Consider the following 57,248-nt stretch of genomic DNA (forward strand, 5'->3'; position numbering starts at 1 on the left):
CAGCTTTGCCTTAAATGCCAGATAATGTTTTGTAAATTCTCAACTCAACATTCACTGATAGAAGCAAGAGAGCAAATCTGGGTGAATCATCCTCCTGTCAGAGCTGACAGATAGACACATATATGGTTTAACAATAATAAAGAAAGCATATCTATGTCTTTTGTTGAATGTAAACTATGATTATAACATGCAACGCAAACATGTACATGTATGTCCCGAGCTAACCATAGTGTCAATCAACCTAAGTTAATTTGTTAATCAGAATATCACGTGATCGACAGTGGAAATTCACTTGGACATTCTCTTCAAGTTTGTCCTGAATGCCAAATCAGACACTTACGAGTGATTTCCATTCAGAAATATGTACAACAATTATGCCATACAACTTATATGTATCTGGGTCTTGGGAATCAAATGAAAATGGCCATCCATGCAGGGCCCGGAAGCTCTGATATTCTAGACGTCCGGAGATCGGTTCTAAACGTCCTTTCGACCAATTAAAGTAAACATAAACACTCAGATCTACGGAGCCTTTAACTTGAAAAATATTGAAAATTTGTGTTCCAAGATGGAGCTCATCTGAACGGGCAGCTAAATAGCTAAAGGGAATTCCTATCAATGCAGCATTGTCATAGAAACCAATAGACGTGCATGTTTTCACTCCGTTTGAAAGCCGAGTTACATTGCCCGATTTTGCAAATTGCACAATTTCAAATACAAATTTTCAATAACGACATGATGATTGCTTTTCCCCCCGAGGTTAAAATATCGGACAAACAAAGGTACAGTGCATTCATCTGTTTGAAGAAATATTTTAACATAACTTAGGTTGGCCCCTATCCGCCGTTTCATACGCCACTGTGTATATACATGCACATATTTATTTACTTATATGATTGGTGTTTTGCGCCATACTCAAGAATATTTCACTTATACTATACGGCGACCAGCATTATGGTGGGAGGAAACCTGGCAGAGCTACATAGACAACTTGACACTTAAAGCTGTCTATTGTTTACCCCCAGCGCCTCAGTTTCAGCCACTCCCAAAACAGCGGCCATCGTATAAATGACAATTTTTTTTTTAGTTTTACATAGGCTTGAAACAACAATTAAAATAAATATAGATAAATTTCGGACAGTTATACATGAAAAAGTGATGTTTGTTATTTACAAAAATGTAGTGTATGTGTATGTCACGTATGTATTAAACTTATAACCAATTATCAGGTCAATCACTGATTTTATATATGCATCACTATTAAGCTCTAAACAGATGTTGTTGCCCATACCAGTTACGTAAACCATATACGGCTGGTATAATTTTTAATCCATGTCCCCAAATTCATCTTTGTATATACATATTTATATACACAGATAGCGCCGCTATGAAATTACTTAATTCGCACAATATGAAGGTAAACTTTATATAGTTCCAGAGGTTAGATCGCTGTACAGATAAATGGCACCCCTGTAATACTTCAGGTGATAAAAATGTGAGAGATTGAAGGTTAAGCTGTTATATGTACACGTATATTATGCACTACATACAGACCTAGAAAATGTTCCCATTACCTGAACTTTCACTCCCGTTACAATGCATTATTATACTCGAGTTGTAGAGTGGTTTAAGTTTAATCCTAACTTAAAATATCTGTTTTCCACCAATTCCATCCTGAAAGGGGACCTATGTAATACAATTTTGCTGGTATATATACGCTAATCTACATCTGATATAAAAACCTTATATATATATCTCACAATAGTCCCGCTGACAACTTGTATATACATGTCATTATAGACAGATAATGTGTGCAATAAATACCGCACTGCAAGAGCTTGTGTAGTTCACATACATGAACTCCCTGCACCCAGTGTCTCACTGATCCGTATGTCTGGTCTTTGTTTCCCTGTAACGGACGTTATCTCTAACATAAATGGCCAAAGCTGGCGCCACATATAAAATTTGGCATCGGTAAGTCCCCGTGCTGGTGAGGGTTCGAATCCACATAGGCCACGCCAAATCGACTCATCAAAACTTCGTCAAGCTGGTTTCCGATGCAGGTCTGCTAAGGTAGTACATACAGTCAAATCGACGTGTGGAAACTGAGTAGCCAACATCCATATTACCTTTTTCTGTTCTTTAATATGCATATATAACAAATCAGTGAGTTGCTCTTGCTCCTTTCAACATGACTCAACTCACAATCTTTAACCCCGCATGCTTCACAAACTCATCAGTCCAGCCTATTTTACAAAGGGGGTGTAATTTACAATATGTAGGTATATATACCTCCATGGTGACACTAAGCTGTCAGTGACGTCCGCGTGACCGTTTGCATAGTCTGACGCTCTTTAAAGACAACTTGTCTTCAAGCAATGCATGGTGTGCATATCTGTACGTTACACATATGAGGGAAGAGTTCGGCCGTAACTTGCCAAACATCGTTGCATGTTTTACACCCTATTAAGTAATAATATAGGACTAAACGAGTTTTGTAATAAACATTTTCATGTAATGCAATAATATTGACTATAACAGATATATGCATTGTTCTGTGTTTATTCAAGCGCTTGAGATTTATTTTTTTACTTGATTGGTGTTATACATGGCATATACTAAATAGTATTTCACTTGTACAATGGCTGTCAGCATTATGGTGGGAGGCTCAAGCGATTACATGCCGCCAACATGGCTTTAATCATATCTCAGACAGTCATTTTGATTACAAGCCATTCCATCACATGGCTGCATGACATAGCCACCTTTTGGCGTTTATTTGTCCGTCTGTCTGTCAGTTAAGAGACCATATTACACCATACCGAAATTTTTTATTACGTGTACACACGGTATGTGTTACATTACTGACGTATTCGGAAATATGCCTATCAATAACGTCATTCACGTTCCAACAATATCCCAACAGTTTACAACGAAGACAGCATGAATGGCTAACCCTAGCATAATTCATACAATTTGCATATAGTAATATAATTTACTTGCCAAACAAATCAGACTGTTTCACACGATACATGTTGTGTACGCGGAGTCACCGTGACACAAGTACATGTGTGCCGGTTTGTGCACAATCAGCCAGACTGGACGCCGTGCTCGCCACAATTAACAAGTATGTACCTCGTCGACAATGTTCACTATATTCATACATGCGTAACCTGGAATTGGGTAGACGTCTCTTTAATGTCTCATACGTGTCACCCCCGCTCCACCCATGTTTCGCGACAGGGTATAGGCCACTACTGAGATTTTTCAGATCACAAAGGCGGCATCCACTAAAAATTCTTTTATGCCCCATTTCCTTACAAACAAACACTTATGAATAAGCACTGCTCGAATACAGCCCACAGTGACGGTTTAGGATCCCTAGTATGAGTGGACGATCTATGTTGATTCAATACGTAACAATGTCATCAGCTTACGTGATTAAGTGTAAAGACCCTCGACCTGGTACGGAGAGGTCAAGTAGCCTATGTAGCTCGCGTGATATTTGAATTGTGTAAATTTCCCCCATCTGGTTATCATTCACCTGAAAGAGATAGGAGGATAAAGATAACCCTTCATGTACAAATGGACATGGGTTGGCCTAGCTATTTTCAGCAATATGCACGAAATCATACCAAATGTTCCATCAAGCGTATAGAACTTTTCCACAAATGAACGTTATTATTTGTAATCAGTCAACCCTACAGACTCTCGCAGTTTCTTTGACCATAGAACTGCGGGGTATGTCCCCGATTATAATTATATACGCAGCCTATATACATGAAGATTGTTTATGTATGTATAGTGCCATGAGAATGACGTCCTCCATCCTGCAGGAGGACGAACCATAGACGCCCCCACTCAGTGACAGAGCATCCATCTGTACAGCTGACCAATATATAGTCTATCAAAACTGCTCTGAACACGCTGATATGCAACCATCATTCACTGGTCCGAAACCTCATATAACCTTTCCCCTATGTATCTTAACATACATGAATGCAAGTCATGACATGATGTGGAATTGTCAGTGGTCTTAACTTGTAGGCCTACTGTTAACTTGTACAGTAGAACGCATCGTTTTGTTCTATGACGTTACAGTGCGTGCTACTTTATGTATGTTTTATGAGCACACGTGCACCGATAGCTGTGACGTAATAAAGGACAGAACAAATGAGTTCACAGCTTTGGACCCTCTTGATGCAGAGGTTTGAAAGAGTTTTACAAGTTCAACATTCCTCAACCTTTTCGCTCCACAAAAAGTATAATTTTTATCAGGCAACACTGAATACCGGTAATCCCTTCAGAATATGCTTGAATAAACCTGCAAATCAACATGCGAAAAGGTTGAAGAATTTCAGTAAATATGCCTCCAAATCTCTCAACACATACATGTGCAGGAATAGAGTTGGCTGAATATAAATAGTAGGCCTATATGCTACAGATGTATGTGCCTAGTCTCGTGCAGAGACCTATAGGCCCCTACATACAGCCCTAGGTCAGAGCAATGGTTTAGCTTGAAAAATGCGTTTTAATTTAAAGGAACATTTGAAGCACGTCTTCATTGTTAGTGAAGCATAGATAATAAAAATTTACGCTCGATACACGCTTAAGAAAATAGGGTGTTCCAAAGGTTCTTTACAGTGGGCATGGTTATTCAAACAACCTTTTCATGAAAATAAAGCAGTTGGCCAGTGTAAAGGTTCTTCGTCGTAGCTTAAGGTTCTTCAGGATGAATGAAAACGCGTCTCATTTGATCAAGTTGCTGAGCATGATCGTCTGCAACATAGCCTACCATTTCTGACGAAGACAGCCATTATCGAACGAAATATTTGAAATGCCGCGCGACTTTTGCCCGCCCCATCTTTAGGAAAGTACACTGTAAAGTTGTGGGCTTAGGAAAGTACACAACTCTCATGCCTTGAGCTTCCATGGGATCTTCATATGGTGAAAAAAGAACATCTTTCAGTTGTTATTTCCTTTTTAACACTTGGATACTAGCAGGTAAATATATTACAACTGCTATACAAGCTACACATTCAATTATTTCTAGTGATGTGACTTCAGTGCGCTAGAGGCAACATAGGGAAATGTCGCACCCTTTTCACCTATAATCTTACAGGTACATTTACATAACACCAACGTGTTAAAGACCCTGGGGGTACCCCTAGAGGGTAACCCAATTTGCTCTTTCATTTTACATCGGAACTATGTAACTCCATGAAAACTGAACAGTTTTAAAATGCTTAATTTGAGTATCAAAATAGCCAAATGAACAGGTGGTTGAACACAAACGACAAATGAGTTGCATGAATGTACCCCCTGGTACTGCCGGACTCGGTACCGTACCACACCAACTAAGGTTCACATGGCTCACAGTGCGTCAAAGAATAGACCGAAACGTCGACGGTCACCGTGTACATCAATGATTCATGTCCATAACCACATGAAATTCAAATTACCCGTAATACAACAATATGACGCAGAAAGCACATTATATACTACTAATTATGAAAACAATGAAAATAGTGCTAACTTCAACATATCTGCAAAGTACTGTTTTATCTAGTATCCAGCTACATGAAAATCATAACATCATGTGATATGAAAGACATTTTCATGCCACTAACTTTAACTTCACTCTTACGGGTGATTATGACATCAGATAGGAAAACAACAATATTGGCTCGATCGTCGTTTCTGACAAAAAACAGTGTACCGTGACTAGTACGAAAAATCACCAAAACAGCTGGTGTTACCAACTAAATATGCTCTTCATTCAACAAAGTGATATCATTATGAAGTCGCAAAGGAAAACAAAAACCGTGCCGGTAACAACAATTTCTGTAGGCCAATAACAACAACCTTTAAATTATCGTCACAATTAACTCTTGCAGGGCTAGCGTGCATCTAAATGCCACTGATAAACACGAGACATTCACAAAAATCTGTACATATTAAGACAAACTTCTTACTTACATGAAAAATCCGCAAGCTTGACAAACAAATTAGTTCGATCGCCGCTGACCTGACTGTCAGACAGTGACTTCGCGGAGCACCACACTTCGGATGATTCCGGTCAACTTCGGGAAAGTAACCCTGGGCACCACATAACTGTGCACATTTGTTAGACGACATCGGTGGCGACTGATTACTTTCTGGTCGGTAAGTATAATATAATTGTGTTACATCACACAATTCATCATGATCTTTGTTTTAACTGCTTCAGTAACGTTGATAAGATAAGTTTCGTGATCAACATTCATCTCTGGTTGTCTGTAGAGTGTTGCAGGTGTTTGAGAATCATATATTATGTGATTCTGCATAAATTCGCTGTGACCACATTCTGGTTCGTAGAAAGAGATACAATTGTTACTGATTGCGTAAAAATAATTCTATGCTGAGAAAAAATTATTTCACGGTGTGAACGTACCTTTGTACATTTATACTTTAATTAAGTTACTTCCCCTGAGCTATTATCTCCCTTTCTGCCTAATGGGATTAAACGCTTTTCACACATTTGCAGAACTTTTTTTAGGCCGTTTCGTCGGGCTAAAAGGTAAATGTTTTCGTGTAACTTTGCCCTAAGTGGATCATTCCATAGCATTTGCTATTGTTTTAGCATTCTAATTTTTATCCTGTATCGATGACGCGACTATCTGACTTCGAAAATGAAATGGGATTCGTTCATAAATGCCAAGGGTGGAGGGAGGATATCTTATATGGCATCTTTACTGCCTTCGTTGTATGGAAATTGCTCATATAGTTAATAGCCAGCCGTTGCACACAACGAAAAGTAACACAACAAATGCGATTTGATTTGTTGAGGGAATGTTCAGTTTTCTGTGTTTAAAGATGTAGACAAAGTGTCTCGTTTTTGAGCAGTTGCGTTGGCATCGAATTAAAATGCCTTTTGCAGAGAACTGTAATTTTAAGAATATGTATTTCAACATTAATTCCTTAATCTATTTTTTCAGGTACCCGGCAGAACAGACAGGATGAGGCCTTACTGATGTAAATGAAATTCCATATTATAAACTAAATCGGAAATAGGTAAACATTTCAGGAAACTTTCCTTTATCTGCCTTAAACACATGACCCAAGAAAAAATTGCCCCTGTGCTACTTTTTTTAATACTATAAACTGGTGCATAAATTTTATAGGTGAATTTCAAAGAAATACATTATTCTGATAATGCTTGTGCATTTTCCCTTAGTTCTGTATTTTGTTTGTTCTCTTTTTTTTGAATTTGTATTTCAGTATTAATTCCTGAATCTATATTTCCAGGTACCTCACAGTGCAAGGCTTTCTAGAATTTGTAACTATTGCAGAAGTTACAAAGCCTGAAATGAAAATATGTAAATCATTTGAGAGCTGATTTCCTCTGGCTTCCATAAGTTTCAAATAAAGCTGCATACCTTGATGTGCTGCATTTGCATGTTCATGCAAAGTCTCGCTGTATTTGCGTCTTCTTATAATAAATGCATTACATAAATCAAAACTGAACATTGTTTGCAGCAGCTGCATTCTTAGTTATTGTCTAAACGAGACCCTTTATTCTGCATGCTCTCTTCAACCATGACCATTTTACTATCTGTAATTTGGCAACAAATCATAATAAGGAGTTTTCAATAATAAAAATTGTTACAGTGATTTAAACATAGTATGGGAAATATTTTGGTGCAGTCACTAAAGGTTGGGCATATTTTTTATTCATTATTGTTCTCAGTCTTATTTTGAATCTACTTTGTCGTTTGAATACTACTAACCCACTGTACTGTGTTAAATGCATAGATGTATTCTTGCAGTTGGTATACTTACATGTACCCCTATGTGTTTTGGGGTTATAGATATACATGTAGATGTATTGTTGAACTTGGTATTTTGTACATATAATTTTTGTCTGTTTTTTATTTTTTTATTTCAGTATCTCTTATATCTGATCTGTTCTGACCTGTGCCAATGGACAAAATGCATGCCAACAAGAGCAAACCTTGAATACAGTGGTGAAAGTTGCTCCATGAAGACATCCTGGAAAATGTTTGATATAACAAATATATGGTGACTGGATTGTGTGTAACTGTAGTTAACATCCTGCAACTTGTTGGTCCACAGAAGTTGCAGAGTTAAGCACCTGGTCTGGTGTTAATGACCAACCTCTATTTTGGATTTCAAGACCTTGTCGGAATTAATCACAGTGATAGTAATATATTAAAGATTGAACTGAAATGGGCCATTTCTTTTAGTCTGCTCAAGCCTCATCGTCAAGTAAAGCCTGTGAAGGACGTTTATGAGTAATCCTTGTGGGGTCACCTTACAAGAGACTTGATGCGATGAACTGTTTGATGATTGGCTAAACTGATTTGGTTACAGTGATGTATACATGGGTGTGTGTACATGTACTGCTTTCAATATTTTCTGCATGCAATTAAGTATATAATAAAAAACAAAATTCCACAAGAAAAATTTGTGTTCATAAAATATTGCTTCATGTGTAATGTTGGTTTTAACACATTTAAATAGTTTCAGAGCTTTAAATGATATTAGAACAATTTGTCTTCCTAAAATATTGTGACTGCTTCATCTCGCTGAGCAGATAAAAATCGTGTCATGAAGAATGTTTTAGATGGAAAGTCTATTGCTTATCCGGAACGTCCGGTTTCCTCTACCCACAAAGGTGATTGCAACATATAATTGCAGTGATTTAAACAGTCTTGCATTTACACTGTACACTGTGTCAGAGTATTTGTTTGTTTATTAATTTAGTACCAGCAATATAAAATTTCGTTATAAAGTCTTTCCTGAAATAAAACTTGAAATGAATAGAAACACTCAAGAAACTTTTCTTGCCTGGGACAGAAGCTGGTGTTGCTGTGCTAAGTAACTATTTTAAGGTCTATAAAATTATATAATCTAACTCATGATAAAAGTATGTAAAGTTGGGTATGTTTATCTTAAATGCTGGTGATGATGAGTGGAGCATAAAGGTACCCGTATCGGTAGGCCAGTTCGCTGCTTGCCTTATAAAGAGCTTCACGTATTGAGAGCAGGTACATATAAAATGATATATGCATGAATATAATACGTTCACTCTATATCTCTCTAATGACATTTCAAAAAACTGAATGAGGAAATTTTCCATCGACGTGAATTTGTTATCATCCTTCGAAGATATATTTGTCCCAAACTAGTTTCTATGACCTAGAACTATCCTGATCGGGAAAATCCATTTTAGCAAGTTACAATTTGTAAATTATTCATCCCGTTGCTCAAATTAAGATCAATTTGCCATGAATGTAGCCCTGTGTTCTTTTTTTAACTTTTCACTATGTTTATTTTCATAACTAGTTATTGTATTTAATTTAATTTCAAAAACCACATGAATCACATATGACTCGTGTTATTGTGATGTCCAGGTATGGTGTGTGAGGAAGGCTCCCCCATTTCGATAGACGAGTCCAAGCAACGCCATATTTAGCTTAGACCAATCAGAATGATGTATTCATCACGTGACCTACAATAGAGTATAAATATCGCGCATTACCCTCTGTCGTCCTCTTTTCCATTAGATCTCTATTCGGGCAGGAGAACAGATAACCATGTCTAAGCCAATAGTCAACGGTGTGAATGGGGACCATTATCAAGAATTCCACCAGCATTATGCAGAAGAATGCAGCCAAGATGACGTTGGGACATTTCTGTTTACGTCAGAATCGGTCGGGGAAGGACATCCAGGTAATTTATGATTTAGGCCAACATCGCCTGTTTCTGTCCAGTCTAGTAGCAAGGTGCGATCTATAACAAAAACTACAGCAAACATGGCGACCAAAACACGTGGGTTTGTTATCGAAAGCCACAGTATCTATCAAAGGAAGACAGGCACTTGAAAAGACAACAAGAGTGTCAGATTTTCCTGTCTATTCTATCAGCAACACATCATCAGATTACTGGATAACAATGATTGTTAACATGAACGAAAAAGAATAACATTAAAAACACTAATGGTCGAGAGACAGTGTCCATTTTCCAGTGATCAGAAGAGTGAATGCTTTTGAAATATAAAAATCTAAAAAAAAGTTCATGTAAATCCCGTCAGGAAGGGAAATACAACAGCTTTTAAAGGCGTCTAAAGCATCAACACAACTGCCAAACATACAAGTCTGATCGTGCACAGTTATTAGAAATCAATTTTACTCTGTCCTTGTGAACCCTAGCCCTTAATTTAGAATTAATAGATCAAAGGGAAATTTTAGAAATAGCTGTGACATGTTGAAACGGATTGATGCAGCTTGGTGTAGGATGTAGCTGGGAAATCTTGATAGGCATGTTTGTAAGTTGCTTGTTTTTCTGCAGAGTTACAAATTTTGTTCACAAAACAATCCACTGGTGTAAGTCGCTTTCACATTTTAGACGGATGCTAATGTTTTAATAGAAATGTTGTGAGGTGTCGCTGTGTTGTGGTGAGTGTAGTGGTGCGCATTCTGAAATGAGAATGTGGCTTATTCAACAGCCATTCTGTGAGATGGCCTGGAAGCATGTGATCTCCCTAGTAACAAATGGCATGGGTGAAGAAAAATTACCTAGTAATATTAGATCGTAAGAAAATGGCTATTTATGAATTGTTGTCAGCGATAGTGTATTCGTAGGATTGGTGTAATGTTTAACTTTTCAAATGGTAGAATATTGTTGTAGAGCTTACGCAATATTTTCTTGTACAACCAGGGCTTACTGATAGTTGACAAAATGGCAGACATGGGCCTTTTTTCCTAACCTTCAACATCGGGTATTTTGTTTTCAACCATGCTGCTTGACAGAATATTCTGGTAGTGTAACTTTTAACGACTTAACCTCTCAAACAATGTGAGAGTTTGGAAACAGGAATAAAGGGAAAGTACCCAAGTAGGTATCCACCTCTGTGGCTAAAGGAACATTGCCTGGCTTCAGTTTGAAACATATTTTATTCATATATGTGATCAATGGGATCATTTCGTTTTTGACTGTCAATACCCGAGTCTTCCCATCAATTATTTAAAACTGAAACTTCAAAAGTCAGACAGGGAATGCCTGTGCTAAAAAAAAATGCAAGGGACTTGGCCTGGAATGCTTAATTAGCGTGTTTTATTGTTGTAGAGTGACAGTTACACTAACAGATATTGTTACAGAATTTAGCATAACTTATTATACGCATGAAGCATTCAGCAGTGTCGACTGTATTTGAAATTATAGTTACTGTCATTTTGTAGTAGCTCTATAGTCAAGACCAGTATTTCTATTAAGCGGAAGTGCAATTGTTTTAGTGCGATTCTGTTGTGCTGAGTGGCGATTTGAAGCTGTGACTTTTGCATATTAAGCCTGCAATTTTATACTAGATCTTTCATAAGGAGCTATATCGGTTCTTTCCTCCATAAATAGCTCAACTGTTTAAAAAATCCTGTGAGGTATTTGTTTTACAGTGTGGCTTTTGTAGATTGTGTAAACAGGATTGCATGTTTATGTTAAAGACAACTTGCTGAGCATCTTGAGTATGGCATAAATGAGCAATCAAAGGAATAAACAGAAGCCAGATGCCACCGCCCATATTCGCTCCATATGTGGGAAATATACTTGTTGAATCTGAAAACAGGAAGAACATGTTTGCTTAATGATGCTGTGATTTGTTTCTGGTCAGTTGTTGTGACAACCAAAAGCCAAAAGGTTTGTATGAATCCTTTAGGTCTGTAGACAGTATGTAATATTGCTCCAGATAGCTTTTCAACCTCTTTCACACCAAAATCTTGGACAAATTGTGTGTAGGTGAATTTCTTCACATATGTATAGTGTTAATGTTTTTTCTTTCTTTTTTCTTCTGGCTTTCAGACAAAATGTGTGACCAGATAAGTGATGCTATCTTGGATGCCCACTTGAAACAAGACCCAAATGCAAAGGTTGCCTGTGGTAAGAGCCCACAGTTTTAAGTTCTTTACTTTCCTCTGTCAAATTAGGAAACTTCTTGAGTGTGAATCATTGATTTTAAGTTACTGTTTTTTTGTGCTTAATACTGCATAGACCATTACAAACTTGGATTATGTTCAACTTAACAATAGATGGGCCTATTTTGTGTGTGGATGTTTTTATGGTTAGATAACTTCATACAACAAATTAGAATCCATTTTGATTACAGAGACTGTGGTAAAGACAGGAATGGTGTTAGTGTGTGGTGAAATTACTTCCAAAGCTGTAGTAGACTATCAGAAAGTAATCCGCGACACGGTCAAACAAATTGGCTACGATGATTCACGCAAAGGTAAGCCTGATACTTTTGCAATAAACATCTGAAAACTATATATTTTTTGTGACATACAGAACTTTCATATTGTTTATAATTTGACAATTTTATTTTTAAATATTTCACATAATGTAGGCACTTTTATTGTGAACAACATTGCATATTAAGATATTGAATTTTCAGCTGTCTTGAAGTGTTCCATTTGCCATCATCAAATAAACTTCTGGATTCACAGCTTTCAGTAGAATTATTTTTGGGTTTGGAAAATGACAAGACATGACAGTGATTGCTAGTGGGCATTCATTCATTCTTTCCTACTATTTGTTGCCAGGCTTTGACTACAAAACGTGCAATGTCTTGATGGCAATTGAGCAGCAGAGTCCAGAAATAGCTCAGGGAGTCCATGTTGGTAGAAAAGATGAGGAGATTGGAGCTGGAGACCAGGTTAGTGTTGCACATCTTTGTATGAAGTACAACATGACAGTTACACTATACATGTATAGGAATGGCCAACCTATCAGTGTCTGATCTGCAGGCAGAGTTTGGGACCTCTAAGCTGAACATTGGCCACCCTGTCAGGGACTGATCTAGAGGCAAAGTTTGGATTTTATGTTGAGGAAATGGAGGGAAAAAATTTTTGTCCAGGCTACGATGGCAAAAGACCACCAGGGGAAGCTGTATGGGTGGAAGGGATTTCTGTAGGAAACCATTTTTAGGAATTTCTGGAAGTTTTGCAGATTTAGCACTGAATTTTAAAACTGATGTCTGTAGACATCTTCATTCTCATAATCAAATTGTTAACTGTGGGTTCCTAGTAGTCGTTTTCTAAAGTACCACGAACTGCTTACCTATGTCTACTGCCTGTGTGCTTAGGAATGCTCACCCCACGTGCATTCAGGAATGGTCAAGCTGTGCATGTTTGAATGTGGTCAGCAGTAACCTTTGTCAGCAATCTCTCTGCATAGGCTAGCATTGTTTTTGAAACCTTAAAGATCCTATCGGAGCAAATCCATTTGAATTTATGCTAATTTAAAATAGCCCTAATAATTGCTTTTCACAATTATAACTCTTTCAAACTTCAGATTCATTTTAACACTGTAAATAGACACACAAGTCTGATGTTTTAGGACAGGCTATAATTTGAGTTATTCTCAGCAAAACAGAAACCTTGTTTTGATAAGCAAATACAGATTTTTGGGGGAAAAATTTTATCTGCAAGCATACTGCAGTATTCACGGGGGCCAAATGTAGTGGGTAACTCCACCCACAATAAAATTGTTTGGGTTCTCCCTAAGATTAAGTGAAGGGAATGATAAAACTGAGGGAGACATACTTAAAAAGGAAATTTTATAACTGGTACTTAAAGGGATACAGAATTGACACTGATTGGCTGCCAGTGGAGATAGACTTTTCTGGGTTGGATCTTCCAGCCATGGTCATGCTTGAATAAATGTACCATAACTAAAATTCAGTTTAGGCATGACATAACCCAGACTGGCCTATCTCTCACGCCAACCAATCAGAATCGATTGTTTCCCTTTATGGCTTTGCATTGGTATAATTTTGTTTTGTGGTCATTCAGGGATTAACACAGATGACCAGTAGACCAGCATGCAGTGTAGAGATAGATTAGGAGGCATTGTATGCTGAAGAGACTGCTGCTTTACTGCAGAATATTTTGTTTAGCTTAATTATGGCAAGAAGGTTCAAAGGGATTGAATGTTGTTAAACTAAATTTTGACAGGGTCTGATGTTTGGATACGCTACTGATGAGACGGAAGAGTGCATGCCCCTGACAGTTGTACTTGCACACAAACTCAACGCTAAACTGTCACAACTTCGCCGAAACGGTGGCCTCCCATGGGCCCGTCCAGATACTAAAACCCAGGTATGTACCCTATCTGTTTATAGGATATCTGTCTGTGGAACATGTTTGTCTTCCTGTTCTTCATAATCTATTCGAATGTATGCTACCAAGTAAAAGAAAACACCTTTCGCTTACATTATGACTAAGTGTTAATTTATCTGTTTAAATGTTTTGATAACCCCTGTGACTCTCTTTTCCAACAGGTAACTGTGGAATACAAGTTTGAAAGGGGAGCCTGCATTCCTATACGTGTCCACACCATTGTAATCTCTGTCCAGCATGATGAGGAAATAACGATGGAAGAGGTGCGCGAAGACTTGATGGAGAAGGTGGTGCGCACAGTTGTGCCAGACAGATATCTAGACTCTCGCACCATCTATCATCTCCAACCTTCTGGCAGTTTCGTTATTGGAGGACCTCAGGTTAGAACCTACAGCATCAGGTGCACCGCTGACTCACATAAAAATATATTATTATCTTGAGCAGAGGCTTACCCAGAGATCCGTGCACCCCTCTTTTGGACGGGGAATTTTTGCAGTAAGCAGGGGAGAAAATCTGAAGACTGGTTAAGACCAGCGGATAAAAATTTGTCTTCACAATAGTTTACAGCCTAGTAATTAAATGACATTTATGTACAACATGTTCCCAGGTTGTTTAAGCAACCGAATAACAGTTTTTGAAGTAGTTGTCAGTTGAAATATTAAATTTACAAAAACCTCCGGCCTCCGGTCATCTCCAGACTTTTCCAAGACCATCTGGAGAGCTACAATAGTGGCAGTTTTTCGATCTAGACTAAGCCACTGATCTTGTGTGTATATCTACTTGTGTTGTGGGCTTTAGGGAGATGCTGGTCTGACAGGCAGGAAGATTATTGTGGACACTTATGGAGGGTGGGGCGCCCATGGGGGTGGAGCATTCTCAGGAAAAGACTTCTCCAAAGTGGATCGCTCTGCAGCCTATGCTGCTAGATGGGTAGCCAAATCTCTAGTAAAGGCTGGACTCTGCAGACGAGTGATGGTTCAAGTAAGTTTAGTAATCTGTAAACCTAAGTAGTTCCTAAAGATTAGTAATCTGTAAACTTAAGTCGTTGGTAAATTCTAAGATACATGTAGTTTCAATTGGAAATAAGACAATGAAAGTTCAGTAATATACATGCATCAAAAGATTCTTGAAAATCCCAATGTCTTTTGCTATTTTTATAATCCCATATAAGGGGGCCTCTGTGGCTCAGTTGGTTAGCGTGCTAGTGCAGCGTGATGACCCAGCAATCTCTCACCAATATGGTCGCTGTGAGTTCAAGTCCAGCTCAAGCTGGCTTGCTCTCCGGCCGTACGTGGGACGGTCTGGTTGCAACCTGCGGATGGTCATGGGTTTCCCCCGGGCTCTGCCCGGTTTCCTCCCACCATAATGCTGGCCGCCGTCATATAAGTGAAATATTCTTGAGTACAGCGTAAAACACCAATCAAATAATAAAAATAAATAAATATAATCCCATATAAGAATTTACATACTGGGCGCTCAGCATTTTGGCAGCAAAGGTTCTGTTCTAAAGGTTTACATTTTGGCCAAATGACAGATATTCCTCTTCCATTTGGTAGATATCGTACGCTATTGGAATCGCAGAGCCGTTGTCTATCACTGTGTTCAGTTACGGAACCTCCAAGAAATCTGAGAAAGAACTTCTGCAAATTGTGAAGAACAATTTTGACCTACGTCCAGGAAAAATTGTGGCAGACTTAGACTTACGACGACCTTTCTACCAGCGTACAGCTTCATATGGACACTTCGGTCGCCCTGAATTTTCCTGGGAAGTGGCCAAAGAATTAAAACTTTAATCGGACTCCAGTATTAACTGAGTGGATTAACTTGATCCAAGACCAGATACCTTATGGAATCAATTTTATGTTTATCTTAATGAACTTTGAAATTTTTATTATAGATCATGATGTGGAAAGAGTTTATTAACTGTTTAAAGACGATACTCGCTTTCCCAGTGGGCCACAGTAGATGCAAGGGCAGTGCGACATTGATGGTAGGCTCCTCAGATAGTTGATTTGTCTGTGGACAGGGGGCCGTAACTGAAAAGTTATTTCCCCTTACTGCTTATCCGTCTTGCTCTGCTCTTTCTCGCTACTGCAAATGTGCATTTTCTGCAGGGTTTTTGTATGCACATTTGTCTTGTGTTTATGGAAATTTATTGGAAAAGAGCACTATTTATAAACACTCGGGCTCGCTGACTTTGAGTAAGATGATATAACTTTATGTAATGTGATGTAAGGTACATTCACCATGCCCAATATCCATCAGCATTTGTTGTTTTAAGCTTGCGAGTTGTATATAAGTATATATATGTGAACGTTATGTATATATGAATATATATTTTTGTCATATTAGAGTATGAAGGTATGTATAGTCAAGGTTTTGACACCTTGTATTCATTATTACTGGCTAGCTTTATGTCATAGCTGAAAGCTTTCATTTGGATAATTTCAGGTGTTCATCTATAGATTTGTGGAAATTTGACTTGGTAAAGTTACTGGAGAGTTCGTGTATAAAATGTCCTTGGACAATTTTGCCAGTGCAGTCTCTTTTTGTATTGTATTTTAACGTTTTGATCATGGTCATCAAAGCAACGTGGCTCAATTTATGATGTACTCTAAATGTGGAATTTGTGATTTTTTTTTTCTTTGTTTTAAACTTCACTTGGGCTGACTGGCTATTCTGTCTGCTTAATTTTTAATTTTGTACATGAAGGCTTATGGAAAAACACCTGGGACTTGTTTAATCCATATACCTTTGTTTTGGGTGCATTACATAAGATGAATAAAAGAAAAAATCATGATCTGGCTTGTGTCTCGCTTTAAGTTGATAATGAGATGTAGCCAGTTTCTAACGATATAAAGATGTGATTCTGCTCCAACGTTGGCCTAGGGATTCCTTGGGATTGTCTGAAGTGAAGACACCATACATGGAGGGGCGAAACGAGGACTGCTGCACATGTCACATCTTCGAAGGTTTACAGGTGCGAATTCCTTCTGGAAAACATGGGTATTCCGATGAATATGGCCAGTGGAAACAAAGCAGTGTTGCCAGGATCTCTTGCTGTAAGCTAGACGCAGTGGTCACACGTGCATGCCAGTCTACATGAATTAAGCCAGAGCTTAAATAATTTTGAAAGTTTAAGTGAAAAATTCTCGAGCCCAAATACAAGTAATTAAATTAATATATTACCAGCCTGATGTGCATGGGTTAGAGGTCGCCAGAGTCCTAGGTGAGACAGCTTTCGGAAGTTTGAACCAGGCCTTTCTGATAGCCGAAACTCGTTCTGTGGCCTTTTTAAATGCAAAGCTGTGGCAGTGGTGCGTAAAGCGCATGGTCACGCCACATATCTCTAGATTGTCATGAAAGATATACCAGGCGCAGATTTCGACAACTCTGTAGAACGCGCCCATAGAGTGACCGAAATAATGGTAGTAAGCCAAGATAATCTGCGTTTTCATCATTTTCATATTTTATTTTATGAAGATTAGTCAGTTTTGCTTTCTTTATATCTAAGTATTTTTAATTTGATCTGATGCCTCTGTAGGCCTACCAGCTTAGGGACAAGTTGGCTCTGAGATCGGTTGGTCATATAGACATTAAAATTGCATTTCTGAAAGCTAAGCTGGAAAGAATTAAACAGATATTGGATCTACCGGACAAGTATCCTGTTGAACAGGCCTACTTTAGGAGTCAAATTAGCCAAACGCAGTTCTCCCTGTTTAAAGCCTACCTATCAATCATCTGAAAACACTGGGACTTATTACTTTTCCAGTAATAATATATAGTTGATAGCAACGCAGCCATTTGTAGTATTTGGTGCAGAATGGTTTTATACCTTTTAATGGTCTATACAGGCTGCGAATGGGTTCACTGCATCTAAACATGCACCTGCTACCTGCATACAAGGATAACGAAACAATTTATCAACTGCATCGTGCATGCGTTCTTAATTCCCAGGACCACATATAGGCTTATAGTGTCCGATATTGATCACATATATTTTACGCTTGCAGACATTTTTTAGGGGCAAACAGCAGATTTAGGGCAAAGAAGAAATTCTGTCTAACGGCATATTGCGCCATGGTCTGGAGACCAGTTAGCAAAGCAATGGGCAATTTGTGCTAAATCGGGATAACGATCAGTATATGCGATAAGTCACAAATTGATTCCTGGTTCAGTTCTGATACAGAATTACCACAACATTGGAACATTGCGTTCGTTGAAGGCCACTTACAGCTGTCTTCTACCACATGTGGATACGTGGCCTTACGTCATGTTTTTAATTGTCAAAGGTCGATGGTTTCCCCTAGCTATCCCCTGGTTTCCTCTACCCATATACACCTGACCGCCAGTGTGAGAAATTCTTCAGATTGGCGTTAATCATTTACTTAAATAATGTATATGCAATATACATATACCGGAACTGTATTTATACAATGGTCAAAAGAAAATCAACTGAATATACCGCTATAACTACTATGTACGGGACCGCGGAAGGAACTTATAATAGCCAATGAGGAACCTTAATTTGAAGTCATGTATCATCATGTTTATTTGTTGGATGAAATAATACCCCCACGTTGGCAGAAGAGTATTTCTATAGTCCCTTTTCAATGACCAATAAAAAAGAAATTAAAAATGTATTTCTCTAATTCCGAGGTTCCGTAGTTCCCAGGTTGCAAAATCAAAAATAGTTCAGTTCAGTTCCGCTAAAATTCTGACAGCGATAATGTTTACCGAGAACTTGGAAGTTTGACTATATACCATCATCATGCCATTATATAGAGGTTGTCCAATGAAATTCATTGGATGGTGAAGTTTTAACACCAAAGTGAAAGTTTGAAAGTCATCTTGATATGTACACAGCGTTGTTTAAAGTTGACATGCATTTTGAGTCTGCTCTTCAAAGGAATGTGCCTATTGCCATACAATAACCTTCAGTGGATTTTCAGTAACCTGACAGTAACCTTCTGGACCTGACATGCATCCACTCTTTTGACCGGTACAATAATTAATACAATATTGGCCTGGCCTATACTGGAATTATAACTTTTATCACAAATAAAACAGCATTTTTGTCCCTGGTGTCGTCATATTGGAGGTCTAGATACACGCATGTGACTGTCATGTCTGTAGGCCTATTCACAGCCGACACTAGGGTGTATATATGCCTATATAGCTACACGGAAAGGTAATGAGCATATAAGTAACATATAGCCTATACTGGTATGTTCTTTCTGGATTAAGATCTATACAGCCTATATCTTACGCGTGTAAGCCAAACATTTGAGCGATCAAGGGTTGGCCACGTGCCTAGCCTGTATGAAGTACCTCCTCTGTTAACATAAAATTTGACTACTGTGTTTTACAAATAATATTACACAAGGTTTGAACAGTTTTATGTTTAATTTTCTGTCTACAGCATTTAAACTCTGTGGGAAAAAGGTCACCAAAACCGGAGCGGTGTTCCAGAAGGCAATCGCAGGCGAGGTTGATCGCAACTAGTGCACCATGGCAACACATTGGACCCGGATAGGTAGAACATACACACTAATGCGAACATTGCCCAGGGGAGATAACTGATGCCCGTGTTTCGAAACACTCGGGCAAAGAAACAGATTTCTTCAGTCCTAAATTAGATGTAAACGGATAGAAATAAAGGTCAAGTGTGTGTGTGTGTGTGTGGGGGGGGGGGGGGGGGATAAGTTAGTTCAGCTGTAAACCATAGCACTGTAAACTGTAACTGATTCTCATGTATATGTAATGATGAAGCAGGGGGAGCTAACTCAGTTTACAGACGCGCCAGACACGTGTTGTCGCTTATTGGTCAGTGGTGGGAAGCGTGATGGAGATAGAATTAGGCGGCGGAGGGGAATTCAAATCACATTATCAACATGAGTTGTCCAGAAAATATCACAGAGCAACCCTCTACGTTTCTGTTCACGTCCGAGTCAGTGGGTGAAGGCCATCCAGGTAGCTTTTGATCAAGATACTGATTACTTCGGTTGTTGTTGTTGTTGCTGTTAAAGAGTCAATGTTATAGCACTACTGCTTGTCCTATCTACAGGAAGAGCTACTTCTAGAAACGGAGCGCCGTCTGGGCCGTTGTAAAAGCTAGGATGACCCCTGTTGTTAGTCATTGAGCTCCCTCTCAGATGTTCATTGTGAAAAGCTGCTTCTTCAGTGAATTGGACGTCACTTAACCACTTTTGTTGGACCACATTTGGCTCCTGTTAATAGGCAATACAGAAAGATATCTAATAGCTCAAATCTAGCTGATCACTACTTACGTATCACCCAGCTTTGGTATTACCTTGATCCATAAGGACAATTTCACCAAAAATAAACAGTTCGACCCCCAACCTTACATTTGGGTAGGCACCCATTCCTTGAATCACCTGAAATGTAAATATGTCAAAACCAACATCGATAAACCATATCTGTCAAATCCTGATGTCTAAACTTTAAAATCCGACAAGAGGAACAGACAGCCATGTTGGAATTTCAATATCGGGCAGGGCGATTTACCGCAAAAATTTTATACCAGCCAGCATTCACCTTAAGAATAGTAAAGAGAATATTAGATTCAAAAGTTTAAAGGATTGGTGTCCAGATTTACTATTTATTCATAATTAGATACCCCTGCTTATATTGTTAAATTGAGTGGTAAAAAAAATTTGAATAAAGTTAAAGTTACAGTAAAAGTTACCTGATGAGACTGGTTTTAATGCATTTTTCTGCCAAAACTCAGTAGTCTCTGTCGTCATACAAGTTCTACCTTCACAAGCTGTCAGTTTTGCCATTTAGTTCAATGTTTAAAAAGTTTGCAAGGGTGACAAGCACATCAAATTTATCCACAAAATGGTTTGCTGTTCTGCATACATTTGTAAAAACGAGTCGTCAAAGAATCCAGGAGTTAGCTTTTTTAAGTTTCCAGATAATTTTGCCCTCATGAAGGTTTGGATTTACAGCACAAGATGGAAGGATTTTGTATCTACCAAAAACAACCTTATCTGCTCTCGCCATTACAAAGCTGAAAAGTACGAGAGGAATACGAGCTGAATTCAAAATGGCACTGTAGACAGTAGTTGTGAAATACTATTAACTGAACTGAAACTGATAGATAGTAAACATTTGTACACTGACGCGGACGTTCACATCATAAGTGCATTTATATTGTGCTGGACTATAATATGCCTCTTTTGGCATGGGCTGTTTGGAATGCCGACAATAGCAATGTACCCAGTAGTTATCATTACATATAGGTATGGGTTAAAATCCCTTGGGGAATAGAATGATATTTATTGTGAAGTGGACAGAGGGAGAGAATAGTAAATAAATATTAATCTTAAGATAAACACGTGAAATGCACAGTGTAACACAGAATAAAGCTATGGCGTACCCCTCCATGTTCTCAGTGTGAGTTGGAACAAGATAAGATCAAATTCAGCATCTGAAAACTGGAATCTGAAGTCTGGACAGGGATGTCAGTGTCATAAGTCGTCTAATATGGGTTCAAATTGATATGGGAGTATATGTTCTTCTGTGTAGCTATTATTCATCACGAAAATTACATGGTTTTGATTTAAATTTCTAGGTTATGCAGGCCAGCTAGACTTGGGTTGGCCATCTATGACGTCCACTGAGCCATATTGAGCGACTGGTTGAGATAGGCTAGAGCAGTAAATCTATTGTTTTTTGGTGGAGTTAAAGTCATTATTACATCTCTCAGAAGCACTTCAGGTAACATACTATTTAAACAAGTTATAATCTTTAAAATATGGACCAATAGCTAAATCTGGACACTAAAACTTTAAATGGCTGGATTACTGTTGAAATATAATTTACTGATGCTGGTTTTGACACATTTACATTTTGGGTGTTTTAGTGAATTGATGCCTACCAAATGTGAGGTAGGGTTCGAGTGGTTATTTTGGTGACCAACCAGCTTTGGGCTAGATATTTAAATCCTTCTCTTAGTGCCTAAGGTTAATTCCTACGATTTCTTCCTTTGTTGTAAAGTAGTCAGTGTATGATCCATCAACTTAAAAGCTCTTGCGGTAAACACTAAAGAAAGAGTACACACACATTGAATTCCGTGGCCTTCTAATGAGAGAAAACTTCCCTTGTTATGATTTTCAGTCCACCACCCAGCAAAACTATAAACAGGCAGTCATATTTGACATTTATAAGCTTTACACTCATCAGTGTTGTGTGGAGTGGTCCTTCACAGCGGATGATGTTTGTATGTGAAGAACAGCCACCAGCATTGTGAAAAATTGGCACACTAGGCGTACATTGTTGTTTGTTCAGAATTTTGTTGTATTTTCAGTATACAAACGAACAGTTTGAGCAGAAGAGAAGCAGATTTTGGTCCAATAAAAATGGAATCCTCTCTGCTTGGGACTGCTGATCGAGAAAATGTCATGTAGGAAAGGCTACGGAGGTTCTAAGTGCGGATAGGAAAACACCCAGTGAAAGGGACCTCTGTCAGACGTTGTGTCATTAGAATACAGTGTTTAATTCATGAATAGACTACATGTAATGTATATGGTAATACATGTATTAAAGTAAATCTGATGGTTGGTTGTGAAAATCTGTACTAAGTACACTGGTTTTATTGTATGAGCATAGAGAGCATCACCCTGCACTGTGATCAGCATGGAGGTGTGGCTGAGGTGTGCCTGAAACACAGCGTTGAAACTAGCACTGAGGAGCATGGTGTGGGTGAAAATCAGAATTGTTTAAATGTGGGCATTTGGGCCAAAAACTGCAGTTGTTGAAATCTGGACAGTAAAATGGAATGGAAAACAAAAATGCCTCCCCCCCCACAAATGTCCCTCTGAAAACGCCCCCCTCCTCATCAATCAAGGTGGATTCCAAAAGCCTGTACCCTATTTGTTCTAAAATTTGGCACACCTGGTATGCTGATTTTAGCTTATATATATGTAATTCTAGCAGGAATATTGATGTTTTTTTTCTCATATGGTTAGACGATCTAATGAACAACACACTCATATCTTTACTTTTCCAAAAGGAAGGTATAGAAATGTAATATTCTGCTTTCAACACTACTAATATCTTTCCAAATTTTAGAAGGTTTAGGTACATAAATTGGACAAAAAATGCTGTCCATGGAATAAATGTACTCATTTACATATATATACTCTTCCCCTGTGTAGCCCTTGCTATTATGATTTGCTCCTTCTGCATCTGTTGTGTTGAGTAGAACAGCTAGTTGAGACTCTAGCCTGGCTTATGATCAACTATAAGTTTTCTTAGTCAGAGTTCTGCTTTGCTTCTTGATTTGACTCGTTTTCAACTTCATGCCTTTGCATGAACCTTACCTTGTTTAAGGGTGCTAATATTTCCTCAGTCGTTGTGTGAAGCGGTGGAATGATGGAAATGTGTAATGTATGTCATCTAATGGTATATACAGAGTCAACAGAACTCTCTAATTCAATACATACATGGCGCTAGTACAAAGCAAATAATCTCTTAGGAGCAACTATCTTTAAAAACAAGGCAACCTCTGACACTGGAATCCTGATATACTCATGCTGTGATGAATTCCATGATCACATACAGTTGTGTACACATACATTATGTGCATGTTAAAACATGCCTTATGTGATCTGATGCGTCCTATAAACATGCGCCACAACTGCATTCAAATAAATATCTTAGGCAATTAAATACATGAGATTGTTTTGAGCAAAGTCAGTGAAGAACTTGAATAAGAATTTTATTTCCTGTAAATGGAAAACATATTGTATTTGCCCAGATCGTAAAATAATACTTTTAGTTCTGAAAACTACATTTTCCCAGTAGGATAGCAACCTAACCTGTACTTTCTAAATAAACCTCAAATCACTTTTCTATTATCAGTATGACTCTCAGAAGACTCATTTCAGGAATGAATTAAATATGCTGTATTGTGTCAAAGTAGTATAATGTAGATGATTAATACCCTATAAATTTATTTATTTATTTGATCGGTGTTTTACGCTGTACTCAAGAATATTTCACCTATAGGACAGCGACCAGCATTATGGTGGGAGGAAATTGGGTGAAGGTTGCTGGCAGACCTTTCTACGTAGGGTCAGAAAGGAAGCCAGCAATAGCTGGCTTGCACTCACAGCGACCGTATTCGTGAGAGGATTCTGGGTCCTTGTGCCTTGGCCAACCATCTCGGCCCTAGATGACTCTGTAAAGGCACAAATGTCGAATAGAGTACTAGTATGCAGGAATCTTCAGAATCTCCTCAGTGTAGTGTAACCTGTTTTGGTACAACATGCCAAGAGAAAAACGTGTAGGTAAACACTTCAGTTTCATGGAAAATTTCACATTTTTGCGCAAATATTCAAATTTTTGCCAAGATTATAGTTCATTGCTAATCAAGGGTAGTGCATTCTGTCATTACTCCTTGTAAGTAAATTTATCATTTGTGAAGTTGACATTTCATGGTTTAAACTTTTGTTTCCGACAAAATGTGTGACCAGATCAAGGAAATTCATTCAGTCAGTTTTGTTTCAGACAAAATGTGTGACCAGATCAGTGATGCTATCTTGGATGCTCATATCAAACAAGACCCAGATGCCAAGGTTGCCTGTGGTATGTGATTCGTTTTTATACAAAATTCAGGTATCCAGAGACCAAATGGTAAAATCACCATATGTTGTTAGAGAGGGGAACTGGTTCGTAGAGCTTGGTTGGTATTTTAAGTATTTCATTTGTTCACATCTCCATGAGATGAGATCTCCATAAGACAATTCACAGTGTAATAGTATATATAATACTAAAGAAAACATGCTAAATGTTGTATATATTTTACCAACAGACTGTATTACATGTGTGTTTTGTAGAGCTGCTGTCAAATTTCTGAAGGTTGTTTTTTGTTTATTCAGAGTGTGTGGCTAAGACAGGGATGGTGTTGGTGTGTGGGGAAATCACATCAGAGGCTGTTGTGGATTACCAGGATGTTATCCGTCAAACTGTCCGTCAGATTGGCTATGATCAGTCAAAGAAAGGTAGAGTCCAGGACATGCCCATGGGGTTTACATGTATTGTCATCTCAGCAATGTTTTTTTTTTGTGTGTTTTGGTTTTTTGTGTAAGTGAAAAAATTCTTGAGTATGGCCTTTATAATAAGCAATAATCTAATAAATAAATTTTTTTATTTGGTAATTCTTTAATGTACATTTTTTGGCATCTGCACAAAAGTTGTGGAATGAAAACAAATTTCCATAAGAAAATACCAGTGCACAGACCTGTTTATAGACTGTAATGTTAGGCCCTGTGTTAAATTGTATCGGGGGCTTGTATGTGATTGTAGGCTTTGACTACAAGACGTGTAATGTGTTGGTGGCTATCGAGCAGCAGAACCGAGAGGCTCGTAACCATGTCCACAAGGAGGACACTGAAGAGGAGATAGCAGCAGGAGATCAGGTAAACCCAGTGATCAATAGTTTTTACATCAGATGTTTTGTAATAATACAGTCAAACCTGTTGTATGCGGCTAATGAAGGGACACGTAAAAAGTGGCCGCATATGACAGTTGGCCACATAAGACAGGTTGTGAAGACCAAGCCAAATCAAAACTGAATTAAGTTTCAGGAAATCTACACATGAAGGCCTACGTAATAATCTTATACATAATTGTTACAGCTCTAATGTGTTCTCCTACATAAATTTCACAGAAATATAACAATTGTAGTAAAATAATAACTCAATAATTTCAAGTTTTGTGGGGTAGACCTATGGACTTCGCGCATTTAACAGGCGATTACAGAAAGAGTTTCAGCTGAGGGCACGCATGACAGAAGTTTCTTTCCATCATTGTCAAACCCTAAAAAGCCATGTGCTAGTTTGGCCTACATAGCTATAAATGACTATTCTAACAAAGTTTTGGACTGTAAATGGCAGACTGCTGAGATGTTTAATCATATTTGCCATTACTGGTGAAACAACAACAACAACTCGTACACGAGTACGAGCGAAGGAAGATCAATTTCTCCATGTGTCCGGTACAGGCAATATTTTGGCCACGCGAAATGAAAACACAACACCATTTGCATGCAAAGATAATGGCCAAGCAAGCCAGATAATTTGTCAAAGAAACCATTCATGGGAGGAACCACAGGAGGTCAGATTATATCCGATTATATCGGAGTCTGCCCGCAGTTTATGGCATTCACAACGGGAACCTCAGTATGGAGCTAATCCACTGCCACAGTGCAGGGGTATCCGGACAATAACCAGCTAAGCCTGATTAAAGAACAATAGACTTCAGTGCTATTGACCAATAATGTTCACACTTCACTTGTCGTCACAAAGTGGCAGGTTGTAACTTTTAATTACTACAAAAACCATTGAAGCCGAGTGGTCGCCATTTTGAAATTCTTGAATGTCCGATGCGGCAATCATCGTTACTGTTGAAAGTCTCAGCCGCTCATTACAGGATGATGTAGAAGTTGGTGGCAAAATATATTGGCCACTGGACGCGTTGGACAGGTGCCCGCATAATACAGGTCGTTTGACATGGAAAACTGTTCGGTCGTGGCAGAGAGTGGCCGCTTAGGGCAGATAGACGCTGATTACAGGTGGCCGTAGGAACAGGTTTGACTGTATCTGATTTGAAGTCGCGATATACATTTATTTATTGAGTAAGAAGTTGATTCTGGTAAAAAAAAAATCATTCTGACTGATGGTGTCTACATTCCAAAGTTAATGGGTGCCTCAAATGAAACAGAAGCATCACTTATTTGCTCCTGTTTGAGATAGAGTTTATGAGATGATGGAGACTGCTTTGGTAGCCTAATGGTTATAGCGTCTGCCTTGAAGTCGGAAGACACAGGATCAAACTTGGGTCAGGTCATACCAAAGATTTTCAAAATGGAACTTGTTACTGCCTCATTTGGCACTTTGCCCTGAGAGGATAGAGCGAGAAGACAGAGCTGGTTGACCCAGTGTCTGTCTGATGTGACTCGGTAGGGTGTGTTACCAGGTGTCTTTGGCACTATACCTCAGTGGTGTAAGCACTTATTCTCATCATGGACCAGCAGGAAGACACATTATATATAAACACCTAAGGACTCCTCATCTTCATATGACTGAATAATTGTCAAATACGACACAAAACCCCAAGCATACATGCATGTATTAGGTATCTGACATTTAACTGGTCTGTAAAAGGTCTGCATATACAAGACACTATGACCAGCCAAAACCCCCTTGATCAATTATCCCCAGTGTAATTAATTCAGTGACATTTGGGCCATCCTTAAAAAATTCATTGTTAGGTATCCCAACCCTACCAGGAAAAATGGGATTTGGCAGTAAGGAAATTTTCTTGCTAATGAAAAAGACAGTTTAAAGAAATCAATGTTGAGGGAGGAAAAAAAAACCAAGGACAGGAATTCCATTAAAATCAATTAAAACCTTTTAAAGTAGGGCCTGTCGAATTGCTGATAGGGTTATCCACAGCCACATCAATCTAAAAAGTTTGAACTATTTATTTATTGTTTGAAAAATATTTTAAATTCTAAACGAACAGGTTATACTAGTAGGTGAGCTCTAGTTGGATTTTGTATTTATTAAGATTCATTATACTTCTTATATCTTTTAATTTTTACAGTGAACTGTCCAAATGATCCTTTTTCAATATTTGTTTTACCGTTAGTTGTAGTTTTAACGTGGAAAAATTTAATAATAAAACAAAATAGAATTTTCTTCTGATGACAAATGCTAGGCATTGGGCCAATATTAAAAGAAAGAAGATATTAAACATACCGAATGTATTGTAGTGTGAAACAGATTTGTGCTGTTCTTGATTTAAGTATATTTTGAAGTCTGAATGCTCTTCTCAGGGTTTGATGTTCGGGTACGCCACAGATGAAACAGAAGAGTGCATGCCCCTGACTGTTGTACTTGCACACAAACTCAATGCTAAAGTTGCTGAACTTCGTCGTAATGGTGGTCTCCCCTGGGCAAGACCAGATACTAAAACACAGGTAAAAGTGCATAGCTGTTTAAACTATTCCTTTACATGAACATGTAAGCATGAAAGACTGTATGTTCTGAACAAATCAAAGGACAGACATGTACAAAGATTTCTTCCTCGGTAGTTAGATTCAGGGTTCGCACGGGTCCTTGAAAATCTTGAAAGTACTTGAATTTTATTTTTGTAATTCAAGGACTGAAAAGTGCTTGATTTTGTTTGTGTCACGGGAATCTGTGAATCATCTGGCAACGGGCATGCACCTAAAGCAGCCTCCAGTGGTATGTACGCGGTCAGAGTTTTGCGCAACTACAGACTTCCTTTTCTCTGCCAGAGGGTGCTAAGATCGCAAGTTTTTGGGTTTGGCGGTAAGAACTTATGTTGTAGTCATTGAGAGTGATTTGGTGCATGAGAAAAAGTATTAGAGATGTCAGGCAACTGTCGTTTTAGCGATGAATGGCTGCAGTTCCTCAGATTTCAAAGACTGGCTTGTGCGCGACGCCAGCAATGTGATTTGGGCATACTGCCGATTGTGTCTCCGAAGTATAGATGTCTCCAGCATGGGCAAGTCCCTTACTGGACTACTCGTAACTGACAGTGGCACTGTTTACAAACATGGGCGTAGTGCAGAAATATTTTAAGCTACGCTTTTTATTCTGATGGACAGTGAAAAATTGATAAGAATCAGTGATGGGTTGTCTGATTATCAGTGATGTCTGCACCGACTGAAGGTTATGGCACCAACACTAGGCTGCGTACCGGTCGAATGCCCTAGCATGGCTGTACCACGCTTGCAAAATCACCTAAACAAATTTTCAAGCTGCGCCTGTTGTCGCAGTTTGTACGCAAAAGCGGAGATTGTGACTGTCCTTTGAGGTACTTGAATTTGTATTTTAAGTACTTGAAAGTCCTAAAAAAATTTTGGCCATCAGGCGTGCGAACCCTGTAGATTACTATAAATTGCCTAAAAATTTGTCATCATTAAGTTGCTTATTCTGATTCTGAGAGTTTTGTTAGAGTTTCAAGCCTCATGGCTGGAAGCCCTATTGTAATTGTTCAGATTCTTCTTTTTTTGTATGGCTATTATTATTCCTCAGGATTTTGTCGCTGAATTGTAGAAAAATTCAGATTTAGAAAAATTGAGCTATGATCAGTAGTTTTGTCGTTATATTCATATAAACGAAAGTACCCAATTCAAGAGATACAAATTGAAGCCCATTGATTTAACCTGGAGACATATCGTGTATATGTTCTCTTCATTATGTGGTTTGTACTGTAGTTGTGATTGGCTAACCCTGTGCCAGTGGACCCCCCCAGTCAGTAATGTCAGAGTTCGATCCCAGCTGACTGAATTTGTCAGTAATTTGGCGTAGTTTGATGTTCTGATCACGAATCTGGGTCTTCTTTCTTTTCCCTGATGCTCGTCTTTGTCCGCAAATGTGTGATTTTCACCCATATTGGGAGGTGGCATGACACAAACCCGCTATAGCTGTAAAGCTGAAAGTGGCTGTGTGCTAAGTGCTATATGTGTACTGTATGAGTGTGGAAAATCCTTGAAGTGTCTGAATAAATGCTGGAGTTGCAGTGCTTGAAAAATTATCCGAAGGCCGATTTACTATATTTGGCACTTCTACGTCCACATAATATATAATGCTCTTTAAACACATTTTAAATGCATTTATGTCTAGGATGAATGTGCAAATATTGTAAGCTTGCTACCTGACGTAGTTTGACGTACTGATCACGAATCTGGTCTTATTTCTTTCCTGTAACGTATGTATCTATACATGAATGAACACCATTACGGTAACCGCACAGGCCGACAACGCTAAGGCATTGCTGCTTTATCAACTATATTTAATCTTAGAAAGATTTTTGCAGTTTGTTTGGAAGAAGGTGGGATGATATTCTTCTAGAAAACTACAAATTTCTGTCCCGAAAATACCATTTTATGACATGTATTTGCCTCTAAATATGCTTTTTGGGGGAAGAAATTTTATGTCATCTACCATAGTTATGTTAGGGTACATGACTTATGTGAATGTGTTAGTCATACAGTGGTTTAATTGATGCTCGTGTGGATTGCAGGTGACTGTGGAATACCGAATAGACCGAGGAGCATGTATTCCCCTGAGGGTGCACACTATTGTCATGTCCGTCCAACACAACGAGGATGTGTGTCTGGACACGCTGAAGAGAGAGCTGATGGATAAGGTAGTGAGGGTGGTGGTGCCAGAGACCTACCTAGACCAGGACACCATCTATCATATACAGCCCTCGGGGAGCTTCATTGTAGGGGGACCTCAGGTTTGTCTGCTTAACATGTGTAGTGATGACCTCACTAGACACTCTCGTAGACCAGAACACTGTCACATACAACTCCCAGGGAGTTTCGTTGTAGGGGGACCTCAGGTTTGTCTGCTTAACATGTGTAGTGATGACCTCATTAGACACTCTCCTAGACCAGAACACTGTCACATACAACACCCAGGGAGTTTCGTTGTAGGGGGACCTCAGGTTTGTCTGCTTAACATGTGTAGTGATGACCTCACTAGACACTCTCGTAGACCAGAACACTGTCACATACAACTCCCAGGGAGTTTCGTTGTAGGGGGACCTCAGGTTTGTCTGCTTAACATGTGTAGTGATGACCTCACTAGACGCTCTCCTAGACCAGAAGACTGTCACATACAACACCCAGGGAGTTTCGTTGTTGATGGACCTCAGGTTTTTCTTTGTAATGTTAAGAGTGGGACATACCAGAAACATATTTACATGTAGTAATACTGCCCTTCAGGGAACACTGGTTGATCTACATTGTATATGTTAAAATTAAACATGAAGTCTGCCATTAGTGCCTTGTAATAATAATGCTAATCAGATTTGGTCACCATATTCTAGGGTACAGCCTGAACTCTTAGTCAAATAAATAAATGAATTACTCTGGTCTGAATAAAATTGTATCCGTGTGTTTTCTGATTTTCTGATTTTAATATTTCACATTCCAAACGGATGTTTAAAGGGTACATTGTTCATGTAAAGTTGGTAAATTATAGGTCTCATTGTAATGGTTGAATGTGTGATATCTTTTTCCCTTTGTGGTCCACAGGGAGATGCTGGACTAACAGGCAGGAAGATTATTGTCGACACGTATGGGGGCTGGGGTGCCCATGGGGGTGGGGCCTTCTCAGGGAAGGATTGCAGTAAGGTAGATCGCTGTGCAGCATATGCAGCGAGGTGGGTGGCGAAGTCGCTGGTCAAGGCAGGTTTATGTCGCAGAGCTCTAGTTCAGGTATGTCAACAGAATGAGATGCATCGTAGTTCTTATAAAATTTCTCTTATACTGCCACCTTAATTTGGGAGTGAAAAGTTCTTTATTCTAATGTTCAACAACAGTCAGAGAAATAAATAAATAAATGATCATGCTATGTAGTGTGTAGTTTGTGGCAGAGTGTCTGTTACTTGGACACAGAATTCCCAGGGTTATCCTCCAGTGTTCTTGGCAGTGAACCAGCAGCAGACAGGGCTCTTATGACTATTAAAAGCTTGTTGATGAGCTGTTGGTTTTGTTCGTGACTTAGGTTTCTTTCTATCCAAAAAAAATGATCATAGTTGAATGTCTTTTTAGGTAGGATTTTGTTAATCATTGTAAGCTTTGTTCACAGATTTTATGCCTGAAACCGTTGTTTGTTTTCTTGACAGATTTCTTATGCAATTGGTATTACTGAGCCGCTATCAGTCACTATATTCAGCTATGGAACAGCCTCAAAATCTGAGAAGGACTTACTGAAAATTGTGAAGGAGAACTTTGACCTGCGCCCTGGGAGAATCATCAAAGAGCTGGATCTGAAGCGACCAATTTACCAGAGAACGGCTGCGTATGGCCACTTTGGCAGGCCAGAATTCTCGTGGGAAATCCCCAAAACACTTGTTTACTAACATTTCTTGTTATCCTTTAAGCTCAGATGTAAAATTCATCGCACAGTCAGAGTCACATTGATTTATGAGGTCAGTTGGATGTGTACATATTCAAGATTTGCTCGCAGTGCTCATGGTTGTTCATTAAAAAAGATAATAGTGGAAAACTGTGACTATCCCGGCCATTGTAGTGTTACCTCTGATCTTATTCGTATTAATTTGGATATCAAGTCTTGAATTGTAAAGAAACTTCAAGTAAATGCGAAATTTTCTTAAAATGTGGCATGGTATGTTAAAAGTTGTCTCCTCACAAAACATTAGGTTACAGTGTGTCTGGTTAATCAGCTTGTTGAGATCCAGATTTACTCCATCAACTGATCATTGTCAAACTTCATGTACACAGCACTTACACATGTACATTCAAGAAGGGGAGGCCCTTCATGCCTGTTGTCTTTGGCATGATACTTCAGTTGTGACAGGACTTGCCCTGCCTCAAGAAGACACAGTATATGCACACGCACGTCATTATATGACTGAAAGTTGTTAAGTATGAAGTCAAACCCCAATCATGCGTACATCCAGTGAGAATATGCTTTTGTTTTTCCGATGTAGCCCACATCTGTTATTAAACATCTTTAACAAGGTATATACTTGATATTCTATGTTCTTATCTAATAGTGAAATTGATCTCAGACTTCGTACAAACATCCCTAAGCGGGGCCTCCATGACTCAGTTGGTTAAAGCGCTAGCGCAGCGTAATGACCGTAAGGAGTCTCTCACCAATGCTGTCGCTGTGAGTTCAAGTCCAGCTCATGCTGGCTTCCTCTCCGGCCGTATGTGAGAAGGTATGTGAGAAGGTATGTCAGCAACCTGCGGATGGTCGTGGGTTTCCCCCGGGCTCTGCCCGGTTTCCACCCACCATAATGCTGGCCGCCGTCGTATAAGTGAAATATTCTTGAGTACGGCGTAAAACACGAATCCAAAAAAAAAAAAAACATCACTAAACAGTTAAGGAGCCTAATATTTGAAACTCAACAGGTTCAGCGCATATTAATTGTCTTAATGAGTTATTCTAGTCTAATCATCGCATATTTTTTTCTGATCTACTAATCCAATTGTTCTCAACGCTGGTGCACAGCTCAGTCAACCAACCTACAAAAAAAGTGATATCATAAATTCAGCACATATTATGCAGTTGCATATAAATTACCTTTAAAAGTTTTTTTATGATTTATGTTTAAGTTAAACCATGCAGGTTATCCACTATTTTGTTAAGATACAGCATATTTCGAGTGAGTTGTATGAAATGAAACTGATCGCCCCTCTTAAATTCTATGGGCTACTGCAAGTGTAATATATAACATCACACTATACATACACCAAATTTCGTGACAAACAACTGATGAGGAGGTGTGTATCTCTAATAAAATTATTTCACACTGTCGGATAATCTCAGTTCTCTGCATTCAGTTTTGTCTGCTGTTCACTGCAGTATGATAACAGCTAAACTTGTTCAGAGCTAGCCAAGTCACATCTAATGAAGTCAGATGAATAAAAGTTGTGCTGTTGGTGTCTAATTAATTAGACTTTTTACTGTTCTGTACATATATGTGGATGTGTATCATTGCTGTTTTTTCTAGTTTGTTGTGTTCAAAGTAAAAGGCTTATCTCAAGGGCAGATTTACGCTGTTTTGCTCACCAGTCTGTAAAGTGGTTGACACTGTCATTACCTGACAGCTCTATCCGACCATTTACTACTTATCTGACATTGTCTGACAACTCTATCCAACCATTTACTACTTATCTGGCATTATCTGACAACTCTATCCAACCATTTACTACTTATCTGACATTATCTGACACCTCCATCCAACCATTTACTGCTTATCTGACATTATCTGACAACTCTATCCAACCATTTACTACTTATCTGACATTATCTGACAACTCTATCTGACCACTTACTACTTATCTGACAACTCTGTCCGACCATTTACTACTTATCTGACAACTCTATCTGACCACTTACTATTTATCTGACAACTCTATCCAACCATTTACTACTTATCTGACATTATCTGACAACTCTATCCGACCGTTTACTACTTATCTGACATTATCTGACAACTCTATCCGACCATTTACTACTTATCTGACATTATCTGACACCTCCATCCAACCATTTACTACTTATCTGACATTATCTGACGCCTCTATCCAACCATTTACTACTTATCTGACATCTGACAACTCTGTCCAACCGTTTACTACTTATCTGACATTATCTGACAACTCTATCCATCCATTTACTACTTATCTGACATTATCTGACACCTCTATCCAACCATTTACTACTTATCTGACATTATCTGACAACTCTGTCCAACCATTTACTACTTATCTGACATTATCTGACAACTCTATCCAACCATTTACTACTTATCTGACATTATCTGACACCTCCATCCAACCATTTACTACTTATCTGACATTATCTGACAACTCTATCCAACCATTTACTACTTATCTGACATTATCTGACAACTCTATCTGACTACTTATCTGACAACTCTATCCAACCATTTACTACTTATCTGACAACTCTGTCCGACCATTTACTACTTATCTAACATTATCTGACAACTCTATCCCGACCATTTACTGCTTACCTGACATTATCTGACAACTCTATCTGACCATTTACCACTTTATTTTATGAGCTGTACTTATGATGCTTTTTTTTTTATGAGACTGCTCATAGACATGTCTAAATTTGTCTTTTTTGTTATTTCAGTTATTTCTCTCAAACTAATAAAGTCTTAAACCTAAAAAAATATGTGCCATTAAAGTATAGAACTTCTTGTAAACAAAGGGTTAATTGATGTTATGTATGTTAGCCAGTCCTATACTCTGTAGTCATAAAGGTGACTTTGTGTAATGCATTCTGCGTCAAACTGAGTTTCATTGACTTTGTTTATGCAAAAGCATAAGATTCTAACCATTGGTTAACCGCGAGTAACCATGAGTTACTCATTCTACGGTAGAGAGAAAAGTGATAAAATGAGTGCCTTATATCGGATCTGTATATCTGCATGGAATAAGCTAGTAGTATTGATATCGGAAGCGGGATTTCGTAATCTTTCATTTGATTGGTAAAACTAAGCCTATCCCTGTTACAATTGATATCCTCTAGCTGTTTCTCAGTCAATCTACCATCATAATTTGCTGGTAACGGTAGACATAGTTAAAAAATAATAATGAAGAAAACATTATTTTGATTTTAACACCTATTAATGATGTACTGTCTTATTACATGAGTAAAACACCAATCAAATAAATAAATATTACTTAAAGGGTTAAATCTTAATGAAATGTTATAAACAAATGAATAAATATTGCTTAAGCCCTAGATGCTTTTGATACTTGTTATTCATGTTGTGAAGTGGTGTTTGACTGAGGATTTTCAGTGTATGTTGAAGTTTAAATCCAGTAGAGGTGGAGCCTGTTTGTTGAAGTGTACAAGTAACATGGTACACAAATAATAATCCAAGTCACACAAAAATGTAAATACTCGGTTTTATTTTAGATCTGATGTTGGAATCTGTTTAAGGACTTCAAACAAACTATTTATGGAACATAACCACATATTTTTGTTATGTTGAACAGCTGGCAGTTTGTGTTTACATCTGTTTTTATTTCGTACACTGTAACATTTTGTTTTCCTTTTTCATTCTTTTTAATGAGATACACATATTCAAATCCTGTTATGTTATATATTATTGAAAGCAAAGAGGAATGACAAGAATATCAAATGTCTGAATTTGATTAAAATCAGTATTTCTTGTTCGTAACTTTTTTATGTTAATCTTATTTCCAACAGTGTTTTATTCTTGGCCTAAAAAAGTAGGTTTTGTTGCTGAATTTGATTGTTTGATTCCCCTGTATTTGTATTGCAGGTGCCTCAAGTGCAGAGAAATAATTCACATATTGTATTTACTGTATTTGAATAAATAAATATCAAATTTTAATTAATGTATGTTGAAAATAGTTTTTGTATTTTTATGCTTGGTGATGAACTGGACAGAAGACAATTATTTCAAGAAGTTGTATGATCCAAGGATTTGGAAATTTAAATATGTGATGAATGATGGTTTGATTTACTAACCGCAAGATCACTTATAAAGCACACTCTGTGTGAGGGTATCTCTGAAGCTACACGCACAAAATACCTAACATGCATACACTAACTCTTCAATCTATTATACCTTGGCTTGAGAAGGTGGCACGCATGCACTTCCATCTCCAGATCTTGTCGATAAACCTGAAGAAAATATGTTAGCAGCCTGGAATATCTAATGAGTTAATAATCACAGCAGAACTTTAAAGAATAAATACAAGGCCTAAATTAAAGATTGGACAATCTCATTCGGATAAGTGCATGTGTAGTTTCAAACATGCTCTTTGGTTAAACTGGGGATCATGGGGGGATAACTGTTGTTTTCTTTTGCTCTTACACATTGGATTGCCAACCCTCAGATACCCTGTTATTCATTATTTGGTATTTGCACCTTGAGAATAATTTTTTTTTTTTTAACTTGATATCACATGGTATTTTTTTGCTTATTTGAAAAGATACTAAGTTGACATGTATCTAGGTTGAAATGTTTGTACATTGAACTAATATAATATATTGCAATATAAAAGTTTCCCCCCTGAAGTTCATTTGTAGTGCTAGTTTTAATGAGCTATTGATGAACTTTTCAGTTAACAAAAAAAAAAAGATATTTTGAGCAAGTAAAATTTTAATTTATTGGTGAGATAAATGTTGAATCAAATGGATGTAAGATATTTCAAGAAATTGTTTAAAAAATACTATGTTCTTTTTCTGTAAGTATCAAAGTGGCCATATTTATTGATGGAAATCTTTAACCATTCTGGAGATGTGAGAAATCATTCAACAGAAAAATCTTTCATGGGACATCAGCAACCTACTCCTCTCAGAGTAAGAAATACTGGGATGACTTGCATTTATGGGAATGATAAGGAAATGTCAGTGGTAGTGGTTTTATGACTGTTATATTTATTGTACTAACTTGTTTGTTTTTTTTTTTTTTACCTAAGATGAAAATTTACTATGACCATTTTGGAATCTATGTTGAAGTTATTTGTAAGCTAATGCCATTAGAGTATTGGAGAGAAAGGTTATGTACAGTGTGCATGCACTTAACATAAGACCGCTTAAAGTTTACTGGTTTACTGTATGTGGGGTTGTGGAGGGGATGGGGGTGGGGGGACCTGGTGATTTACGGAATTTCCATTTACCATGGTACATTAACATACTGTTTCTAGACTAAATAGGCTGAACCAGTCAAACTTAGTAAAGCTTACGTGAGTTACTTAGCATTCTTGCCGTCTAATTTTGGCACTTGTTTTGTTGCATGGCACAACTCATGTTTACAGGTACACTATAACCTGCTACTGGTCCAAAGGTTTTTTTTATCAGTTATGGTATAATGGTGCAGTAGATCTACCCTTGATGAGAACCTGCATGCAGTTACCTTAAAATAACCCTGCCATAAAGATTTAGTTACAGTTGCTTGATGATTAGGTTACTGTTGCTTGATGATTAGGTTAATGTTGCTTGATGATTAGGTTACTGTTACTTGATTATTAGATTAATGTTGCTTGATGATTAGGTTACTGTTGCTTGATCATTAGGTTAATGTTGCTTGATTACTTCTCCCATTTTGATGTATTTTATAAGTTTTGTGTAATTAGGAGTTTAATCTGAAGAAAACATACATTATTGGTACTGGTTTTTTGTGTGAATTTTTTTTATTTTGTTAATAGTCATTATTGTAATAGCCATTATTATAATAGCCATTCTTTCCTTCAGAAAATAAGTTTCGGGTTTAATGTTTGTATCTGGAACATTTACTGGTAAATGAGCTCTTAAAGGTGCCACATTCTTCACTCAAATATTGTGCAAGAAAAGTTCCTCAAACCCCCCAAATATGATCAACCTTTTTTCATCTTGACCTAGCCAGGAAGGGTGTCAGTGAAGAGCTTGAATAAAGTCTGTTGTATCCTTCAGTATAGTAGGCATGAGGTTCAAGCCTGTCTCTTCCCTTCCATTAAGGCATGAGAGTGTCCCCAACCCAACGCCCCCTTAGCCTGCACTGACTGGCTTCTCCCTCCCTCACTACCCCAGTCCTGGCCTGCACCTCTGGATGGTACCAGTGGTGTCTCCTCAGGCTAAACCACTGGGGAATTCTCGCTCATAGCTGGTACTGTAGGATTGCAGGATGTTAGCTCACCATCAATGTTAGGATGTTCTTACGTAGGAAATACAAACTTTTATTGATGCATCTCTGTCATTTACTGTGTGGAATGAAATGCCATGGCTGTAGGAAAGTGTAGCCAGTGAAGTTCGTGGAAAGGAAACCTGCCAGGGCTGGCAACTTGTGTATTTTACTCGTTGTGTCGAGCTATGTGGATTTACGGAAGTGTTGTAACTTTACTAGGGACCTTTTTACCCTACATTCTCCTGTCCTCCACAACCATTCCATTTATAAAGGGTAATACCAAGTTTTCTGTTGCATGACTTTTCATAATTATTTCAGTGTCATAATTATTGCGAAAAACCTAGAGTTCAAATACGTACATGTATATGGTGCTCTCTTACTCATTTCTAATTGGATTCTAAATTTTCTTATTGCATGTGTGCAATGCAGATATTAATTTTTTTTCAGATAATATGTTTAATGTTGTTTCCTCAATCTTGTTATCTTTCATCAAACTATTTTTTAATTTGTAATATTTAATAGTCTGTTAACTGTAAATATATTAAATTTGAGTTTATCACAAAATTAAACTGTTCTTTAATTTATTGAACTACTAAATTATTGTTTGTTTTTTTTATCAGGTGAATGTATCCATTTAGAAGATGTATATCTGGTAAGTTTTATTATTAACGTGATTGGGTATAGAGCTGTATTTTGTATTTACATTTTGTTCATTTAGTTCAACTATCAAAGCATCAAAATTAGATGCAAATGTTTTACTATTTACTCTGTACTCTTACATGTATCTGGATAAAAATATGGGACAGTTGGCCATCATCATCGTCATCATCCATCCATAAACTTGATGACCATCATATAACTTTCACCGTGGAATGTCGGTTTCCCCCGGTTTCTTCCCACCATAATGCTGACTGTTGTCATGTAGGTGAAATATTCTAAGTAGGGTGTAAAACACCAGTCAGATAAATAATTAAATATAACTTTCATATTCTTTAGTACCTGTAAATATTGCTTTTGGTTTCATTGGCTGGGAAAGGTGTGCTTCAGAAATTGACTTTTATACTGACATCTTATTTTAGTAGGTAAAGTAGATTTATCTTACTGAGTTATGTATTCCAGTATCTCATCATAAATTAGCTATGAAGATGTTGTCGTATCACCTTTGTGTACCAGTATAAATACATGCTTATCATTTCCCTTGGCAATAATAAGTATTATTTCTGTGTAATTCAGTAAGAAAGCCATTACCAGACTACCAAACTCATGGCTGTAATGTTGGGGAAAACAGGATTGCACTGACCTTATTTGCCATGCCTTAAAATAATTCATTGAGACCATACATGTCTTGTCAGACAGTACAAAAATACAGGTCATGATTTTTTTTCATGCTCTTGTTCTCAGTATAATCAAAGGGCCATCTCCAATTGTACAATTATTTGCATGCAAATTATCTTTTAAAAAAGAGCTGGAAACCACATTTGGCGTAAATCTAATTTGTTTGAACTTTTAACATTGGAATAGAACTTATCATGGTTTGCTTTTTTTTTCAACTTTTGATCTGTAAGATGAAGTTTGTACAGATTTCTGCAGGACTGTATGTTTACCAGGTTTGTTTTACAGGCTCTTTTGTCAACTTGAAGAGCTGTTTGCATTTTGAAGTGCAATCATTTCTCTCTGCCACATTTGATTCTTTCTACAAGTCAACCTCCATTGTTTCATTCTAGGGCGTGAGAAATTTGTAACGACATTGCTGTTTAAATTTCTGAATATATCTCTCCTAAGTTTAACAGCACAGGCTTGGATCACCAATTCATCTAGCTCCATGAATTTGTGCAAACTATGGCTGTGAACCTGAGAACAAAAGGTTTTCACTGCCCCTCACTCTTTGTACAACTGAATGCTGACAGGTTACTGGCATGACTCCATCAAGCCCTTGTGTCCCTGTCAGCCACCGCTTGTTCCTGTCTGCCAACCCTTGGGCCATTAAGCTACTCTAGTCTTCGTAAGCATGAGAAACTTTCATTCATGAACTTTAGAGTACAAATTTTCGAATGGTATAATAAGTTGCCTTCTGTAACACTATAGTTTGACATTGTCTTCTTGAGATATAAACTATGCTGGTGTTTATTTTCTGTTTATTTGCCATGACACAATACACTGTACCATGCATATGAGTTTGGTAGGATTGAGCTTTACATGTGTATTCTTTAACTTTTTCAATGTTTTAACATCTATCTTAGCCTAACCCGTCATCCCTTGTTGCCGTGGATGCAATTATACACCATAGTAATTTGATGATCAGGGAGTAAAGTTGTACATTGATTGTATTGGACAGGTTCATGAAAAAGTATAGTTTCTTGAAGCTTGATGGAATATGCTTAAATAATCACAATCTAAACGTGCTAATTGGTTGAAGAAGATGTGTAGACATTTTTTTTTCAAATAAGAAGTCGGTAAACTCCTCATTATTGTAGGAGGTGGAATATTGAGGCTGTGAAGCGTATATCATTGTGGAATATTCACAGAAGTAGTACTTGCAGTAGATGACCTCAAACATCTACAGTCCTGGGTACAGAAAAGCACCTGGTCAGCTACGCATGTTCTAGTGCGCGCATCGGGATATGTGTAATTATAATCAGAATGGGTGTAGGAAGACTGACAGGCCTGCAGTTAATGAGTTTCACAGCGAGTACCTTCCTTCTATGAGTTAATTCCTTGTTCTTTTTTTTTGGCAGAGTATTATTCAAAGAATATTAAATTATGTTGTTTCTCTGGCTTATATTACTGATTTATGATTGCAGTGTATGCTGGGATATCATTAAGGACTGTCTGGTAATTCTGTGTTAGCTTTGAATTCTGGTTTGAAGTGAAAAGGGGTATTCTTTGTACAGTTTTGCTACAAAAAAGTGACATATTTTTATAGCAGTGAAGTCAGTGCTAGTAAAGCTTATTCCAGTAGCAGTGGCAATGTTGTCTAATTAGTCCTCTACTGATATCTACTGGTAGGTGTCGGAACGATATGTCCACACTTATGCATTCGTCACAAGGAAGTTTTCAAGGTTCATATTGAATTAAAAGTTGTTGCATGGTTTTCACCAAGGGAGTTTCAGATCAAGTTTGAGTTTCAGGCTCTTTTATCACCATTTTTGTTATGTTGTAGACTTAGTGAATGCAATGCATTTGGAATGCTAGCTGATGTTTGGAACAATTTTGTCCAGTTTGGTTGGATATTACAAAATTTGAAGATATCCAAATTCTGACTATTAGTAATCACATAACTACACTGTTAAAGATAGACAAGCTTATCGGCTATATAGGATATGAATGTAAAACTCTGCCAGACATCTTCTCCAAAACATTTGGCATAATCCTGTGCATATTTCAGTACAACAAGTGCACAGTAATACACGCAGAACTGTGAATGGAATTAGACATGGTGCTTTGGTAATCTTCCATGAACATATCAGTGAAGTCAGCTCCCAGTTCCCAGCTCCCAGTTTGACATTCACATGTGCACTTAGCTCCCAGTACCTGGTTCCTAGTTCCTGGTTCGATATTCAAAGCTGAATATCAAACTGGGAACTGGGAGCTAACTTCATATATTTATTGTAGTATTCTGCTCTTAATGCTACATCTACATCTACTTTAACAAATGCCGCACCTGATGGTACCGGTACTTCCAAGTTACGATGCTAGAGGGGGAATATACAGATGAACATCAAACAGGGAGCTGGGTCTGTACAGCTATTAATATAGCACCTATTAATATAACACCTACACATACCAAACGTGGTACATGTACACTTAAAAACATGCCACACCTGATGGTACCAGTAGTTCCAAGTTACGTCACTAGGGGGTGCATATGCAGATGAACATAAAACAGGGAGCTGGGTCTGTACAGCTCTTGTTATTGCACTACATATACCAAACGTACATTCGATATCATTAGCCCGCCAGTCTGATGTGACCAATAGTGTGGCATGTCTTAAAGTGTACATGCACGATGTTTGGTATATCAAGGTGTAATATTAAGAACAGAATATATTACAATAAATATTTGAAGTTAGCTCCCAGTTGCCAGTTCAATATTCAGCTTTGAATATCGAATCAGGAAGCAGGAACTGGGAGCTAACTACAGTGACGTTCGATGTATATGTATGTGCCATTAGAAGTCAATGAATGTTTACTGCATATCGGCCCCAAGCTAGCATATCTGAGGGTACTGCTATGATGTAAGCTGGCATAAGTTTTTATCCAGGGTAACCCTAAACTTGCCCTGGTACACTACCTTAGCTCAGGCAAAAGAGGCAGGCTGTTCTAACAAGCGAGATTAACGGTTCTCACCCTCAGATCTAATGATGTGCACGGAACTAACATCTGCCCAGCTGCATGCACCAAGATTAATTGTCTTGCAGCCTGCAGTACACCTTGCACTTCTGAGTTGCATGTTGATTTTTTGCCAGGAATAACAATTTCTTGATGTCTGGAGTGGTAGGTTAACCTACATCATGTTGATAAACATCTTCGTTAAGTGGAGTTTGCCTTGCCTGCCGAAATATCTGACCACTATATTAGCACAGACTAACTGTACAGTGATTCATTTTCTGTGATCATGTTAATCATTTGGTGTTTTTTTGTGAATGCTTTTTCCATTTTCAGCACCAGTACTCAAATCAGCCTTAAGATATACACGTACTATCACATTATTATTATTGCGCTGAGTAGCAGACCATAAGTATTAAAAAAACGGCATTTTTACCTTGCTGTCTTAATGTGACTCTAATTTTTCAACCATTTCACCTCTGTGACCAGTATTTTGAAACGTTTAGAGAGAACTATGGGATGTAGGGAAATAATTCACAAAGTCTTATGAACCTTGCATCTTAAGTGTGACAAACAAACAATTTTTAGAATCATTTCCATAAAAACTGTGTGCAGAAATTCCACTTTAAAAAGTTTTAGTGGTTGAAAGGGTTGAAGATTTACAATAGGTAAGGTTTTGTGATGTGGGAAGTGACAATGTTCACTTCAACATTTTTGTTAACCTTGGGTCGAGACTTTTCAGTGGACCTGTATACATATGTTGATCACATTTATTATAGTTTGTTGTTTTCAAGGTCACAGCTAAATGTTGAAGGATAGGTTATACAGTCTTGTCCACCAACCAGTAAATTGACTGGTTTATATATAGACATTTTGTTTACCAGGTACAAGCTTTTTTGGTCAACTCTAACCTGCAAGATACCCAGTTTCTGATAATTACCCTTAATTGTCAGATTTATGTGTGTAGACACAAGCGTACATTGTCCATTGTAACATGGTTACAAGCAGATGAACTATGGAACCATGTAAATTTATGTTACATTGATGACCTTGACAAGGTTTACCTTTTCATCAGAAGTCTCCTTTTTATCATGACAAGCTACGCAGGTAAACTCTTCTATTGTCCTTAGCAAGTTGTTTTATGCACATGTCTTGTCACCTGATCAACTGTAAGAAGACTCAAGTTTCTAATACAAACTGCCTGGTCATCTTTCCTGTTATTACACTTCTGTGGTATTAACAGGTAAACTTTTCTAAACTTCAAAATGACTGTACCTGATAGAAATGCCTAGTATGACAAATCTTTGTTTCACAGATAATGATTGGGTAACAGTTTATTGGTAAGAACCTTTTAACATAGTATGAGATGAGTATTGCGTACATATGTTCAGGCACCCTGATTAGCTCATTTTTACAGGTCCAGGTATTATGTCACCCACTGAGCTTAGGTTTGTAGAGATCTGTAAAATTTTATGTTTTGTTCAAGTTCCAAGAAGGTGCATACATTGGCTCTCTTTAAAGCTGCATCTACAGTGTATTATTTGGGGTCTCTGTTTCTTTTAAACTGAAAGAAAACAAAATATCCAGTCAGCATGCCAGCGGAAATTATTTCTTTACAGATATTAAGTCAGTTGTTTAAATATTAATTCGGGCCTCATGGGCTAAGCACTTTTGGTGTTTGATGTCACAAACTTTTATCTCAAACCTAATATTTAATACTGAAATAGCTTGTGTATTGACATCAGTACAGATTGAAAGTAAAAGTAAAAAAAAATTTTGTAGCATTAGTGTCATACTGAATAATAAATATCCAAAATGCCAATTAATTGTGTTTTTGTTTTTTTTTTTGTTGCTACTGCTATGTGTGTGTGCTTTTTGTCATTTAAAACCATTTGAAACTTTTCTGAACAGGGACATGTGCCCCCAAAAATTATCTAGATAGTAGTCATTGATGGCTTGAAGCATTATAGGAATTACCTAGTATTAGGAATCATATAATCATTAGTACTTTGTAATCAGAGTACTCTGAGTGGGTAATGGCCCAGATGAAACATATGAAAGATATAAGCAAGAAACCACTTTGCTTCCTTCAACAAGAATTTATTTTCTCTGAAAGCAGCTATGTATGTTTGTTTCCAGACCCCACCCCCTAGCGCTGATAACATTAGGAATGTTATTCTTTCCCCCTGTTTTTCTTCTCGACTTATCAGAGCTGTGGCTGGTTTTATGAGGTGTACTGTAGAGAGCCTGGTTGTGGTCTGGTTATGGGGCTGGAAGCTGCTTACCTTGTGTTTTGTGGAGAGGGGCAAAGGCAGGGATAACCTGCATAGCCCTCAGCCCAGACCTGCTAAACCCTGCCCTCATCCAGCACTTGAGAGGATCCCCCTAGTCTAGACTTAACACATCAGATAACAGTCATAGTGATAAGGCTGAATTGGCCAGTAGTTTATACCAACTCTGCCAGACAGTTATACTGATGATGGCATGGAAACTGGGCTTTGAAGTATTGCCAGAAATATTGTGTTTCCAGTAAATGAATAATGTAGTTTGGTTCTTTTGTGGCTTCTATTTCACCACAGATACTCTAGGTGTACACTGAGCCTGAAAGTTGAGTTACATTCTTCCTGTGACATTCCTAAAAATGAGGCACAGCTAGTAGATCTGTATGTAGAAAAGTTAGTTTGAGACATAAATACGCGTCAAAAATGAATTTTTATTTGGATTTTTAGTGGGGGGGGGGGGCAGAACTTTCTTGATCTCCCTTTAAAATATGGCATTTATTTCGCAGTTTCTTTTCATGTATCCTGTATGGAATGGTTGTATGATTTAATGATGTGAGAGGCCACCTGAGATGCTAGGCTATCCAGCAAGGAAATGAGTTATCCAACTGTATCACGTGTGTGGGTAAAGAGGTCAGCATGTATGAGCGAGTAGTGATGTGTTACACCTAGTGCTCTCATTTGTTTTGCAAAGGCTGTTCTATGCGTGGTTTGGTTTAAAAGTCTTTGAATATTTTATAAAATTTTCTTGAATACATTATATGAATCTACTTTAATTGCACTGATATTTATCTTTGAATAAGCCATCTTTTGTGGTTAGTTCCACAGTGTTTACTTTGTGATAGACACTTTTGAAATCCAGCAGTATTACATGTACTTGAATATGTGTTAAAAAAGTGACATGTGTTTTGCATTCACGCACTTCCACTTACAATAAAATCTGTCCCTCCATATTCAGCATGTGTGTCATATTTATAACTTGATTATTTATCCATGTAGACTGCTTGTTGACAGCACGTGTTGGTTTCATGATATGCCCACACACATCATTTACATAGGCCTTTATAAACTGAGTCTGGTTATATTGAGAGTGTTATCTGTGTAGCTCAGGCAACCCCTCATTACAGACTACAGAATCTCAGTTGGAGAGTCTAGACATACTGAGGGGCATCAACGTTCAAATGTAACACATATCTTAACATTTATGTGTTTAGCTGTACTGGAAGTACTTTGTTGACTGTCCAAAGCTCGACTCCACAGGCAGCATTTCGCTATACATACATGTAGTCATCGTCAGTTTCGTTTGTTATTTATGGACACAGTTTCCTCCCACTATAATTCTGGCCGATGTCATATAAGTGAAATATTCTTGAGTACAGCGTAAAACACTAATGAAATAAATAAATATGTAAATAAATTTATCGATACTGCACTTCTCATGAAGTTTAGCAATTTTCCAGCAACACATTTTGCTGGTATCTGATTAATTCACATCCTTATAGAGTCAATTGGGAGGTTAGTGACGCTTGATTAATTTTTTATGAGAAAAACTTAAATGTTGACTTCAGAAGTATCTTATATGGCCTTAACAGAGAAGTTACATGTAGAAAGATAAGGATACATGTATATTTAAAGTTATTAGTTGTAGCTTGTTCTTTGGATAGACTTGATATTGTATATTGAATTGCTTATATTGCAAAGCAATTTTAACCCTAACAGCTTTGATATCTGGAACGAATTTGGATTAGATCTCCTGGTTTTTATCAATAATCAGTATCTCATAAATACCCTGAGAATTATATTTTGTCATATTGATAACATTATACAATTTGTTTCTTATTATTAGTGTAACTTTCTCTCTGTTTTGTGTGTTTCAGAACCGCAGTGTTTGGCGACCTGAGCCATGTACAGAATGCTCATGCTTTGACCCTATTACATTGTGTCAGCCTGTACAATGCTCTAATCCAGGCTGTAACTTCCATAAGGTTGGTATAAAAGCTCCTGTTCTCACCCATACCACCATGCATACAAAGCTGATTAAATTGTTATATATTTATTTATTTCATTCCTGTTTACATGCTCAATGCACCATGCTCAAGGATATTCACTTATGTGACTATTTAATTACTGCTTTTTTTATATGCCCTTGCCTTTAGGCAGAGTTTATTATGTTATAGCGATTTTGTCTGTCCGTCTGTATTTGTGTTCGGGCTATATCTCCAATTGTTTTCCACAGAGAGTTTTAATTTTTGGTAGATACAGATACACAGATGACGATGTGTCGCGACTCACATTTGTTCATCTCAGCAGTTGTCATGGTAACCACATAGCCATTTTCCTTATATGTACTATATAAATGGATATGATTTGTGTCCAGGCTATAAATTCAACTGTTTTCTGTGTAGAGTTTTAATTTTTAGTGGACATCTTCATACACGGATGACAATGTGTTGCCACTGACATTTGTCCATTACCATCCTGGTAACCAGGTAGCCATTTTCCGTATATATATTTATACTATATAAATAGATATAATTTCGTGTCTGGGCTATAACTCCAACTGTCTTCCACACAGAGTTTTGATTTGTGCTGAACACATATGTCCATTTATGCAGTTTTCATGGTAACCACATACCTACCATCAACACTCATGAAGATTCCCCTCAGTGGTCATACTCACCACAATGCTGCTGGTATTCTTTTATACATTTCAAACAAATGCATTTGTTGGAGCATATGTTGGGTTCACATGAATTCCTGTTCTTTGCCGTAATGGCTAGTCTGAAATCCTGTATCAAGTGTGGAATACTCCTTTAAATTTAATTTGAAGGATAGTATCGATATTTTAACTTCAATATTTTTAAAAAAGCTTAAGCTCTTTTCCTCACGCTATTTGGCATGTACCTAAAATCAAATGGTATTGCTTTGGTAATAAATTTTTATTAACCATTACACATAAGATAGATTCAGTTGTTTTCTGTCATACATTCAGTATATTCTAAAAGGTAAAAGACTGGCTTACCTATGCTTTTATGATACTTCGCTATTAGAGCATCCATCTTCTATTAAAGCATGATACCCTGACAGTTCCAAATACTTCTTGACCAAGAACTGGTCAGCCTTGCTTCAGTACAATGTAACTAAGTGGAGAATTATTAGAGGTGTTTATGTCATGTCTGTCCAGTGAGGCAGCACTATAAATCTGTGTCATTACAACTGGTTAGCTACAAGAAGTAATGTTCATCATATATGACTTTCAGAATGTTTATATAACTCCAAACAAACAAACAAATAAACTCTTGCTTCTTATAGGGTTTTGTGTTGTATTTCCATTAGTAAGTTAAGGGACGTGTTTGTAAATGATGTTCTGTACGCTTTCTTTTTTTGTATTCTATTATAGGTTCAGTACTATACCTTAATCCATGTATTTGTATGCTTGTTGTTATAGTACAAATACTAATAAACACTGAGCCAAGCATGATCTTAATAGGAGCAGATCAACCAAGCACCCTCACTGAACACACCCTCGTGATCTAATTTGGAATGTGAATTACTAATATCCTGTAGGTGAAAAGACTTGGTGATTTAGGGAAACTTGTGAACTGTTCTGACAGTACAATGAATCAGTGGGCATGTGTTCATGCCAACACCAGACCCCTGCACATAGGACACTCAGATTAAATGGTCATAAATTTGAGGTTTCTTAAATTCAGAGTCATGGACTTAGTTCATACTCTCCTGACCCTCAGCCCATGTTTAACTTACTTCTGGCAGGGAGGAGCTGTAATGAACTATTGCTAGGACTTATCCCCTAGGGATATAAAAACTCTCCGGTTACATGCCTCTCCAGATCAAAGCTCAGTGGTAACTATTATGGATGGGTTTTAGACTTCCAACCATTTACATAGGACCTGACATGAGCAATGTAGTGTAATTAAAAAAAGAAAATGTGAAAAATAAAGTGTCAGCACATATGGTTGTTACATATGTTTGAATGAAATAATTATTTTTAAAGATGTATATTACAAGTACACGTGCTTTGATTTTGGTATTTAAGAGAAGACAAACAAATGCTTTGAAGACACATACATGTATTAAATATAAAACTGCTAGCTGGAAAAATAACTACAGATTTATGTACAGGTCTCTACTCCAGAGAAACTTAATACAGGTCACTGGCAATGAAGGAGATATAATTTTTACTGTTGACTATTAACCTGGATGATGTTGTTAACATGTTTGTCCAAACTGTTGTACATCCACATTTTAGTTTCACATAAATCTACAGACGGTTTGGAGTTCCAAAAGCTGAGCCCGGATGATTGTGGGACGGTGGATTTTCTATATTTTACACCATCTCCTTCTACAGGACATATACCCCATGTGTTTTAAATGTATAAGTATGCAGCCTTTCCTAATTTCCTGTTCATTTAGTTTAATTGGCAGCTTTTGTCTTTCCGGCCTTATGTAATGTAAGCTGTTACATAATGATTATAATATGTCTGACGGTCTTAAATGTTTCAGGGGGAGTACTTGCACATCCCAGCCAACCAGTGCTGTCCTCAGTGTGCGGGTAACCTGGCTTCCTGTCAGTACCGTGGACAAACTGTGTTGGTAAGATACCATCCACCTTCAGACAGGTCATTTTGCTTCTCTAATCTGTCCAGGAATGAGTATATGCATTGGCCAGAGAGAAAATAAATTGATGTAAAGGAGTAAACTTTACTGTTTCATATTAAAATCATAATTTTCTGTAAAATCTGATTTGCCAACAGGGTTCACATGGGGTCTGGAAAACTATGAAAGGCCATGAAAACGAACATAAAAATGCCAGGCCCTGGAGAACCTTGAAAAATTGTCCAGTCCTTGACCTGAAAAGTATAACACAAAATATTTGAATATTCTAGTAAATGGAAATCTGCACTTCGCTTTTAAAATCTATGCCTCCAGCCCAAAAAAAGACAAATATTTTGTTATTTATCAAATGTAATATTAAGGCGTTATCAAATTTTCTTGTGACTGATGTGTTTCTAGTTATTTGTTTTTAAGAAATTTAGATCTGTGCAGGCTGGAAAAGTGCTTGAATATTTGGGTAGCTGGTACATAGTGAGAATGACAATTTGCCTGCTAATAACCCAATGACAGCCACTGTGAAATCAATAGGCTACTGTAAGGCCTACTACATTTATCCATCAGTCTTGTAATATTATGTCAGTTTCTGTTATAAAGTATACATTTGCATTGGTCAAATCAATCTTCACCACTCTTGGTGGCCTAATGGTTAGAGAGTGTGCCTTGAAGTCAAGAGACCAGGAATCAAACCCTAGTTGGGTCATAAGACTATAAAATGGTACTTGTTGCTGCTCAGCACTGAGAGGTTAGTGCAAGGAAACAGGACTGGTTGGCCTAGGTTTTCATTATTAGGTTTTCGTTATTGGGTGTTATGTGTTTTATCTTGGGCATGATACTTCAGTGGTGTCAGCACTTTGGCGCCATAGACTCACCCTGCCACAAGAAGACACAGTATATATACACACATCATCACAGGACTGAAAAATTGTTAAGCACCATATAAAAATTTAAGCATAGGTACATAATCTCATTGAAATCAACGTTGGTTTATATTCTAGGAAAGTTCCAGGTCTATCCCTTGAAATGTGTCAAGAGGATGTCTTTAATGGCCAGATTTCTGTAGTATTTAAAATCTGTTCTAGGCCCAAAGATAATCTTGATGTTGGATTTAATCAGAATGTCAGGGCTTAAATCTGATCTGAACCCATTAATTGTCTTGATGATCATTTAATGGTTGAGAAATTTGTCTGGTTTGGTAATTAAGTACTGGTGCTTAAGGATGATCTAACATTTCCACAATGTAGCTTAATAATTCTTACTTTTCATTGCAAACGTGCAACTCCAGAATGGTCAATGTGCCAGGTATTCAAACTGGGCTACATTCAGGTTATCCTCTAGATATCCATAAATCAAGCAAAAGTAGCTGACCTTGGCAGTCACTGTTGTGAAGTTTGCATTAAGGTGCATTGTTGGTTTGTCTTAGCCAAACAAACCATATGAATTAGAAATTCTTGTTTACAGTCTATGCTCCAATATTGCAAATCTCGCATAATAATGCGTGAAATGCAATAGTGCACCTAGCTCGAAATTTGTGACTTCTCTTCTTAATACTTGGATGTTCATAGCATTCCTATTGCAATAGCGTGAATGACTGTTGTCATCTTTTAGTGTGGTCTGTATAACACTATGGTGTTTGTATCAATCCTGATGGTCAGAGCTATTCCTGATGGTCAGAGTTATTGCTGGCACCTGACCCAATTTGTAGCCTGTTGGCAATGGCTGCTGACAGGCCTTCCATCAACATCATCAGACTGTACACAGTGGATCTACCCACTTGTTGCTGAGTCTAGGCTGTATGTCTGCCTTATAATCTTATAATCGGGACTGAATAACAGGGCCGGAGCTGACACCTAGGTACCAGTCAGCTGTCTCTGCCAGGAATCAAGTGTTGATTGATAAACCTTCAGTACAACTATCATTACCCTTTACTTTGAACATCCTGGGTTATTAAGGCTAAGTACAAATGTTCTTGGTATTTCACCTAGGATTAAAGCTGTCTTTGTTTCAGCACGCTGAGTGTCACTAGTGCCACAACCAATCCTCTTTTTGAGGCATTCAGTGTGCTGTCTATCAGAGACATGATGCCTGACTTATGTCAGTCTTGGCTCTGCCCTGGGGTGTACTTTACACTCCATCAGACCCGGTGGCTGGATGGAAATGTAATGAAACCCAAACCTTGTAAAGTCAGCCACATATTTTATGGACCAGTATAGTAGTATATATTGTAGTGTGAATAGGTCAGTCACACGACCTACCCTCTTTGTCCCAATCTATTAGCCTCATTCATACATGATAGAGACTTGTAACAGCTGGTCTTCATCATGGGAAAGCTTTGAATCTTTTGCTCGGGTCTGCCTATGTAATTGTCTTGGACATTGGTTCAGATGGTATAATAATTCCATATTTAATTTTTGCATTAACCTGTGTTGAAATACTGTACATGTAAGAAAATGTCAATGTTGGGTAGTGAGAATATCAGTACAGATAATTAAAGTGATCTTTAAAGAAGTGATATACATGACCTTCTCTAAGTGTATTAAATAAATGTAGAGTCAAATAATCAAGATAAACAAGATTTATTGTGTCATTCAGCAGGTTGTTCATATGTTTGATTTTACTTTTTTTTTTTGTTACAGCACAACACAGAATGGAGCCCTGAGCCCTGTGTGGATTGTTACTGTGATGATGGGAAGGTGACTTGCTCTAATGTTACCTGTTCAAATGGACCGGTGTAAACCTGGAGAAACTAAGACAGAGTTTACCTGGCCAGTGTTGTCCCACCTGTGTACCTGATGGAAGTGAGTACATGTAGTCTATATGTTAAATGTTTATAAGTGTAGTTGTGACATACCTATTGGGTTTTGCCAATAGCCCCGGATTAAGATAGCCGTGTATCTTAATCCCAGGGATGACTGATGTGAAACATTTCTTGAACAACAAATCAGCAGATTCTACAAAACGAGTATTGGTACACACAGTGTATGATTTTATTGTTTCGGTTGCTCCTTGAGGTAAGACCCGACAGGCAGAATACTTGTTGATCAGTACTGTGGTACAGAGCAGATTAAGCAAGGCACAATAAAGTGCAAGGTATTTCTTTTTACGTACATTTGAAGACTTGCCACTTGCATTAATACACATACCATAATATAAGGTTTTGCCATTAGAATATCTGAGTGGAGATATAGGAAAGCAATAGACTTGCATGTTTTGCTGTAGTCTATCTCAACTCCAGCTCTGGCTACCTGTGATAACCTGGGCCCAGGTGAAGGGGCAGTGGCTTACTCCTCACACTCACAACTCTGAGTGCTGCCTATACATGCACATGTGAATGAAAAATTCTAGAGTGCCTTGCAGTTTTAAGCACCAAATAAAATATGAAATAAGTAAATAAACAGAAGAGAACTGTAAGATCTTTAGTGTTGCCATTTCTGTTTTCATCCCTGTAAAATACATGCATCAGTTCATTGAATATTGTGTTTCTGCATCATGATTAAAGTTATAAATTATGTTATGCAGCTTTCTTCTAGGTGAAACATTGTATTTCGAAAATTAACTCTCTTCCTGCTTAAGTACATGTACATGTGTAGGTAGGTTAGAAGAAGAAAACAATATGTAGTGCAAAACAAGGTGAAAGAGTTAAACACTAATAAGTATACAGTGTATAATATATCATTGACCTCAGGAACTCTCTGCACTGCTGTCTTTAAGAAAGAGGTAGCTGATTTGCATATACATGTAAACAGGTAACAGAAAAAAATAGAGGAAAATGGCAGCCATTGCACTAACCAAATTATGGCTGAGGTTTTACAGCCTGTGGTTCTCATTAAACTAAGACTAAGTGGCAGGCACTAGGACATTGACAGCTCTGAGCTGGCTGTTGCACAGGGCCAAACTACATTCTGCAGTATTTATATACCACTGCAGGTTCTGTTCTACCCCTGAAATTCCCTGGTAAACTAAATTATGCGTGTCAGGAAACAAACTTTTTTAGCAGTCTACAAAGGATGCTGTGTTTTCATTAATGTTGTAATCGCTCAAGCTGTTGGGTAGAGGTTTTTGGTTAGCCTGAGGCCTTGTGCTTGTAGCATACATACACAGTTTACTTGTTTTTGGTACAGGCATTGTTTTCTTCATAAAAGCTGAAGTATAGTACAGTTTGAAAATGTTGAAGAAGAATGCAATGATTGTAATAATGCGGGCTGCATATATTTATGTATTTGATTGGTGTTTTATACCGTCCTCAAGAATATTTCACTTAAACGACGGTGGCCAGCATTATGGTGGGTGGAAACTGGGTCGAACCGGGGGAAACCCACGACCATCTGCAAGTTTCTGACAGACCTTCCCACATCCGGCTGGAGAGGAAGCCAGCATGAGATGGACTTGAACTCACAACAGTGACTGCATTGGTGAGAGGCTCCTGGGTCATTGCGCTGCGCTAGTACGTTAACCAACTGAGCCAAGCAGCCCCCCATCCCCCCCCCCCCCCAGGCTACATATAGCTACATATGATGCTTACTATAGCCACTGCCGCATTTTATGTTGCATACATGTATTACAGGGCAGCTAAACTGTGCTGTGATGGGGAACAGCAGATGCATATACATGTGTGCGTTCTTCATCGTAATTGCAAACACATGTGCCATTAAAATTACACACTGAGTGCCTAGGAGCCACTTTCTTACATCAGCCATAGTAAACAGTGGAGGACTAACTAGAGGAATATTGTACCACATACTCTGGCTTACTTGCTTAGATGTTCGGATTGGTACAGTAGTAGTATTACATGCAAAGATCTACTACACATGTGATGTACTTGAAGGTTGACATGTTGGAAAGTACATCAGTAACTTGACAAAAGTTGGTGGTTTACTTACGCTCACATTTTCTCTGGTTTCCTCCACCAATGAAACTGACAGACTACCTACCATCAGGAAGTTAAATGTGCTTGAGCATGGTTACTAAAGAACAGTCAGTTAAATAAATAAATATTTCATGAAAAGTATGGTTAATGTTTCAGTTAACATGACTGTTCCAGTGTACATGTAGTTTACTGAATACTTGTGTATCAGTGTTTCCACTGATGTCTATTTGTGGGCTGTTATTTTGACCTGCATATCTCTTAAGATTACTGATGCAGTGTACACTATACATTTTACATGTAGTTGAATATAAAGTCATTAGAAATGAAGTTGGATAACCCATTGATTTTCTTTCACACATTTATTGTTTATGTATTTTCTCTCGTTTTTACCAAGCTTTTCATGATGAATAAGTGGAATATTTTTATAAACATATCAGTGCATGGAAGTGATTATTAAAGTAGTGCCTATTTAAGTGTCTTCTATCTTCAAGTGGCCACAGTAGGTTAAACGGTGTGAAAAAGGTAACAAAAAAACGTAATATTTGGTCACTAAATTTTATTGAAGGTACCCAACCAGTGGGTAGTTTGTGATGTATGGTTTGTTTGTTCTCCAAGCCAGTTAGGCCAGCCTCTTGACAGGCATATACCCTGGTCAGTGTTGATAGACAGGTCAGCTTTGGGTGTAATTTACCAGATGAAGTGACCACTTAGTTTCCTCAGATCAGGCAGATACCTGGGGCTGTACCTCCCTGGTACATGAGAGTCCTTAATACAATACAGCTGGTCAGCAGATCTTTTGTGGGGTTTACAAGATTTGAGGAAAACTCACAGAGGCAGGTGGTTTGATGGGGCTCTCCTAAAACAAAAAAAATCTGTTTTCTTGAGAGTTCTTTGGGAAAGTGTACATGTGAACCAATAGAAGCTGTAGGAATTTTCTTCCATCTGTTAGTGTTTAGCTCTGCTGCTCTCGCTATCAACTGTACTAGCTTATCATCAAGCAGTTTAGGTCTTTAATTTTCAGCAAATGATGCTACAATACCAAATGCATTCTTGGACATATAGATTTAAGGCTCTTCTAACTCAGTTAACACCGGGTTAGGCTTGTATATGGGACAGTTCTAACAGTGGGTGGTAAAGACATGATTCCACCCCACAGAGGCTAATTAAGCTGGTTATCCACTATGGGCACCACTCTTTTAGATACCTTGACTGACTCAGGAAGTTAAGATCTTTTTCCTTAGTGTTACTGGGACACATGACTCTTCCCAAAGTTAGACTACTTAGCTAAATATACCTTTCCCTCACACATTATCAGTACATTGGCCTTAGCCAACCCTGACACCATCATGACTGATAAAGCCTGGTAAACCAGTACCCTCAACAAAGTTGTCTAATTTGTTAAAATGTGTCAAACAACATTGTTGATCTTGGAAGGTTTAGCTGTCTGGAGAGACTGGAGGGTTATATATAGACTGCTGATAGTATAATGAGTTTTTCCCCATCAGTAGCAGGAGTAACATAGTTGTATTTGCACCTGAAGCTACATGTGTGTAAAAATGACTGTAAAACTATACTCCTAGACTTGGTAAAACTATATCCCTAGACTTGCCTGTAGTGGAGGAGAAGACCTGTTAGCAGGATGTTGATAGAATGATGTATGTATGATTTTTTAGCTCCCTGCTGCTGACATGGGTTTGTTACTTATGATACTTTAGGTCTTCTGAATAATTTTCAAATAATAATAGAAAGGATATTGAATTCTAGACATGGAATTGGTGAAAACAATGTTTGCATCTGGATTCATTGATTCAGAAAACAATCTATCATATCAGTATTCATGATGAAGAACTTAGTAGGATTCAAACATTTCTTATCCTTGAGAAACAGAAAAATTATGATGTTTTGTTGCCATTTGTACAGATTTTTGTTTGATTACATGCCCATAGATTTGTGTTACTTTTTATCAAGCATTCAAGACTGAAACTTTAGGTTATATTTTGAGAGTGATAAGGAACTTTTCTTAGAAAAGACCATGTACAGTACCCTGTATTATTGACTGTCATCCAGGGTGTTATTTTATCTCCTTTTATGGTTTTACCACAGAAAAGCATTTTTTCCAAGTGATGAGAAGTTACAGAATAAAATCAAGTAAATACTCAGTCACTGTGATACATTCATAGTACTACCCTGTTCTAGCCTTCTGGGAACTATCTTGACCATTTCTTAACCAAAAGATTCATGTAGAGCAGCCATTGTTTACAGCTGTCTGCCATCACTGCTAATCTCCACACCTAGTTAAAACCTACTTCAGGTTCCACGACACCCAGTGTTTCTGATGCTGAGAGCTCCTGTAACCATGTAAATTATGGCTTGGTCAAACACACAGAGCATTTTTTACCACACAGACTGTATTGGCTTTCTCCTTGTGATGCTAGGACACTTAGCAAATCCATAAATCCATGCTTTATTACATTTATGGGATGTCTCAGACAGGGAAATGTGCCTCACAGTATGGTTTGGTGTGTATTGTGAAATGAATAAACCATTCAACATTACATGTAGATGTCTGGCTTTTCTCTCAGCAAGATGGAAGGTTTTTTTTTTTTTGCCCTTAAAGTCATGGTTTTGGACATTCATTTGTGTTTTCTTGATGGGTCAGTTATGATTTTTTGGGTTATTATGTTCAGTAGTATAGTGATATCACTTTGTGACATGACATTGTCAACTGATTGTGGAAGAAACCTAATA

The 57,248-nt window shown here is 37.8% G+C and overlaps 2 protein-coding genes and 2 long non-coding RNA genes across 4 annotated transcripts in view; all 4 read left to right on the top strand.

Annotated features, from left to right (window-relative positions):
- Nucleotides 1-6,495: 6,495 nt before the first annotated feature.
- LOC135462099 (uncharacterized) lies at nucleotides 6,496-8,455 on the top strand. Its single transcript, XR_010443433.1, has 3 exons — nucleotides 6,496-6,559; nucleotides 6,978-7,053; nucleotides 7,928-8,455. It is a non-coding gene; the product is annotated as an uncharacterized LOC135462099 (long non-coding RNA).
- Nucleotides 8,456-9,574: 1,119 nt separating this feature from the next.
- LOC135461829 (S-adenosylmethionine synthase-like) lies at nucleotides 9,575-16,979 on the top strand. Its single transcript, XM_064739078.1, has 8 exons — nucleotides 9,575-9,735; nucleotides 11,857-11,934; nucleotides 12,161-12,283; nucleotides 12,597-12,709; nucleotides 14,010-14,153; nucleotides 14,336-14,554; nucleotides 14,973-15,155; nucleotides 15,731-16,979. Exons 1-8 carry the CDS (start codon nucleotides 9,600-9,602, stop codon nucleotides 15,965-15,967), a joined length of 1,233 nt encoding a protein of 410 aa, XP_064595148.1. The 5' UTR covers nucleotides 9,575-9,599; the 3' UTR covers nucleotides 15,968-16,979.
- Nucleotides 16,980-20,012: 3,033 nt separating this feature from the next.
- LOC135466303 (S-adenosylmethionine synthase-like) lies at nucleotides 20,013-36,097 on the top strand. The gene is made up of 8 exons (XM_064743727.1): nucleotides 20,013-20,147; nucleotides 24,711-24,788; nucleotides 25,082-25,204; nucleotides 25,509-25,621; nucleotides 28,042-28,185; nucleotides 30,261-30,479; nucleotides 31,282-31,464; nucleotides 31,875-36,097. Exons 1-8 carry the CDS (start codon nucleotides 20,069-20,071, stop codon nucleotides 32,109-32,111), a joined length of 1,176 nt encoding a protein of 391 aa, XP_064599797.1. The 5' UTR covers nucleotides 20,013-20,068; the 3' UTR covers nucleotides 32,112-36,097.
- Nucleotides 36,098-49,592: 13,495 nt separating this feature from the next.
- The window catches only part of LOC135474497 (uncharacterized), an 8,129-nt gene continuing 473 nt past the window's right edge, over nucleotides 49,593-57,248 (top strand). Inside the window, exons 1-2 of the long non-coding RNA XR_010444978.1 lie at nucleotides 49,593-49,615; nucleotides 52,270-52,431. This is a non-coding gene — a long non-coding RNA (uncharacterized LOC135474497). The remainder of the gene's footprint in view (nucleotides 49,616-52,269; nucleotides 52,432-57,248) is intronic.

The sequence above is a fragment of the Liolophura sinensis genome, chromosome 1 (genome assembly GCF_032854445.1).
Source record: "Liolophura sinensis isolate JHLJ2023 chromosome 1, CUHK_Ljap_v2, whole genome shotgun sequence".
Classification (NCBI taxonomy): Eukaryota; Metazoa; Mollusca; class Polyplacophora; order Chitonida; family Chitonidae; genus Liolophura; species Liolophura sinensis.

Coding starts and splice junctions, on each gene's coding strand:
- LOC135461829 (XM_064739078.1), top strand. CDS start 9,600: ATGTCTAAGCCAATAGTCAACGGTGTGAATGGGGACCATTATCAAGAA. Junction 14,154..14,335: donor GTCCAGATACTAAAACCCAG/GTATGTACCCTA, acceptor CTTTTCCAACAG/GTAACTGTGGAATACAAGTT. Junction 14,555..14,972: donor TCGTTATTGGAGGACCTCAG/GTTAGAACCTAC, acceptor TGTGGGCTTTAG/GGAGATGCTGGTCTGACAGG.
- LOC135466303 (XM_064743727.1), top strand. CDS start 20,069: ATGAGTTGTCCAGAAAATATCACAGAGCAACCCTCTACGTTTCTGTTC. Junction 20,148..24,710: donor AGTGGGTGAAGGCCATCCAG/GTAGCTTTTGAT, acceptor GTTTTGTTTCAG/ACAAAATGTGTGACCAGATC. Junction 28,186..30,260: donor GACCAGATACTAAAACACAG/GTAAAAGTGCAT, acceptor TGTGGATTGCAG/GTGACTGTGGAATACCGAAT.